Below are 72,089 nucleotides of genomic sequence, written 5' to 3'. Positions count from 1 at the left end.
CTGCTAGTACCATTAAGATATATTTATCGGGAATTCAACATTTAAGCCTGACAGTGCTTCCATTTTTGCTGCTCACCCTTTAAAAGCCATGCTCAGGGGTATTCAGAGGACCCAGGGGAGGGTTCAATTGTCTCGGCAACCTATCACTGGTCAGATTTTCCGGGGTTTATCGGACCTGCTGTCTTCTTCTCCTTTCGGTGCAGGTCCTAGCATAGTGCTCAAGGCTGCCATTTATCTTAGTTTCTTCTGGTTCCTCCGACCCGGGGAGGTGTCGCAAGCCAGCTGTCATACTCCAGTTCTGCTCAGAGGTAGTCTCACCAGATTCCCTGAGCACTATGAGTTACAGCTGCCCAACAATAAGAATATACAAACTGGTCAGGGGTTCGTGGTGAAATACTACCGAACGAATAGAGCTTGGTGCTCGGTTGAAGTTCTCGACTCTCTTTGCAATCTATTTGTAACAACTCCTGTCAATGGGCCTCTGCTCCCATTTCTCACACATCCTATTACTTCAAAACAGTTCATTTCGTATGTAAGGATTTTACTTGCCAGGTTAGATGTAGACCCAAGGAGCTTCTCTAGTCATTCATTCAAGATCGGGGCAGCGTCTGCGGCTTCTAAATAGGGGGTCCTGTCTTATATTATTAAGCACATGGGACGCTGGAGGTCATCCTGCTATAGCAGTTACATTCCCGAACCTCACACTGGGGTTAGTAGGGTGTTTGTTACGTTATTGGATTGATTGTTATTTATTTCATTAAAGCTTCGTACTTTACCTATCTTGTGTCTTTTGCCTTCTTTTAGGCGTACCGACCAGCGAGACCGAGGAACACCACAGGTCTTGGTAGTTAGGGTTACCGTATGTCGCAAGTGAAGACTCTGACTACAAGTCAGAAGGCTGGCTGGAGGCCAGCCTGGATTTGTAGGAGGAGTCTGAGGGGGTATATATCCCTCCTCCTTCTACAGGTCCCTCGTCGGCTTGGTTCTGGTTTCCCCACCCTCCCGTTCCCCTCTTTTCATTTCATTTACAATACATATTATCTTACTCTTATTTAGGGTATGCCCTCTTTTAGGCATACCGACCAGCGAGACCGAGGCACACCACAGGTCTTGGTAGTTAGAGTTACCGTATGTCGAAAGTGAAGACTGACTACAAATATAATATACATAAATATATACATATTTACATAAATGAAAATAAATAGCAAATCTGCTCTCAAACAAAAAAAGACTTTACAGCAAAAACATAAATCATCATGAACATGTCATTATTGCGGATAATCTTACTACGACTCACACCACTACACCAGACATCAAACTTGTGAGGTCAAGAAACAAACCCGCAACCATTATGCATGCAGCTCCTCACCCAGAGATGGGCAGTTCACCAAAGGCAGGTCTGATATTCCTCCATGCCCTTATCCAGACTGCCTGAGGCTCCCTGCCCTTCTCAAGACCCCAAATTTTCCCAACCTCACCCAGAATATTGTGCACCACCACTTCAACAGAGAGGACTTTCTTCCACAGGGTAATCTGGCACCGTGCATTCCATGTGAAGTAACAGACAACTATACTAACTAAAAAGTGTATCAAAATCCCAGTCGGGAATGCCCCATACACCCACTCCGCATAACTTATGCGCTAGAAAAAGGGGATACCTAGAGCCCTCCCCACCCTTTTATACACTTGTATGTTAAAGGGACAGTGCAGCAAAAAGTGGTCCATAGACTCCACTTTACCAACACACTCCACTCTAGGACAATCCCGATCATCCACGGGGCAATGCTACAAGTTCCTTCTCACATAGAGCCTTCCAAGGAAAGCGAGCCAGGCTTGATCCCTAAACTTCAAGGGGATTCTTTCTAAATTGATTAAATGCAACCCCTCCCTCATTACAGAGCCTGGGAAATCCCTTAAGGCCAGTGATACAATGAAAGCAGAGCTCAAAATCCTCTTCTCCAGAAGTTTCCTGGGGAGAGACTTGATATCCTCCACTGTCACCTGCCACTGCTGAAGTATTTTCAGACACGGGGCAACATAAGCCAGGAGCTTGCCATGTCAGACTCTCAGACTTTTCACTGGCCCACCATCTTCCCAGCATCGCAGAAAAGGCCTAAAACAAGATTGAAAAATACCCACTCATCCCGGTGGGTTCTCTGCTAGCATATTACCAAGATTGTACTTTAAAAAGAGCAGAGAAAAGAAAACTGTTGGGTTGGCCATTCCTAGGCCACCCTCCCATCTAGACAGGTGAGTTACATTACGTTTGATCGGGTTCAGCCTATTTCCCCATAACAGTTGGAAAAAACAGCTGTACACCCTTGCATATAGAGATGCTGGCAAGATACAGACGAAGCTGACATATAAAAAAATTGGGACCAGGTACGTTTTGATCAAGTCAACCCTCTCCCTCAAGGAAAGCTTCCATTTCTTCCAGCTTGCTGCTTTGGCATTGGCACACACCAACCTGCTTTCCCAATTTCGATGACCATAGTCACCAGGACCAAATTTGATGCCCAACACTTTAATTTCCTGCTGGGGCTCTGAGAAGGCATCCAGAAGTTCGAAGCTTTCACCCTCCTCACCCATCCAGAAAACTTCACTCTTTTCATGTTTGACTTTAGAACCAAAAGTCTCCATGTACTGCTCTATCACAGAGACCACCTCCTGTGCCTCTTCCGTCCCTGAGATAACAACAGACACATCATCAACATAGGCCATGACCTTCAAAAGCAGCACACCAGCAATGCCCAAAGGCACCCCACACAAAGATCCACTCTCTAGCCTTCTTATGAAGGGGTCGAATGTGAATACATATAACAGGGGCTCAGAGAACATCCCTGGCACACACCAGAGCCAACTTCAAAAGGCCGTCCAACCCAACCATTTACAAGTAGGAAGCTCTCAGCCCCTCTATATAATGTCTTCAGCCAATCTATAAACCTCCCCTGCAGGCCGTATCTACCAAGTAGAAAATACAGGTACTCGTGATTGACTCTATCAAAAGCCTTCGCCTGATCAAATGCCAGCAAGTACTTTCTCCATCCAGCAGCCCTGCATCGTTCCAAAGCCTCCCGGACAGCTAGAACTGCTGAAAAGGTACTTCTACCTTGGACAGAGCAGTGCTGATGACTGGAAAACAAATTGCCTACCACTGACGACAAGCGCCAAAAAAGAATCTTCACCAAGATCTTTCTATCAACATTGAGAAGACTGATGGGGCGCCAGTTCTCAATCATTGAAGGTTCTTTACCTTTTGACAGGAGTATCACAGCAGATTGCCTCTGCTAAAAAGGGAGCCAGAATGGACTTAAAACATTTGTAGAATTCAGCTGTCAACCCATCTGGCCCAGGCGATTTTTTTGGTAGCCAGCTTCTTTATAGCATGAACTACCTCATCCACTGAAATTGTGTTAGGTCACCTGAGACCAGGTGACAGGTGCACTCCGTAGGAGTTGGAAGTGCACCGCTAAGTAGTGGACCTTAGGACTGACTGCTGCGGATTGTACCCAGGGAGATTCAGGACACAGGTCTACAGGATCACTAACATAGATCCCAATGGGAGCTGGAGCATAGATTCCCCAGGGCGCGGAGCCTAAGAGCCAGCGGGTGTTCGCCAGAGCCTCCAGTGGTGAGGATGGACTTCGCTGCAGTCTGGCTCCAGGTCACGGCCCCTAGGGTCTCACAGCTCACGCTCACAGTAGACTACAGGAGAAGGAAGCAGCAGGCTGGAAGGAGAAGGATGGTAAGGGGATACGGCAGAGGTCAGGGCAACTAGCAGACAGGAACAACAGAGTACACGCCAAAGGTCCAGGGTCAAATGCAGACAGGGATGGTCAGGGACATGCAAAAGATCAAGGTCACAAGCAGACAGGAATCGTTAAGAACACGCCAAGGTCGGTAACAGAGTCAAACATAGAGCACACGGCAAGCAGGAACCAGGAAGCCAAACACACAATGGATACACAATGGTTGATCAGCACTGTTGGCTTGCAGTGCACAGGTTAATATAGGGTTCCCTGATAGGGCCTGGGGTGGAGCCATGCTTAGAGGAGAGGTTATAAAAACCACCAGATGGAAGTGGCTGGCCTCTTAGTCAGAACACATGAGGGGAGGTAAGCAACCAGAGGAAGATCACTGCATAACCATGACAAATTGGTTCTGTCAAATCCATCAAAGACAACGTACCATTTCCCAATACTTGTACCAGTAGAATCCAGAAAGCTTTCCATCTTGTCCCGACAAAGGTCCTTTCTTCCTAGAAGGTCTGCGTAATATGATCTGAAGATCTCCAGGATCCCTCATCTGGACTTCACCAGGGAACCCGTACTATCCCTCAGGCCTATGACCGTCTTAACTGCTATGCCTTGCTTACAGTTCTGGTAAGGATCAGGCAAGTGATATTTTCCATAATCCCTCTCCAGAACCAAGGAGGCATACCGGTTGTAATGACACTTTCTAAGAAGAAACTTCACCTCAGAAATCTCTCCTGGATCTCCTCTATACGAGAAAAGACGATCAAGCTTCCTCCGCAAATGCTGGTAGGCAATGTACATACCAAGCTGCTTCTTCTTACTTATGGCCTTGAAAAGTCCAATTGCCCTTTGTTTCACAAGTTCCCACCACTCTGACTTACTGCTGCAAAAGTCCAGAATAGAAACCTGTGCCTGAAAAAAAATCCTCAAAGGATTGTCTTACCTCTACATCTTCTAGGAGACCCGAATTCAGTTTCCATCTACCCCTTCCCCTGGGTGGAGTGTCCGAGGCATTCAGAGTCACAGACAGTATACAGTGGTCAGAGAACTCCACCGCCCTCAGGCAAGGAAAAGTTCTCCTTTAAAAAAAAACTATCCTACTCTGACTATTCCCTCTCTGAATCACGTGCTGCCAGGGCAGTGCTTAATATGTACATCTACCAGGCCTGCTTGTTTCACCATATCTTTAAGAAAAACTGTATCGTAAGCTAGCCTGTCTATGGAGCCTCTCCTGTCTTCAGACCTAATTATGCTGTTAAAATCACCTCCAAAGAGAACATGCTGGGACATGAAAAGGAAGGGCTTAATCTCTTTGAGGAGGCATTTCCTCGCCCATTTTGACTGCGATCCATAGATATTGATCAGAAGCAGGTCCTGCCCCCTAACAGAGACATCCAAGACCATGCATCTCCCCATTTCTACCTCAATTACCTGCCGGCACATTACCATATCAGTTTTAAAAAGGACCGCAACTACGCTGCAGGGCTCAGTCGCAAGAGACCAAAAGGAGGGAGCGCATCTCCACTCCCTTTTTGGTAGATGGACATCGGCCAAAGTATTGAGCCATGTCTCTTGCAAAAATAAAATCTCGGCATCAAACTCACTGAGCAAAAATAAGGCAATATCACAAGCTCTTGCAGATTTAATGCTGGCGACATTAATGGTCGCCACCTTTATCGGAGTGGGAACTGCCATCAGGATGATTGAGGTAGTCGTTTCTTAACCTTTACCACACTCTTATCACCAGAAACAGCTCTCTTCAAACTATGTGACGCCCCCTCATCCATGGATGATAAAGAGAAAGATATATCAGATATCTCATCATCTGACAAAACTGAAAAAGTGTTACCAAGAGGAACCCCTCCTGGGTCCGACTCTGAGGAAGAAATTACCAATTTACTTGTCTTCCTCTTTTTCTTTTTCTTCCCTCTAAACTTCTCCCACCCCTCATCATCTGAATCCCCCTCAACAGAGGGTGAGACATGGGATATGGACACCCTTCCATCAACTCCACCCCCATCCAGCACCCCCACATTCACCTGACCACGTTTGCGCTGCTGAGGGACAGGGACTGGTGGCTGAGAGGGAAGATCCGCTAAACCTGCCCCCCCCCAGCAACTTCTGCTAGTCTAGAGGATCTACTTACAGCAGGACCAGGGACCACCACAGGAGAGACAGACTCAGGGACCACATCACTAGAGGAAACAGAATCTGAAACACCAGATGTAACAGACACAGGAGGGACAGACTCAGGGACCACATCACTAGGGGAAACAGAATCTGAAACAACAGATGCAACAGACATAGGAGGGACAACAACAGTTTCAGCGGCCTCATCCTCCTTATCTAGCCTCTGCAACTCAGCCTCCAATCCTAGCAAGTTATGTAATGCCCCCGGGCACTGACTATAAGGATGAGCTTTTATCAAAGCTTGAAGGAGAGAATTTCCCTTCCTAGGGGTAGATTTCATCTCACTTCCTGTTGTCTCCTTCCGTTTGCAAGTAGGAGTCGTTTGTAACTTGGATGTTTGAAAGTAGGGGCCTGTCCTATATGCTCTGCAGAAATTTGGGCCTAAGGTGTTGGTGTTTAGTGATGGACGAACTTCCGACTGGACGTTTCGCGAACTCGAACCGCGAGCGCGGCCAAAAGTTTGCGAACCGCAAAGTTCACAGCGGACCCCATTGACTTTAATGGCAGGCAAACCTTAAAAACCTCCAGGTCATATTTTCAGCCACAAAATACTTACTAGCTGTGCACACATAGTCCCACAACATGGACACTGACATAACAAAAGTATTAAGTGAATCTGGGATCGACAACGACAAGCATTCTTTTTTTATCTGTGAAATTTTGACAATTCAGGAGCGCATGAAGGCCATGGAGAAGAGGCAAGGTCAGGGCAGGCTGTGAAGTGGGTGCAGGAGATGATCAGTGCCACAGTCAGGGCAGCGCAGTCCTGTGCCAGTGTCCCAGTGTGCCAACCTGTGCTTGAGCCCCTCCCTCTGCCCAGCCATTACCCCCCACCTATGCAGGGCTCGGCCATGGTGCTGGCACTGCCTGCTGATTGGCTTCTCCGCTGCTATCTCCCTCACTGTCTGAAACCAGCACCGCGATAGAGACTGAGCACTGACACCAGCACCGTGCTAGAGAGCACTGACACCAGCACCAAGATAGAGAGCACTGACACCAGCACCGCGATAGAGAGCACTGACACCAGCACCGAGATAGAGAGCACTGACACCAGCACCAAGATAGAGAGCACTGACACCAGCATCGTGATAGAGAGCACTGACACCGGCACAGAGATAGAGAGCACTGACACCAGCACCGAGACAGAGAGCACTAACACCAGCACCGTGATAGAGAGCACTAACACCAGCACCATGATAGAGAGCACTAACACCAGCGCCATGATAGAGAGCACTGACACCAGCACCGAGATAGAGAGCACTGACACCAGCACCGTGATAGAGAGCACTGACACCAGCACTGAGATAGAGAGCACTGACACCAGCACGGAGATAGAGAGCACTGACATCAGCACCGAGATAGAGAGCACTGACACCAGCACCGAGATAGAGAGCACTGAGACCACACCAGCACCGAGATAGAGAGCACTGAGACCACACCAGCACTGAGATAGAGAGCACTGACACCACACCAGCACCGTGATAGAGAGCACTGAGACCACACCAGCACCGAGATAGAGGGCACTGAGACCACACCAGCACTGAGATAGAGAGCACTGAGACCACACCAGCACCGAGATAGAGAGCACTGACACCACACTAGCACCGTGATAGAGAGCACTGACACCAGCACCGTGATAGAGAGCACTGAGACCACACCAGCACTGAGATAGAGAGCACTGACACCAGCACCGAGATAGAGAGAGAGCACTGACACCAGCACCAAGATAGAGAGAGAGCACTGACACCAGCACCAAGATAGAGAAAGAGCACTGACACCAGCACCAAGATAGAGAGCACTGACAGCAGCACTGATACCAGCAACTCGCTGCAGCGCCCAAAAATATGACACCGCTCAACCTCTTCAAACAGGAGGGTACGGGCATATAGTACGGTGTGCTTTTTTTGTACAAGGAAGTGAGCCAAAGGTAGAAAAAAGGTCCGTGTGCTCGATTAAATAAATCGTTTCTAGAGTAATGCATATACATGGTCTACTGGTCACATGTGTTGAATTCCTCCGAGATCCATGCCTCATTCATTTTTATAAATGTCAGGTAGTCAACACTGTCATGAGCTAGGCGAGTGCGCTTATCGGTCACGATCCCTCCTGCTGTGCTGAATGTCCTTTCGGACAGGACACTGGACGAGGGGCAAGCCAACAGTTCCATTGCAAATTGGGCAAGCTCTAGCCAGAGGTCAAGCCTGCCCACCCAGTAGTCCAGGGGTTCATCACTCCTCATAGCGTCCACATCGGTCGTTAACCCGATGTAGTCTGACACCTGACGGTCTAGGCGTTCCCTGATGCTGGGACCTGTCGATGGGTCGGCTGAAAGAATGACCTCATATCAGAAGTCACCAGTATATCTTCAAACTACCCTCTTCTTGCAGGTGCTGTTGGATTGATACCCGCAACTCTTTCTCTTAGAGTGGAAATTCCTCCTCTGCCAGTGCACGCAAAAGCAGAATGCAGCAGTTATCGAAGCAAGGTCTGTAAGTGCTCCATTCTGACAGCCCTCTGTGATGGTGGTAACATTTCCGCCATTTTGTGTTTGTACCAGGGGTCTAAGTATGTTGCCACCCAGTACTGGTCCTTGACCCTTATGCTTTTTATACGGGGGTCCCTGTTAAAACACTGGAGCATGAAGGCCCCTATTTGCACTAAACTGAAAGCGGTGTGGTGGCCTGGCTCCTGCTCATCATCCAGAATAATGTCGTCCTCCTCTCCCCATCCACGCACAACAACAGGGATCACAGAAAGGTTTAAAGCACACTCTTCTTGCTCCTCCTCATCCGCCCTGGCACCATCCTCCTCTGACTCCTCTTCAGACTCCTGTTGTTGACTTGTTTCAGATAGAGTAGCCCCCCCTGGGAATTCATCCAGCATTGCGACTTCCTCATCTTCCTGCTCCTCCACTGCTTGATCAATGACATGACGCAATGCACGCTCCATAAAGAAGGCATAAGGTACCATGTCACTGATGGCGCCATGGCTGTGACTGACCAGTTTGGTGATCTGATCAAATGGCCGCAGAAGTCTGCATGCGTCGCGCATGAGCAGCCACTGGCATGGTGAAAAAAACCAAGCTCCCCAGAACCTGTTCTGCTGCAGAATTCGTACAGGTAGTCGGTAACTGCACGTTTCTGCTGGAGCAGACTATCAAGCATATAGAAGGTTGAGTTCCACCGTGTCGGGCAATCGCAAATAAGATGTCTGATCAGCAGATTGTGTCCCCGCTGAATGTCAGCAAGGCGAGCCATGGCCGCATAAGATCTTCTGAAATGGGCAGAGATTTTCCTTGCCTGCCGCAAGATGTCCTGGACCCCAGGGTATTTGACAACGAATCGCTGCACGACCAAGTTTAAGATGTGTGCCATGCATGGCACGTGCGAAGTTTTGCTCTGTTTCAATGCGCTAAGCAGATTGGCACCGTTGTCACACACCACTTTACCAACTGTCAAATTGAGCGGTGTTAGCCACTGATCTGCCTATGAACGCAAAGCTGAAAGGAGTGCAGGGCCAGTGTGGCTCTTGGCTTCCAGGCACAACAGACGCAGCGCAGCATGGCAACATCTCACCTGGCATGTTGAATAGGTTCTGGGGAGCTTGCGGAAGAGACGCTAGAAGTGCAGCGGAAGAGACGCTAGCAGCGAAAAACGAGGAGTCAGCCGAGGAGGAGAGGGAGGAGGATGGAGTAGGAGGAGGAGAAGAAGAGGCAGGCCTGCATGCAATCCGTGGCGGTAAAACCAAATCTACACAGGTGCCACGGGTTACATGCTTGACGGTCGTCAGAAGGTTCACCCAGTGGGCTGTAAAAGTTATATACCTTCCCTGCCCGTGTTTGCTAGACCACGTGTCTGTGGTCAGATGTATCTTGGCACCGACACTGTGTGCCAGAGATACATTCACTTGCCGCTGAACATGGCCATATAGCTCTGGGATGCCCTTCTGTGAGAAATACTTCCTTCCTGGGATCTTCCATTGTGGTGTTCCAATGGCCACAAATTTTCGAAAGGCCTCCGATTGCACCAGTTTATATGGCAGTAGTTGGCGGGCTATCAGTTCTGACAAGCCAGCCGTCAACCATTGAGCAAGAGGGATATCCGGCATCATCATTTGTTTTTACGCTCGAATATTTGGCCCACGGAAGCCTGCCTTTTTACAGAAAAACGTGAGGATGGCATGATGGAAGGTGGAGTGGAGGACTATTGTGAGGAGAGAGGAGAAGGAGAAGTAGAAGGCTTTGTGTGTTCCGTTGCTCCCACTGGGCTCGGTGATGGCAGCTCATGTGCCTTCTTAAGGCGGTCGTCCCTAGGTGAGTGTTAGGCTTACCGCGACTTATGCGTTGACTGCAAAGGCTGCAGATGGCAACACTATTGTCAGCAGCGGACACGTTAAAAAAAGCCCACACTGCGGAGCCATGTGCCGGCGTCCTGGGAGTGCCAGATGTGACCGTACATGGTTGATGCCTCGCTCCTGATACATTAGAAGTCTGCTTTGTCCCTCCTGTACAATATAAGTTCTGCCTGCTTCTCCTCCCTATCTGCTGGTCCATATGTCTCTCTGAACTCCCCTCCTCTTCCTCTCTTGTGGGCACCCACGTGACATCACTAGACACGTCATCGTCAACGTCACCTTCCCCACCGCTATAATTAGAGATCTCGGAGTAGGCAGCAACACCAGGGACCAACCTCCTCCTTGGGCTGATCTGGGTTCTGTCGTCAGACTGCTGAGTGGCGGATGTTGCTACCTCCTCTTCCTGATCCAATGCCAAGAGTGGCTGCGCATCGGCATTGTCTTGTGATGGATCGGAAAAGAATTCCTGTGTCTCAAACGGAAAGTATATGGTGGTGGTGGTGTTGGTGGTAGTGGCTTTGGGGGTGCACACAGCAGAGAATGAAGAAGAGGGTGCAGATCGAGAGGATGAGGAGGGTGCAGAAGAGAAAGGCTGAGTGAGCCACTCAACCAAGTCTGGTGCATCCTTTGACGTAATCGCACGCGCCTTCTGCAATTTGCCACTTTGGCTCAAGTCCGTTGCTCCTGCCCTACCCCTACCACCCCTGTGGAAGGGCCTGCCTCTTCCTCTGCCTGTCATTTCTTAAATGACCCTGTGACAAAAGTCTCTAGAGAAGTGCAGTATGTATGTGGAAAGTGTATTATACGTGTATAAGCCTATATACTGTACACCTATAAAAGGACCTTTGTGGACCTAGTAGCAAGTGATTTGCAGACTGTCCCTGCTCAGAACACCAAACTGTCCCTCAGTCCCTACACTGATAAAAGACAGCTGCAGAATCGCACAGCACTCAGCAGCACAGCAGTCAGCAGTGCACCATAATATACTTTGTATATTTGAAAGAAAGTATATTATACGTGTACAACCCTATATACTGTACATCTATAAAAGGACCTTTGTGGACCTAGTAGCAAGTGATTTGCAGACTGTCCCTGCTCAGAACACCAAACTGTCCCTCAGTCCCTACACTGATAAAAGACAGCTGCAGAATCGGGCAGTACTCAGCAGCACAGCAGTCAGCAGTGCACCATAATATACTTTGTATATTTGAAAGAAAGTATATTATACGTGTACAACCCTATATTCTGTACACCTATAAAAGGACCTTTGTGGACCTAGTAGCAAGTGATTTGCAGACTGTCCCTACTCAGAACACCAAACTGTCCCTCAGTCCCTACACTGATAAAAGACAGCAGCAGAATCGGGCAGCACTCAGCAGCACAGCAGTCAGCAGTGCACCATAATATACTTTGTATATTTGAAAGAAAGTATATTATAAGTGTGCAACCAGGCCCGGACTGGGAAAAATAATAGGCCCGGGCATTTTAGACTGGGCATCCAACTTTTCCAGGGACCGGGGGGGATTTGGTAGACATTCGCGGGGTGGCTGGTGTCGGTCCTCTATGTAATGTGCAGGGACATGGTGATATAAAGGGAACTGCACTGTAAAGGGGCACTGCAATGATTACAGTGCCCCTTTACAGTGCAGTCCCCTTTATATTACAGTGTCCCAGTCCTATTGTGGCCATATAACACTAGTACTGTCTGTCTCCTATTGTGCCCACACTGCCCAGTGACACTGACCTGCTCTCTTTTTGGTGGTGCGGTGCAGCCTGGCTCTCTCTCTAGTGGTGCGGGAACAACGTGGCTCTCTCTGGTGGTGAGGTGCAGTGTGGCACTCCCTCTCTGGTGGTGCGGTGCAGCATGGCTCTCTCTCTGGTGGTGCAGCGTGGCTCTTTCTCTTGTGGTGCAGCGTGGCTCTCTCTCTGGTGGTGCGGTGCAGCGTGGCTCTCTCTCTGGTGGTGCGGTGCAGCGTGGCTCTCTCTCTGGTAGTGCGGTGCAGCGCGGCTCTCTCTCTGGTGGTGCGGTGCAGCGTGGCTCTCTCTCTGGTGGTGCGGTGTAGCGCGGCTCTCTCTTTGGTGGTGCGGTGCAGCGTGGCTCTGTCTCTGGTGGTGCGGTGCAGCGTCACTCTCTCTGGTGGTGCGGTGCAGCGTGGCTCTCTCTGGTGGTGTGGTGCAGCGTGACTCTCTCTCTGGTGGTGCGGTGCAGCGTGGCTCTGTCTCTGGTGGTGCGGTGCAGCGTGGCTCTGTCTCTGGTGGTGCGGGAACAGCATGGCTCTCTCTCTCTGGTGGTGCGGTACAGTGTGGCTCTCTCTGGTGGTGAGGTGCAGTGTGGCACTCCCTCTCTGGTGGTGTGGTGCAGCGTGGCTCTCTCTATGGTGGTGCGGTGCAGTATGACTCTCTCTCTGGTGGTGCGGTGCAGCGTGGCTCTGTCTCTGGTGGTGCGGTGCAGCGGGGCTCTCTCTGGTGGTGCGGGAACAGCATGGCTCTCTCTCTCTGGTGGTGCGGTACAGTGTGGCTCTCTCTTGTGGTGAGGTGCAGTGTAGCACTCCCTCTCTGGTTGTGCGGTGCAGTGTGGCTCTCTCTCTGGTGGTGCAGCATGGCTCTCTGTCTGGTGGTGCAGCGTGGCTCTCTGTCTGGTGGTGCGGTGTAGCGTGGCTCTCTCTGGTGGTTCGGTGCAGCGTGGCTCTCTCTCTGGTGGTGCGGTGCAGTGTGTCTCTCTCTGGTGGTGCGGTGCAGAGTGGCTCTCTCTCTGGTGGTGCGGTGCAGCGTGGCTCTGTCTCTGGTGGTGCGGTGCAGCGTGGCTCTGTCTCTGGTGGTGCGGGAAAAGCATGGCTTTCTCTCTCTGGTGGTGCGGTACAGTGTGGCTCTCTCTGGTGGTGAGGTGCAGTGTGGCACTCCCTCTCTGGTGGTGCGGTGCAGCGTGGCTCTCTCTCTGGTGGTGCGGTGGTGCGTGACTCTCTCTCTGGTGGTGCGATGCAGCTCGACTCTCTCTGGTGGTGTGGTGCAGCGTGGCTCTCTCTGGTGGTGTGGTGCAGCGTGACTCTCTCTCTGGTGGTGCGGTGCAGCGCGACTCTCTCTGGTGGTGCGGTGCAGCGCGGCTCTCTCTGGTGGTGTGGTGCAGCGTGACTCTCTCTCTGGTGGTGCGGTACAGCGCGACTCTCTCTGGTGGTGCGGTGCAGCGTGACTCTCTCTGGTGGTGCGGTGCAGCGTGGCTCTCTCTGGTGGTGCGGTGCAGCGTGACTCTCTCTCTGGTGGTGCGGTGCAGCGTGGCTCTGTCTCTGGTAGTGCGGTGCAGCGTGGCTCTGTCTCTGGTGGTGCGGGAACAGCATGACTCTCTCTCTCTCTGGTGGTGCGGTACAGTATGGCTCTCTCTGGTGGTGAGGTGCAGTGTGGCACTCCCTCTCTGGTTGTGCGGTGCAGTGTGGCTCTCTCTCTGGTGGTGCGGTGCAGCGTGACTCTCTCTCTGGTGGTGCGGTGCAGCGTGGCTCTGTCTCTGGTGGTGCGGTGCAGCGTGGCTCTCTCTGGTGGTGCGGGAACAGCGTGGCTCTCTCTCTCTGGTGGTGCGGTACAGTGTGGCTCTCTCTGGTGGTGAGGTGCAGTGTGGCACTCCCTCTCTGGTGGTGCGGTGCAGCGTGGCTCTCTCTGGTGGTGCGGTGCAGCGTGGCTCTCTCTCTGGTGGTGCGGTGCAGCGTGGCTCTCTCTGGTGTTGCGGTGCAGCGTGGCTCTCTCTCTGGTGGTGCGGTGCAGCGTGGCTCTGTCTCTGGTGGTGCGGTGCAGCGTGGCTCTGTCTCTGGTCGTGCGGGAATAGCATGGCTCTCTCTCTCTCTGGTGCGGTACAGTGTGGCTCTCTCTGGTGGTGAGGTGCAGTGTGGCACTCCCTCTCTGGTGGTGCGGTGCAGCGTGACTCTCTCTCTGGTGGTGCGATGCAGCGCGACTCTCTCTGGTGGTGTGGTGCAGCGTGGCTCTCTCTGGTGGTGTGGTGCAGCATGACTCTCTCTCTGGTGGTGCAGTGCAGTGCGACTCTCTCTGGTGGTGCGGTGCAGCGTGGCTCTCTCTGGTGGTGTGGTGCAGCGTGACTCTCTCTCTGGTGGTGCGGTGCAGCGTGACTCTCTCTGGTGGTGCGGTGCAGCGTGGCTCTCTCTGGTGGTGCGGTGCAGCGTGACTCTCTCTCTGGTGGTGCAGTGCAGCGTGGCTCTGTCTCTGGTAGTGCGGTGCAGCGTGGCTCTGTCTCTGGTGGTGCGGGAACAGCATGGCTCTCTCTCTCTGGTGGTGCGGTACAGTGTGGCTCTCTCTGGTGGTGAGATGCAGTGTGGCACTCCCTCTCTGGTTGTGCGGTGCAGCGTGGCTCTCTCTCTGGTTGTGCGGTGCAGCGTGGCTCTCTCTGGTGTTGCGGTGCAGCGTGGCTCTCTCTCTGGTGGTGCGGTGCAGCGTGGCTCTGTCTCTGGTGGTGCGGTGCAGCGTGGCTCTGTCTCTGGTCGTGCGGGAATAGCATGGCTCTCTCTCTCTCTGGTGCGGTACAGTGTGGCTCTCTCTGGTGGTGAGGTGCAGTGTGGCACTCCCTCTCTGGTGGTGCGGTGCAGCGTGACTCTCTCTCTGGTGGTGCGATGCAGCGCGACTCTCTCTGGTGGTGTGGTGCAGCGTGGCTCTCTCTGGTGGTGTGGTGCAGCATGACTCTCTCTCTGGTGGTGCAGTGCAGTGCGACTCTCTCTGGTGGTGCGGTGCAGCGTGGCTCTCTCTGGTGGTGTGGTGCAGCGTGACTCTCTCTCTGGTGGTGCGGTGCAGCGTGACTCTCTCTGGTGGTGCGGTGCAGCGTGGCTCTCTCTGGTGGTGCGGTGCAGCGTGACTCTCTCTCTGGTGGTGCAGTGCAGCGTGGCTCTGTCTCTGGTAGTGCGGTGCAGCGTGGCTCTGTCTCTGGTGGTGCGGGAACAGCATGGCTCTCTCTCTCTGGTGGTGCGGTACAGTGTGGCTCTCTCTGGTGGTGAGATGCAGTGTGGCACTCCCTCTCTGGTTGTGCGGTGCAGCGTGGCTCTCTCTCTGGTGGTGCGGTGCAGCGTGACTCTCTCTCTGGTGGTGCGGTGCAGCGTGGCTCTCTCTGGTGGTGTGGTGCAGCGTGGCTCTCTCTCTGGTTGTGCGGTGCAGCGTGGCTCTCTCTCTGGTGGTGCGGTGCAGCGTGACTCTCTCTCTGGTGGTGCGGTGCAGCGTGGCTCTCTCTGGTGGTGTGGTGCAGCGTTGCTCTCTCTCTGGTGGTGCGGTGCAGCGTGACTCTCTCTCTGGTGGTGCGGTGCAGCGTGGCTCTCTCTGGTGGTGTGGTGCAGCGTGACTCTCTCTCTGGTGGTGCGGTGCAGCGTGACTCTCTCTGGTGGTGCGGTGCAGCGTGGCTCTCTCTGGTGGTGTGGTGCAGCGTGACTCTCCCTCTGGTGGTGCGGTGCAGCGCGACTCTCTCTGGTGGTGCGGTGCAGCGTGACTCTCTCTCTGGTGGTGCGGTGCAGCGCGACTCTCTCTGGTGGTGCAGTGCAGCGTGGCTCTCTCTGGTGGTGCGGTGCAGTGTGACTCTCTCTCTGGTGGTGCGGTGCAGCGTGGCTCTGTCTCTGGTAGTGCGGTGCAGCGTGGCTCTGTCTCTGGTGGTGCGGGAACAGCATGGCTCTCTCTCTCTGGTGGTGCGGTACAGTGTGTCTCTCTCTGGTGGTGAGGTGCAGTGTGGCACTCCCTCTCTGGTGGTGCGGTGCAGCGTGGCTCTCTCTCTGGTGGTGCAGCGTGGCTCTCTCTCTGGTGGTGCAGCATGGCTCTCTCTCTGGTGGTGTGGTGCAGCGTGGCTCTCTCTCTGGTGGTGCGGTGCAGCGTGGCTCTCTCTGGTGGTGCGGTGCAGCGTGGCTCTCTCTCTGGTGGTGCGGTGCAGCATGGCTCTCTCTCTGGTGGTGCGGTGCAGCATGGCTCTCTCTCTGGTGGTGCGGCGCAGCATGGCTCTGTCTCTGGTGGTGCGGTGCAGCGTGACTCTCTCTCTGGTGGTGCAGTGTAGCGTGGCTCTCTCTCTGGTTGTGCGGTGCAGTGTGGCTCTCTCTGGTGGTGCTGGGGCTATTAGTTTCCCAGCACAGTCCTCTCTTTTGTTTTGTATGTCTCCTGTAGTAGATGCTACAGGCACTTCTGCTTGTTTCCAGGTTTTTCTCTCCCTCCCCCCCAGCAGTGTGCATGCTGGGGAGTGTATTCAGTTCCCTGTAGAAAACAATTGGGCTACCTATCTCTGGGACAACATTTCCCATGATGCCCCTCTAGGTCTCCGATTGGCCCTCTGTTGTGGCCAATGGTGAGGGAAGCTTTCTCCTCACATGTGCTTCCGACAAGAGAAGGGGGGCGCGAGCGGGGGAAACTTCTTCACAGCAGCCCCGCCCCTTACCTCACCGTGCGGACACCTTGGCTGGAGGAGGAGGAGCAGTCCCTGGGAGCAAAGAGTGGAACTGTCAGCGCGGCGCTGAGGCTGAGCTGTGTGTGAGAGAGACACACAGCTCAGCCCATGCAGCCACCAGTTCCGCTGGAGGAGACACGAAACGGCCGCATAGCGGTAGCGGCGAGCGGTGGCCACGGCCTGTGTTAACCATGTTCAGGCCGCGGTCGCCGCTTACCTCCCGCTATGCGGCCTAAACAGCAACATGCTATGGAGCGGGTGGCCCCGGCCCACCGGGCAAATGCCCGGTCTGCCCTATGGCCAGTCCGGGCCCGTGTGCAACCCTATATACTGTACACCTATAAAAGGACCTTCGTGGACCTAGTAGCAAGTGATTTGCAGACTGTCCCTGCTCAGAACACCAAACTGTCCCTCAGTCCCTACACTGATAAAAGACAGCTGCAGAATTAGGCAGCACTCAGCAGTCAGCAGTGCGCCATAATATACTTTGTATATTTGAAAGAAAGTATATTATACGTGTACAACCCTATATACTGTACACCTATAAAAGGACCTTTGTGGACCTAGTAGCGAGTGATATGCAGACTGTCCCTGCTCAGAACACCAAACTGTCCCTCAGTCCCTAAACTGATAAAAGACAGCAGCAGAATCGGGCAACACTCAGCAGCACAGCAGTCAGCAGTGCACCATAATATACTTTGTATATTTGAAATAAAGTATATTATACGTGTACAACCCTATATACTGTACACCTATAAAAGGACCTTTGTGGACCTAGTAGCAAGTGATATGCAGACTGTCCCTGCTCAGAACACCAAACTGTCCCTCAGTCCCTAAACTGATAAAAGACAGCAGCAGAATCGGGCAGCACAGCAGTCAGCAGTGCACCATAATATACTTTCTATATACGAAAGAAAGTATATTATACGTGTACAACCCTATATACTGTACACCTATAAATGGACCTTTGTGGACCTAGTAGCAAGTGATTTGCAGACTGTCCCTGCTCAGAACACCAAACTGTCCCTCAGTCTCTACACTGATAAAAGACAGCTGCAGAATCGGGCAGCACTCAGCAGCACAGCAGTCAGCAGTGCACCATAATATACTTTGTATATTTGAAATAAAGTATATTATACGTGTACAACCCTATATACTGTACACCTATAAAAGGACCTTTGTGGACCTAGTAGCAATTGATTTGCAGACTGTCCCTGCTCAGAACACCAAACTGTCCCTCAGTCCCTACACTGATAAAAGACAGCTGCAGAATCGGGCAGCACTCAGCAGCACAGCAGTCAGCAGTGCACCATAATATACTTTGTATATTTGAAAGAAAGTATATTATATGTGTACAACCCTATATACTGTACACCTATACCAGTCCTTAAAAGGACCTTTGTGGACCTAATAGTAATAGCTAGTGATTAAATTGACTGTCCCTGCTCCACACAGCGTCCTGTCCCTACACTGACAAAAGACAGCTGCAGAATCGGTCAGCAGTGCACTCAGCAATCAGCAGCACAGCAGTCAGCAGCAGTGCACTGGAACCCTATATACTGTACACCTATACCAGTCCTTAAAAGGACCTTTGGGGACCTAATAGTAATAGCTAGTGATTAAACTGACTGTCCCTGCTCCACACAGCGTCCTGTCCCTACACTGACAAAAGACAGCTGCAGAATCAGTCAGCAGTGCACTCAGTAATCACCAGCACAGCAGTCAGCAGCAGTGCACCAGAACCCTATATACTGTACACCTATACCAGTCCTTAAAAGGACCTTTGGGGACCTAATAGTAATAGCTAGTGATTAAACTGACTGTCCCTGCTCCACACAGCGTCCTGTTCCTACACTGACAAAAGACAGCTGCAGAATCGGTCAGCAGTGCACTCAGCAATAACCAGCACAGCAGTCAGCAGCAGTGCACCAGAACCCTATATACTGTACACCTATACCAGTCCTTAAAAGGACTTTTATGGACCTAATAGCTAGCGATTTGTGTCACTACAGTCTGTCCCTGCTCCACACAACAACCTCTCCCTACACTGACAAAAGACAGAATGTAAAATGGCCGCCAGATCAGGTCTATTTATAAGGTAGGGGGAATGTCCAATTGTCCATGTGCTGAAATGTCTCAATTGGCTGTCCTGTACCCCATGATGGATGTGTCACGGCTCAAAGTTCTTCACAATGTAAACAAATATGGCCACCGCGAACAGCGCCAGAAGTCCGCCTGTTTGGCGAATCACGAACGAGCAAAATTCGCTGTGAACCGACCGCCGGGCGAACCGCAAGGCCATTTCTAATTATCATTTTATCTCTGGAGTTTATCCCCTTTTTAATGCATGCCAATATTCTGTTTGCTTTGTTAGCAGCAGGTTGGCATTGCATGCCATTGCTGAGACTATCATCTACTAGAACCCCAAGGTCCTTTTCCATCCTAGATTCCTCCAGAGTTTCTCCCCCAGTGTATAGATTGCATTCATATTTTTGGGACCCAAATGCATTATTTAAATTTTTTCTATATTAAACATAATTTGCCATGTAGCTGCCCACCCCGATAATTTGTTCAGATATTTTTGCAAGGTTTCCACATTCGGCAGAGAAGTTATTGCCCTGCTTAGCTTAGTATCATCGGTAAATACAGAAATGTAACTCTTCACCCCATCCTCCAGGTCGTTTATGAACAAATTAAATAGGATTAGTCCCAGCACAGAAGACTGGGGGACCCTACTACCCACCCCTGACCATTCCAAGTACTCCCCATTTATCACTACCCTCTGAACTCGCCCTTGTAGCCAGTTTTCAATCCATGTACTCACCCTATGGTACATGCCAACTAACCTTATTTTGTACAGTAAACGTTTATGTGGAACAGTGTCAAATGCTTTTGCAAAATCCAGATACACCACGTCTATGGGGCCTTCCTTTATCTAGATGGCAATGCACCTCCTCGTAGAAGTTGCTGGGATCCCTGGAAGCCTCACGTCAATTTGTACTGGAAAGCAGGCATTGTTTTGTTGAGTGGGGTTTATGCTATCTCTCAATGTCCTTCTGAGGGGAACATGGTCTGCTCCACACAGCAACCTCTCCCTACACTGACAAAAGACAGAATGTAAAATGGCCGCCAGATCAGGTCTATTTATAAGGTAGGGGGAATGTCCAATTATCCATGTGCTGAAATGTCTCAATTGGCTGTCCTGTACCCCATGAGGGATGTGTCATTATGGGTCAAAGTTCTTCACAATGTAAACAAATATGGCCACCGCGAACAGCACCAGAAGTCCACCGGTTTGGCGAATCTTGAACGAGCAAAATTCGCCGTGAACCGACCGCCGGGCAAACCGCAAGGCCATCTCTATTGGTGTTGCCACAAAACTGTAAGCCCTCACAGTTACTCTTGGTGGGCGCTGGCTGGCGCCCTGCTGTGAACTATTTTATCAAAAATTAAAATTACATGCCATTGTTGAACAGTGGTAGAAAAATTGGACCTTTGGTGGTAGTGGTGCTGGTGCCACAACACTGTAAGTCCTCACAGTTACTCTTGGTGGGCGCTGGAACGGGCCCTGCTGTGAAATATTATATAAAGAATTGTAATTACATGCACCTGTTAAACAGGGGCAGAAAAATTGGGCCTTTGGTGGTGGTGGTGTTGCCACAACACTGTAAGCCTCACAGTTACTCTTGGTGGGCGCAGGAATAGGCCCTGCTGTGAAACATTAAATCAAGAATTGTAATTACATGTCCCTGTTGTACAGGGGCAGAAAAATATTGGGCCTTAGGCACTGGTGCCACAACACTGCAACACCTCACAGAAACTCTAGTTGGAGCACAGGAATGAGCCCTGCTGCAAAGCATTACATCAAAAATTGTAATTACATGCCCCTGTTAAACAGGGGCTGAAAAATTGGCCTTAGGCACTGGTGCTGTGTCCACAACACTGCAACCCCTCACAGATATTGTAGTTGAGCGCAGCAACGAACCCTCCTGCAAAATATTGCATAAAAAATTGTAATTATATGCCCCTGTTAAACAGAGGCTGAAAAGTTGGGCCTTATCCATTGGTGGCGGCGCCCAGAACCAAAAATGTTCTTACAAGCTATCAACATGATCATTGAGGTGGAAGAGGATAGTCACTCAGCATTAGGGAGGAGCCAAACACCCCTGGTTCGGTTCGCACCAGAACCTTCGAACGGACCGAAAATTCGTACGAACTTTAGAACCCCATTAAAGTCTATGGGACTTGAATGTTCGAAATCAAAAGTGATAATTTTAAAGGCTAATATGCAAGATATTGTTCTAAAAAGGGTTTGGGGACCTGGCTCCTGCCCCAGGGGACATGGATCAATGCCAATTTTTTTTTTTAAAACTACAGTTTTTTCGGGAGTACTGATTTTAATGACGATTAAAGTGAAAAAAAAGTGAAATATTCCTTTAAATATCATGCCCGGGGGGTCTATAGTATGCCTGTGAAGTGAAACGTGTTTACAACAGTCCCTGCACAAAATGACATTTCACAGAAAAAAAGTAATTTAAAACTGCTTGCGGTTTTAATGTAATGCCTGGTTCTGGCAATACGGATGAAAATCATTGAGAAAAATGGCATGGGTAGCCCCCCTGCCCATTACCAGCCCCTTTGGGTCTTGCACGGATATTAAGGGGCACCCCGTACCCAAATTTAAAAAGTAAAGGCGTGGGGCACCCAGGCCCTATATACTCAGAACAGCAGTATACAGGCGGTGTAAACAAGACAGGGACTGTGTAGGTTTGTTGTGTAGAGTAGAATCTGTTTGTAATTTTGAACTGGTACATTTTTAAAGTGTAGCTCCAGTCAAAAAATCAATTTTTAAGCTTTTTGGAAAACATAGGGAAGGGTTATCATTTTTTTGCCGTCCATCTTTTTTCATCTCCCTTCCTGTTGTCTCCTTCCGTTTGCAAGTAGGAGACGTTTGTAAGTTGGATGTTTGAAAGTAGGGGCCTGCCCTATATGCTCTGCAGAAATGTGGGCCTAAGATTTTGGTGTTGCCACAACACTGTAAGCCCTCAAAGTGACTCTTGGTGGGTGAGAATTAAAGAGTGTAAAATTTAAAACGTATGTATCGCAGGGTGACACTGCCAACAGACCAATATTAATGTGCCAACGTCCCGATATGGATTACGAGAAAAAAGGAACTAATATTGTATGGACTTTACAAGGCACATGAGTACTTTGTCTAAAAGATAATAAGAATTTTTATTTGATTTACACAAATTGACAAACATTAGACAATAACGTGTATATAGTACAAAGATCGTTTTCATAACATTAAAATAGAAATGATATTAATATGGCTCACACTGCCTGATCACTAACATTCTCCAATAAGTCTTATAATTAGATATATAGTACTACAATATATATATAATACAAAGCCATTGATTTTGGTATTCTGTATAGGAGATGCATTCAGAGTGAATTGGGTCAAATCCCAGGAGTGGTGTCAGGTGTGAGGGTCCAGATTTTTATCTAAAGTGGCTCGACATGTTCCATGCTCAAATAGCGCTTCTTCAGCAGCAGTTCACACTAAAAAAAATATACAGATTAAATACATTATAACATGACATCCATTTTAATACAAAATTAATCATTTAAAACTAGATAGCAATCAAAAATAAGCCATGCAGATGACTAAAGACTGCCACATCGCCCCGACCTGGCCGTGAGGGCTGATGGGAGCGCAAAAGAGAAAAGCCACCACCGGAACCCCGGGGAGCTGGGAGCAAAGTGGGCGAATTGAAGTCTACAGAGCAAATCCGCATGCAAATATAGTGCGACCAGCACTGAAAGTGCCATTATGCATGCATTGCCTAACAGGCTTCAGAAAAACTTAAACTATATGGAGATTGAAAATATGCATGTCTATACATCTATATTGTACTTGTACTGTATTGTACTTGTACTTTTGCAACAGCTGGATGTCCACTAATTGAATATTCCTGGTTTAGGTGCACACTGTGCAAAGGACACTAAAACAAATGAATGCAGTTCCCTGCCTGTATTAGTATGAGAATGCCGGCAATTGTATTCAGGTAAAGCTTTACTTGCACACTGTGCAAAGGACACAGTACGCTAAGTGAAAATAATGCAGCTCCCTGCCTGTCAGTATATCATGAAGAGAATAACAGGAACGGATCTAGCTAAATGTGGATATAGTGTATAAATATATATACAGCACACCTGGGATGCATATATATCCTCTACACACTGTAACTGAAGCTAACTTACTCACCTGCCTATTCTATCTAACTTAAATCAAATGACACTGTCTCTCTGTCTAGCTCTCTCTGCCACCGCAACACACTACACAAGGCCGCCATGCAGGTGGCCTTATATAGTGTGGAGCGCGTACTAAACCCCCTGAGACATAATTGGCCAAAGCCACCCTGGCTTTGGCCAATCATCGCTCTCCGTTTTTTCTGCGCTGTGATTGGCCATAGTATACAGGTCATAGTGCATGCTTGGCCAATCAGCATCCAGCAACGCACTGCGATTCCGCAGTGAAATGTGGGCCGTGACGCGCCACTCAAATTTAGCGCAAAAACGGCCCATAACGCTCGGAATTCGCCGGTCGGGCAAACAGACGATGTTTGAGTCTAAACATGGGTTTCCTTATATTCCTTATATTCCTATTCCTTATATACAAAACTGATAAATCTGTACACTGAGGGGCACTCAGTGTACAGATATCAGTGTACTAGGGAATAGCACCTGGTAGATGGGCACTGGGGAAGAAGAAACACACAGTCAGCCTGGCTGGTGATCAGAGATATGCTGTGATTACACACTGACCTGCTGCTGCACACAAGGCAGTTCAGATGACTGCCCCCGACATGAGGACTCTACTCTGTCCTCACTCTGCAGCCTCCAGCTGTCTCACTGGCTTTCCCCGCGGCATGGATGTATACTGTGGCCCTGCCCCTCTGCTGAATTCCCCAGGAGGAGAGGCAGCCGGAGTGCCTGTTACTGCTATCATTCTCATTGCACCATGATCGCTCTGTAATCGACAAGCACCCCAGTCCACTCATATACCCTCAACAACTGCAGGCAGGGATGACATAGCTCACTACCTCCATGGTGCATAAACTTCCCCAATCCTTCATATTAAGCTGTGGGCACATCCAAGGGCAGACTGAGCAGCTCATGGGGCACCCCTGACTTCGGGGCCCTCGGACCGAATGGTCAATCGCCCATGGCTGTGTGTTGAGTTATTTTGAGGGGACAGCAAATTTACACTGTTATACAAGCTGTACACTCACTACTTTACATCTTTGCAAAGTGTAATTTGTTCAGTGTTGTCACATGAAAGGATATAATAAAATATTTACAAAAATGTGAGGGGTGTACTCACTTTTGTGAGATACTGTATCTTTGAATAAAGTATATCTGGAAATATAAACTATTAAACTGGAAGCCTCTACCACGGAAAGCAGGAATAGTGTCACAAAAAAATTTCACAGCTCTGGAGTCTTTTGAAAAAGGAGATACTCAATAATGGGATAAAACTCCCCCTCCATAAATTAGAGCATATGTTCCCCTCAGAAGGACATTGAGAGATAGCATAAAACCCACTCAACAAAACAATGCCTGCTTTCCAGTACAAATTGACGTGAGGCTTCCAGGGATCCCAGCAACTTCTACGAGGAGGTGCATTGCCATCTAGATAAAGGAAGGCCCCATAGACGTGGTGTATCTGGATTTTTGCAAAAGCATTTGACACTGTTCCACATAAACGTTTACTGTACAAAATAAGGTTAGTTGGCATGTACCATAGGGTGAGTACATGGATTGAAAACTGGCTACAAGGGCGAGTTTAGAGGGTAGTGATAAATGGGGAGTACTTGGAATGGTCAGGGGTGGGTAGTAGGGTCCCCCGGTCTTCTGTGCTGGGACTAATCCTATTTAATTTGTACATAAACGACCTGGAGGATGGGGTGAAGAGTTAAATTTCTGTATTTACCGATGATACTAAGCTAAGCAGGGCAATAACTTCTCTGCCGAATGTGATAACCTTGCAAAAATATCTGAACAAATTATCGGGGTGGGCAGCTACATGGCAAATTATGTTTAATATAGAAAAAATTTAAATAATGCATTTGGGTCCCAAAAATATGAATGCAATCTATACACTGGGGGAGAAACTCTGAAGGAATCTAGGATGGAAAAGGACCTTGGGGTTCTAGTAGATGATAGTCTCAGCAATGGCATGCAATGCCAACCTGCTGCTAACAAAGCAAACAGAATATTGGCATGCATTAAAAAGGGGATAAACTCCAGAGATAAAATGATAATTAGAAATGGCCTTGCGGTTCGCCCGGCGGTCGGTTCACAGCGAATTTTGCTCGTTCGTGATTCGCCAAACAGGCGGACTTCTGGCGCTGTTCGAGGTGGCCATATTTGTTTACATTGTGAAGAACTTTGAGCCGTGACACATCCATCATGGGGTACAGGACAGCCAATTGAGACATTTCAGCACATGGACAATTGGACATTCCCCCTACCTTATAAATAGACCTGATCTGGCGGCCATTTTACATTCTGTCTTTTGTCAGTGTAGGGAGAGGTTGCTGTGTGGAGCAGGGACAGACTGTAGTGGCACAAATCGCTAGCTATTAGGTCCACAAAAGTCCTTTTAAGGACTGGTATAGGTGTACCGTATATAGGATTCTGGTGCACTGCTGCTGACTGCTGTGCTGGTTATTGCTGAGTGCACTGCTGACCAATTCTGCAGCTGTCTTTTGTCAGTGTAGGGACAGGACGCTGTGTGGAGCAGGGACAGTCAGTTTAATCACTAGCTATTACTATTAAGTCCACAAAGCTCCTTTTAAGGACTGGTATAGGTGTACAGTATATAGGGTTGTAGACATATAATATACTTTCTTTCAAATATACAAGGTATATTATGGTGCACTGCTGACTGCTGTGCTGCTGAGTGCTGCCCGATTCTGCAGCTGTCTTTTATCAGTGTAGGGACTGAGGGACAGTTTGGTGTTCTGAGCAGGGACAGTCTGCAAATCACTAGCTACAAGGCCCACAAAGGTCCTTTTATAGGTGTACAATATATAGGGTTGTAGACGTATAATATTTCTTTCAAATATAGACAGCATATTATAGTGCACTGCAGTGCTGCTGACCGATTCTGCAGCTGTCGTTTCTCAGTGTAGGGAGGGCCAGTTTGGTTTTTGGAGCCGGGACAGTCTGCAATTCACTAGCTACTAGCTAGCTACTATTAGGTCCACAAACGTCCTTTTAAGGACTGCTATAGGTGTACTATTTGGTGTGCAGTATATAGTGGTATAATACACGTATAAAATACTTGCACATGTAGAAAGCATAGTATAGTGCATAGTATAGTGCATTTCCACTGTGCAGCATTGTGACTGCTGAGCGGTTCAGCAGCGATACTTCAAAGAGTGACAAACGCAATTAAAAAAAAGTATTATAACTGGTGTGATAGACCAGTGGCCCCCAAAAACAACAGATTGAAGCGGGGTGTTGTATACCTTCTTCCACATACATACTGCACTTCTCTAGAGACTTTTGTCACAGGGTCATTTAAAAAATTACAGGCAGAGGAAGAGGCAGGCCCTTCCGCAGGGGTGGTAGGGGTAGGGCAGGAGCAAAAGGCTTGAGCCAAAGTGGCAAATTGCAGAAGGCCCGTGTGATTACGTCAAAAGATGCACCAGACTTGGTTGAGTGGCTCACTCAGCCTTACCCTTCTGAACCCTCCTCATCCTCTCGATCTGCACCCTCTTCTTCACTCTCTGCTATGGGCACCCCCAAAAACACTACCACCAACACCACCACCACCACCACCATATACCCTCCGCTTGAGTCACAGGAATTATTTTCCGATCCATCACAAGACATTGCCGATGCGCAGCCACTCTTGGCATTGGATCAGGAAGAGGAGGTAGCAACAACCGCCACTCAGCAGTCTGATGATAGTACCCAGATCAGCCCAAGGAGGTGGTTGGTCCCCGGTGTTGCTGCCTACTTCGAGATCTCTAATTATAGAGGTGGGGAAGGTGATGTCAATGATGATGTGTCTAGTGATGTCACGTGGGTGCCCACAAGAGAGGAAGAGGAGGGGAGTTCAGAGGGAGATATGGACCAGCAGATAGGGAGGAGAAGCAGGCAGAACTTAGATTGCACAGGAGGGACAAAGCAGACTGCTAATGTATCAGGAGTGAGGCATCAACCATGTACGGTCACATCTGGCGCTCCCAGGATGCCGCCACATGGCTCCGCAGTGTGGGCTTTTTTTAACGTGTCTGCTGCTGACAATAGTGTTGCCATCTGCAGCCTTTGCAGTCAACGCATAAGTCGTGGTAAGCCCAACACTCACCTAGGGACGACTGCCTTAAGAAGGTACATGAGCTGCCATCACCAAGCCCAGTGGGGGCAACGGTACCCACAAAGCCACACTCCAGGCTCTCACCGTCCAGCCTCGTCTTCTACTTCTCCTCTCTCCTCACAATTGTAGTCAGAGTCTTCAAGCGGGAAAAGTGATACTCCTAAGAACCAAGGCCTGAGGTGTGCCTTGGCCTAGCTGGTCAGTATGCCTGAGAAGAGGGCATACCCTGAATGTAAGAATAAGAACAAAATACTATGAGAATGTATGAAACTGGGGAACAGGTGGGTGGGAATCCAGAAATCCCACCGACACTGGCCCTGACAGAGGAGGGGGTTTAAATAGCCCTCTCAGGCTCCTCCTACAAATCCAGGCTGGCCTGCGGCCAGCCTTACAACTTGTAGTCAGAGTCTTCAAGCGGGAAAAGTGATACTCCTAAGAACCAAGGCCTGAGGTGTGCCTTGGCCTAGCTGGTCAGTATGCCTGAGAAGAGGGCAAAAAGACACAAAATTTAGGTGAAGAAGGGAAGGTAATGAACAATCACGGATAAAGGTGTGCTCCCGGACGGCAGCAGTACGTATCCCGCAAGTACCCGGAAAGTGTTCGCAATGGCAAAGAACACACCGACTCCTGACCTGGCGATGAGAAGGAACCCCCTATCGAACCTGTGACACTACCCTGAAACCAACTGAACAACCCCTGAAAGATTGAATTGAGCCGGATGCCCGTGACACCCAGACCCGAGAATGAACTGCTTGTGAAATGAGAGAATACGAGAGGGGAAAGGAACAAGGCCTGGCCCGATGAAACCCCTGCAAAAGATGGCGAAATACCCCAATGAACTCCAGTGAAATAGTCCAGAGTCATACCCCCCCCAAGAGGGTGAGTGGCAAAAAAAGACCACTAGCAGGAGTGCGAAAAGCTGGAAACCTGATGGATGTGACGGAGTAAGCGGATAAGGCCCATGCACCATGGCAATAATACTGTCAACCAGGAGAAACCATACCGGACGCAGGACCCAGGTCCCACCGGATACGATCGGGTCATGCTACAGCCTGAACCCAACAGCTGGGACAGAATCCTGAACCAAGGAGGGCCAGACTCCCTCCCGGGGAAATAGTCCCCATGGCATGATACAGACATACCCAAGCCCCCCCTGCTTGGAACAAGCTGGGGATCGGAAAAGACGACTGGACTGATGTCCCTAAGTGGAACTCCAGGCAATAAGTTCAAACAAGATCAGAGCCAAGAGTGGAATCCAAAACCATTATGACATCTGCCCAACCTACCCCCCCAAGGACCGTCACGGGGACGTGGCTTACCAAACACCCTGAGAGAGACTATACATCCCTGGCAGTAACCAGGGTCTCAACACAACAAGACATCAACTGACGGAAAATTTTCCGATTGCTTCTGACCCAAGGGTGAGCCCAGTGGTGAAAAGACATCAGCACCAATCAACTAGCCCCCCAACAACGGCCGGGCTGAAGGAAGTGATAGCAAGCATGGATGATATCGGATGCCAAGACGGCCCAACCTGAAACACAAACTAGAGAAATGACAGACAACCAGACATGAGAACAATAATACCCCCTGCCTAACTAAGAATGAAACATGAGCAGAAAAGTCCAGACCACTGTGCGTAAAAGATCCTGACAGACGGACCCCCCCCCCACCCACCTGTGAGTGGTAAGTGAGCCCGAGTAACCTGCAGTGCAGAGACAGGTAATTACTGAAAACTCAGGGCTAGTGTACCCATAGGGAATGGTGGGTAGTCGTATAGATGTGGTGAATGAACATGCAACGTATGACGTATGGTATACGGGCGAGAAGATTGTGGACAACAACCAATTAATAACGAAACCTCAGCCTGTATGGATCTATAGACGTGACAGATCCTGAAGTGTGAGCCCTAGCTGCCTGACCCAGGAACAAAACATGACACAGACACGATGGGACATGACAATCAACAAGACAAATGACTACCAGAGTATGCCCTGAGTGAACAACGCCCCTCTGAGAAACTCTGAGACTTGAACACCAAGTCTGAAATACCATGACAGGCATGCCGGCAGCAACACAAAGACAGACAACGCTGAGACAGAAAACGCTGAGACAGAAAACGCTGAGACAGACAACGCTGAGACAGACAACGCTGAGACAGACAACGCTGAGACAGAAAACGCTGAGACAGAAAACGCTGAGACAGACAACGCTGAGACAGAAAACGCTGAGACAGAAAACGCTGAGACAGAAAACGCTGAGACAGAAAACGCTGAGACAGAAAACGCTGAGACAGAAACACAGCATGCCATGATGAAAAACACCATGCCAGGAAACGCTGAAACTTAATGCTGAAGCAGAAACGTAGTGGCAGAACGCAATGACAGCAATAACCAAGACTGAAACGCTGAGGCATAAATGAAATGCCAGAAATCCTGGGGCAGAAATGCTATAACAGAATAACTGAGACAGCGAAGCAACAGCAGAATCCTGGCCAGTAATGCAAAGCCCGAAAACACACTGAGACTGAATGCAGAGACAGAAATGCAAAGACAGAAATCCTGGTTCAGAACGCCACGACAGAAATCCTGGTTCAGAACGCCACGACAGAAATCCTGGTTCAGAACGCCATGACAGAAACCTGGTTCAGAACGCCATGACAGAAATCCTGGTTCAGAACGCCATGACAGAAATCCTGGTTCAGAACGCCATGACAGAAATCCTGGTTCAGAAACGCCACGACAGAAATCCTGGTTCAGAAACGCCACGACAGAAATCCTGGTTCAGAAACGCCATGACAGAAATCCTGGTTCAGAAACGCCATGACAGAAATCCTGGTTCAGAAACGCCATGACAGAAATCCTGGTTCAGAAACGCCATGACAGAAATCCTGGTTCAGAAACGCCATGACAGAAATCCTGGTTCAGAAACGCCATGACAGAAATACTGGTTCAGAAACGCCATGACAGAAATCCTGGTTCAGAACACCACCTGCGTGCTACACACACACAACAATTCACTCACATAACCATGACTGCCAAGTAGCGCATTCAAATAATCAGCTGGAAGGAGGCTTTCCCCACACCGGCTTCCCTGCCAGCTGTGTTCACAAAGGCTCCAAACGGGTAACGTCACTGGCTCCACTCATACATAGCAGTCAATGCACTAGAAAACAGAAGTCTTGGGGCAGAAAGCCACAACAGACATGCCGGGGCAGAATGCTATGACAGGCATCCAGGGGCAAAAACGCTATGCCAGACATGTTGGACAGAATGCTATGACTGAAAAACTAACAGGAGATGCTGCACAGAACGCTGTGACAGAAATGCCGCACAGAATGCTGTGACGGAAATGCAGCAAAACGCTGTGACAGAAATGCAGCAAAACGCTGTGACGGAAATGCAGCAAAACGCTGTGACGGAAATGCAGCAAAACGCTGTGACAGAAATGCAGCAAAACGCTGTGACAGAAATGCAGCACAACGCTGTGACGGAAATGCAGCACAACGCTGTGACGGAAATGCAGCACAACGCTGTGACGGAAATGCCGCACAGAACGCTGTGACGGAAATGCCGCACAGAACGCTGTGACAGAAATGCTGCACAGAACGCTGCGACAGAAATGCTGCACAGAACGTTGCGACAGAAATGCCGCACAGAATGCTGCGACAGAAATGCCGCACAGAACGCTGTGACGGAAAAGCTGGACATAACGCCGTGACGGAAATGCTAGACTGAGCGCTGTGACAGGAATGTCACGTGGAGCTCAGACAGGGGGGGGGGGGAGACCCGCCACGTGGAGCTCAGGCGGGTTGGGAGACCCGCCACGTGGAGCTCAGGCGGGTTGGGAGACCCGCCACGTGGAGCTCAGGCGGGTGAGGAGACCCGCCACGAGGAGCTCAGGCGGGTGAGGAGACCCGCCGCGTGGAGCTCAAGCGGGTGGGGAGGAGGAAACCCACAGCACAGGCAGAGGAGGGGGGACCCACCACGTGGAGCTCAGGAGGGGGGGGGGGGACCCACCACGTGGAGCTCAGGAGGCCCACCATGTGGAGCTCAGGGGGGGGAGGGGAGACCCATTACGTGGAGCTCAGGAGGCCCACCATGTGGAGCTCAGGGGGGGGGGGGGAGAGACCCATCACGTGGAGCTCAGGAGGCCCACCACGTGGAGCTCAGGGGGGGGGGGGGGAGAGAGACCCATCACGTGGAGCTCAGGAGGCCCACCATGTGGAGCTCAGGAGTGTTGTTAGATGTGTGAAATTGCTCTGAGTGCCCTTTGAATGACTTTAGCCAACAATAGATGATATGGTTACACTTGAAGTTTAAGCCTGCAGAACAGTTATTATGATCAAATACTGTCCTCCCATTTTTATATTTAAATATATGATGTACCTTCCTGTTCCCTACTGGAGCCCACTCCCAGAAAGCGAAAGGAATGGGAATAAGTCGTATCTCAGCACACAGTGCAGACAACCCAAAAGACACCCCGCACAGAACTCAGATGAGCACATAGCATTTACGGTGCACACAGGAGATACTGTGTACAGAGAATGCATTAAGGATACAAAGCACAAAATGTACCCAAGGACATGAGCCAAATCCACATCAGAATTTTCAAACAGACTATATAACATACAACTCATGGACACAGTATATATATGACACATGAAATGTATGCATCATACATAGTGTTGAAGGGCCCGCATACACAGCCTAAAGTGTATAAGTATAGACTATGAAAGTGTTAGTTACCATGAAAGAGGTCAAACCCCCCCACATGCGCCTTACTCCCAGCAGACAAGGAGTTAACACCTTCATTCCTTAACCCCCCAATCATTATTTATAATATGTAAGGGGTTAACCTCCCTGCAATGATTTGGTAGCAGGGAAGGAGCTAACCCTCCCCCCCGAATGATCGCTGATAAGCAGTAAAAGGGGGGTTACCCCCCTCCCCTCTCTGGAAGCTTAGAGCAGAGTGCAGGCAGGGGGGACGCTGGGTGTGAGGCGTCCTATGTACAAGGAGGCACATGTTCTCAGCGATGTGCCCCAACTTCTTATGTCTTAGACATTTGACTGGATTTGCTCCTCTTCCATTGCTGACAGATATGTGAGGGGGGGGGAGGGGGAGCCGGCGCGGCCGAATACCTCCCCCTACCCTCGCCAGAGGAACCGGCGGGCACCCTGTATGTGAGGGGGGGGAGGGGGAGCCTCCCCCTCCCCCCCACGAGCAGCAACGGCGGGCGCTACGTACCCCCGAGGGGAGAGGGGGGGGGCCGGCGGCAGCCGACTACCTCCACCTCCCCTCACCTGGAGAATCGGCGGCCGCTCTGCATACGTGAGGGGGGAGGGGGAGCCGGCGCGGCCGAACACCCCCCCCCCAACGAGGAGAAACAGCGGGCGCTCAGTACCTGAGTGGAGAGGAGGGGAGCCGTCGGCGCCGCCTACCACCACCTCCCCTCACCAGGCGACCATGTACATGGGGAGAGGGCGGGCAGGGAGAGAAAGGAGCAAAAAACAATACCGCCCACAAAGCGATACACATGGGGAGAGAGAGAGAGAGAGAGAGAGGAGCTGGGGGGCGATCACACCCTCCCCTCCTCCCAAACCAGAATAACGGCAAGCGGGATCACCCCACCCTGGAAGATTGATCAACCTCCCCCCCTGAGCGCCAGCTGCCTCCATCCAGAAATCCCACCGACACTGGCCCTGACAGAGGAGGGGGTTTAAATAGCCCTCTCAGGCTCCTCCTACAAATCCAGGCTGGCCTGCGGCCAGCCTTACAACTTGTCCTCCACTCCACCTTCCATCATGCCATTCTCATGTTTTTCTGGAAAAGGGCAGGCTTCCGTGGGCCAAATATTCGAGCGTAAAAAAAAGGCCGGATAACCCTCTTGCCCAACGGTTGACGGTTGGCTTGTCAGAACTGATAGCCCGCCAACTACTGCCATATAAACTGGTGGACTCGGAGGCCTTTCGAAAGTGTGTGGCCATTGGAACACCACAATGGAAGGTCCCAGGAAGGAAGTATTTCTCACAGAAGGGCATCCCAGAGCTATATGGCCATGTTCAGCGGCAAGTGAATGTATCTCTGGCACACAGTGTCAGTGCCAATATACATCTGACCACAGACACGTGGTCTAGCAAACATGGGCAGGGAAGGTATATAACTTTTACTGCCCACTGGGTGAACCTTCTCATGGCTGTCAAGCATGTAACCCGTGGCACCCGTGTAGATTTGGTTTTACCGCCACAGATTGCATGCAGGCCTGCCTCTTCTTCTCCTCCTCCTACTCCATCCTCCTCCCTCTCTTCCTTCCTCCTTGTTTTCCGCTGCTAGCGTCTCTTCCGCTGCGCCGCCCAAGCTCCCCAGAACCTATTCAACATGCCAGGTGAGACGTTGCCATTCTGTGCTGCGTCTGTTGTGCCTGGAAGCCAAGAACCACATTGGCCCTGCACTCCTTTCAGCTTTGCATTCACAGGCAGATCAGTGGCTAACACCGCTCAATTTGATAGTTGGTAAAGTGGTGTGTGACATTCAGCGGCGACACAATCTGCCAGTCAGACGTCTTATTTGTGACTGCCTGATGCGATGGAACTCAACCTTCTATATGCTTGATAGGCTGCTCCAGCAGAAATGTGCAGTTAACAACTATCTGTATGAACTCTGCAGCAGAACAGGTTCACCGCGCCAGTGGCTGCTCATGCGCGACTCATGCAGACTTCTACGGCCACTTGATCAGATCACCAAACTGTTCAGTCACAGCCATGGCGCCATCAGTGACATCGTACCTTATGCCTTCTTTATGGAGCGTGCATTGCATTGTGTCATTGATCAAGCCATGGAGGAGCAGGAGCAGGAAGATGAGGAAGTTGCAATCCTGGATGAATTCCCAGGGGGGGCTACTCTATCTGAGACAAGTCAACAACAAGAGTCTGAAGAGGAGTCAGAGGAGGATGGTGCCAGGGCGGATGAGGAGGAGCAAGAAGAGCATGCTTTAAACCTTTCTGGGATCCCTGTTGTTGTGCGCGGATGGGGAGAGGAGAACAAGGAGGACAACATTATCCTGGATGATGAGCAGGAGCCAGGCCACCACACCGCTTCCAGTTTAGTGCAAATGGGGGCCTTCATGCTCCAGTGTTTTAACAGGGACACCGTATGAAAAGCATAAAGGTCAAGGACCAGTACTGGGTGGCAAAATACTTAGACCCCCGGTACAAACACAAAATGGTGGAAATTTTATCACTGTCACAGAGGGCTGTCAGAATGGAGCGCTTACAGACCTTGCTTCAACAACTGCTGCATTCTGCTTTTGCGTGCGCTGGCAGAGGAGGAATTCACACTCCCAGAGAAAGAGTTGTGGGTACCAATCCAACAGCGCCTGCAAGAAGAGGGCAGTTTGAAGATGTGTTGGTGACTTCTGATATGAGGTCATTCTTTCAGCCGACCCATCGACAGGTGTCCTTCTGGATCCAGCATCAGGGAACGCCTAGACCGACAGGTGTCCGACTACATCGGGTTAACGGCGTGATGAACCCCTGGACTACTGGGTGGGCAGGCTTGAGCTCTGGCCAGAGCTGGCCCAATTTGCAATGGAACTGTTGGCTTGCCCCTCGTCCAGTGTCCTGTCCGAAAGGTTCTGGTGTGGTGTCAGTGCTCTCTATCTCTGTGCTGGTGTGGTGTCAGTGCTCTGTATCTCGGTGCTGGTGTGGTCTCAGTGCTCTCTATCACGGTGCTGGTGTCAGTGCTCTCTATCTCGGTGCTGGTGTCAGTGCTCTCTATCTCGGTGCTGGTGTGCTCTCAGTGCTCTCTATCATAGTGCTGGTGTGGTGTCAGTGCCCTCTATCTCGGTGCTGTTGTGGTCTCAGTGCCCTCTATCTCAGTGCTGGTGTGGTGTCAGTGATCTCTATCTCAGTGCTGGTGTGGTGTCAATGCTCTCTATCTTGGTGCTGGTGTGGTCTTAGTGCTCTCTATCATGGTGCTGGTGTGGTCTCAATGCCCTCTATCTCGGTGCTGGTGTGGTGTCAGTGCTCTCTATCTCGGTACTGGTGTGGTGTCAGTTCTCTCTATCTCAGTGCTGGTGTGGTCTCAGTGCTCTCTATCATGGTGCTGGTGTAGTCTCAGTGCTCTCTATCTCGGTGCTGGTGTGGTGTCAGTGCTCTCTATCTCGATGCTGGTGTGGTGTCAGTGTTCTCTATCTCGGTGCTGGTGTGGTCTCAGTGCTCTCTATCATGGTGCTGGTGTGGTCTCAGTGCCCTCTATCTCGACTACTGGTGTGGTGTCAGTGCTCTCTATCTTGGTGCTGGTGTGGTGTCAGTGCTCTCTATGTCGGTGCTGGTGTGGTCTCAGTGCTCTCTATCATGGTGCTGGTGTCAGTGCTCTCTATCACGGTGCTGGTGTGGTGTCAGTGCTCTCTATCTCAGTGCTGGTGTCTGTGCTCAGTCTCAGTGCTGGTGTCAGCGGGGGAGATAGCAGCAGAGAAGTCAATCAGCAGGCAGTGCCAGCACCAAGGCTGAGGATCAGCACTGGACTGGCACCTCTGGACCACTGCAGTGGAGCCCTGCATAGGTGGGGGTAAGGGCCGGGCAGAGGGAGGGGCTCAAGCACAGGTTGGCACACTGGGACACTGGCACAGGACTGCGCTGCCCTGACTGTGGCACTGATCATCTCCTGCACTCCCTTCATAGCCTGCCCTGACCTTGCCTCTCCTCCATGGCATTCATGTGCTCCTGAATTGTCAAAATTTCACAGATAAAAAAAGAATGCTTGTCGTTGTCGATCCCAGATTCACTTAATACTTTTGTTACGTCAGTGTCCATGTTGTGGGACTATGTGTGCACAGCTAGTAAGTATTTTGTGGCTGAAAATATGACCTGTAGGTTTTTAAGGTTCGCCTGCCATTAAAGTGAATGGGGTTCGCAAACTTTTGGCCGCGTTTACGGTTCGCGTTTGCAAAACGTCCCGCTCTACAAGACTCTGGTCCGGTCGCACCTAGAGTATGCTGTCCTGTTCTGGGCAAGGAAGGATGTACTGGAAATGGAGTGAGGACAAAGAAGGGCAAAAAAGCTAATAAAGGGTCTAGAGGGTGTTAGTTTGAGGAAAGGTTGCAAGCACTGAACTTATGCTCTCTGGAGAAGAGATGCTTGAGAGAGGGGTTATGATTTCAATTTACAAATACTGTAATGGTGACCCCCACAATAGGGATACAACTTTTTCACAAAAGGGAGTTTAACAAGACAGCGTGGCTGCTCATTAAAATTAGAATAAAAGAGGTTTAACCTTAAACTACGAAGAGGATTCTGTACTGTAAGAGCGGCAAGGATGTAGAATTCCCTTCCACAGGTGGGGGTATCAGCAGGGAGCATCAATAGTTTCAAAAAACTATTAGATGAGCATGTGAACAACCACAAGATAAAGGGATATACAATGTAACACTGACATAATCATACACATAGGTTGGACATGATGGACTTTTTCAACCTCACCTACTATTTAACTTATGTAACTATGTGAATAGTTTCCTATCAATTTACATACAATTTCATAAACTACAATAGACCTTACTATATAGATTAATGTTTATGAGGTACAGTATCAAATGCCTTGACAAACTCTAAATAAACTACATCTAGTGGACTTCCAGTTTCTCACTTACGCATAGAATGATAACAGGTTAGTCTGAGTCTTTCATAAATCCATGCTGGTTTTACCTCTATGCCTCTATGATACCTATATCATAGAAAAATGTCTGTATAGATTCACTTACTATTCCCTTAAATACCTTACTAACTATTGATGTTAGGCTGACTGTTTTGTAGTTTCCTGGTATAAATCTTTTTTTTTTCTGTAAAATAGTACCACTTTTGCTCAAAGCCAATCAGTTGGTACCATTCATGTCAGCAAAGTATTTTTAAAGAGCTCATGGATATAAGCCACCTGGACCTGGTAATTTGTTTACATTAAAGTTTTTTAGTCTCTTTTGTTCCTGGTTTTCTGTTATCCAGAGCGGTACATCCAGTAAAACATCCTTAATAGTACTGTAAAACTTAAAAACCCATCTTTTTCATTTGTAAAAGATTGTTGATGATTATTGTTTTTTTTTAATACATCTGCCTTTTCCCTGTTATCTGTGACCAGCCTCTCCTGTTCATCTATTATGGGGCCTATCTGTTCTTTTATGACCTTTTTACTATTGATATATTTGAAAAAAAAGTTAAGATTTGTTTTATTTGCTGTAGTAATTAGGGATGGCCGAACAGTTCGCCCGGCGGTCGTTTCGCGGGGAATTTCGGCTGTTCGTGGTCCGCCCTATCGGCGGACTATTGGCGCCGTTCGCCCCGCGGACTTCCGTGTTTTATGTGTAAAAGAACTTTGACCTATGATGACACATCCATCATGGGGTACAGGACAGCCAATTGAGACATTACAGCACATGGACACTTGGACATTCCCCCTAACTTATAAATAGACCCGATCCGGCGGCCATTTTGCATTCTTTCTTCTGTCACTATAGGGAGAGGTTGCTGTGTGGAGCAGGGAGAGATTGCAGTGACCCAAATCGCTAGCTATTTGGTACACAAAAGTTCTTTTCAGGACTGGTATAGGTGTTAGGTGTAGTTCAGGATATAGGTTTGCTGTGCTACTGATTGTTGCAGCAGCCTGAGTGTCTTTTGTCAGTTTAGAGAAAGGGACAGGATGGTGTGCCTGCTGTAGGGACAGTCAGTTTAGTCATTAGCTGTTACTATCAGGTCCACAAAAGTGCTATTCCAGTTATTGTTCCAGTAGCCTCTGTTTTGTCAGTTTATATAGGGACAGGCAGGAAGCAGTGTGTGAGGCAGTGAGGGTCAGTTTAATCAGTAGCTGTTACTATATTAGTTCCACAAAGGTTCTTTTCAGGACTGGTATCAGTGGTATGGTAATAGGCTTGTACAATTATTATATTCTTTCTTCCAAATATAGAAAGAATATTATACTTGACTGCTGCCCTTCTGCTGCAGTCTGCTAATCATTCACAACCTACTTGTTCCACAAAGGTCCTTATAAGGACTGGTAATAACCTGGTGTAGGGTGCTATAGTACATAGGGTTGAGTGAGGTACAGTCTGCTATTCTATGAGGACTGGTATAGGTCCACAATACATAGGGTTGAGGTGCACTACTGCTGACCGCTGCCCTATACTGCAGCAGTCCTTCATCGGTATAGGGACTGACGTACAGTCTGCTAATCAGTCACACACAACCTACTTGTTCCACAAAGGTCCTTATAAGGACTGGTAAGGTATAGGGTACTACAGTACATAGGGTTGAGTGAGGCACAGTCTGCTATTCTATAAGGACTGGTATAGGTCCACAATACATAGGGTTGAGGTGCACTACTGCTGACCGCTGCCCTATACTGCAGCAGTCCTTCATCGGTATAGGGACTGACATACAGTCTGCTAATCAGTCACACACAACCTACTTGTTCCACAAAGGTCCTTTTAAGGACTGGTAACTTGGTCTGTCTAGGGTGCTACAGTACATAGGGTTGAGTGAGGTACAGTCTGCCATTCTATAAGGACTGGTATAGGTCCACAATACATAGGGTTGAGGTGCACTACTGCTGACCGCTGCCCTATACTGCAGCAGTCCTTCATCAGTATAGGGACTGAGAGTTTTGTCACAGGGTCATTTAAAAAATGACAGGCAGAGGAAGAGGCAGGCCCTTCAGCATTGGTGGTAGGGGTAGGGCAGGAGCAACAGGCTTGAGCCAAAGTGGGAAGTTGCAGAAGGTGCGTTCAATTACTTTAAAGGACGCACCAGAATTGGTTGAGTGGCTCACTCAGCCTTACTTTTCTGCACCCTCCTCATCCTCTCGATCTGGGAAGAGGAGGTAGCAACAACCGCAACTCAGCAGTCTGACGACAGTACCCAGATCAGCCCAAGGAGGAGGTTGGTCCCCGGTGTTGCTGCCTACTCCGAGATCTATACTTATAGCAGTGGGGAAGGTGACGTCGATGATGACGTGTCTAGTGATGTCACGTGGGTGCCCACAAGAGAGGAAGAGGAGGGGAGTTCAGAGGGAGATATGGACCAGCAGATAGGGAGGAGAAGCAGGAATAACTCACATTGCACAGGAGGGACAAAGCAGACTGCAAATGTATCAGGAGCGAGTCATCGACCATGTACGGTCACATCTGGCACTCCCAGGACACCGGCACATGGCTCCGCAGTGTGGGCTTTTTTTAACGTGTCCGCTGCTGACAATAGCGTTGCCATCTGCAATCTTTGCAGTCAACGCATTAGTCGCGGTAAGCCCAGCACTCACCTAGGGACGACCGCTTTAAGAAGGCACATGAGCAGCCATCACCAAGCCCAGTGGGAGCAACGGAACCCACAAAGCCACACTCCAGGCTCTCACCATCCAGCCTCGTCTTCTACTTCTCCTTCTCCTCTCTCCTCACAATTGTCCTCCACTCCACCTTCCATCACGCCAAGCTCACGTTTTTCTGCAAAAAGGCAGGCTTCCGTGGGCCTAATGTTCGAGCGTAAAAAAAGGCCGGATAACCCTCTTGCCCAACGGTTGACGGCTGGCTTGTCAGAACTGATAGCCCGCCAACTACTGCCATATAAACTAGTGGACTCGGAGGCCTTTCACAAATTTGTGGCCATTGGAACACCACAATGGAAGGTCCCAGGAAGGAAGTATTTCTCAGAAAAGGGCATCCCAGAGCTATATGGCCATGTTCAGCGGCAAGTGAATGTATCTCTGGCACACAGTGTCGGTGCCAAGATACAGCTGACCACAGACACGTGGTCTAGCAAACACGGGCAGGGAAGGTATATCACTTTTACTGCCCACTGGGGGAACCTTCTGACAGCCGTCAAGCATGTAACCCGTGGCACCCGTGTAGATTTGGTTTTACCGCCACGGATTGCATGCAGGCCTGACTCTTCTTCTCCTCCTCCTCCTACTCCATCCTCCTCCCTCTCCTCCTCGGCTGACTCCTCCTTTTCCGCTGCTAGCGTCTCTTCCGCTGCGCTGCCCAAGCTCCCCAGAACCTAATCGACATGCCAGGTGAGACGTTGCCATGCCGTGCTGCGTCTGTTGTGCCTGGAAGCCAAGAGCCACACTGGCCCGGCACTCCTTTCAGCTTTGCGTTCACAGGCAGATCAGTGCCTAACACCGCTCAATTTGACAGTTGGTAAAGTGGTGTGTGACAACGGTGCCAATCTGCTTAGCGCATTGAAACAGGGCAAAATCACGCACGTGCCATGCATGGCACACGTCTTAAACTTGGTCGTGCAGCGATTCGTTGTCAAATACCCTGGGGTCCAGGACATCTTGCGGCAGGCAAGGAAAATCTCGGCCCATTTCAGAAGTTCTTACACGGCCATGGCTCGCTTTGCTGACATTCAGCGGTGACACAATCTGCCGGTCAGACGTCTTATTTGCGATTGCCCGATGCGATGGAACTCAACCTTCTATATGCTTGATAGGCTGCTCCAGCAGAAACATGCAATTAACGTCTACCTGTATGAACTCTGTGGCAGAACAGGTTCTGGGGAGCTGGGTTTTTTTTCACCGCGCCAGTGGCTGCTCATGCGCGACGCATGCAGACTTCTGCGCCCATTTGAGGAGATCACCAAACTGGTCAGTCGCAGCCATGGCGCCATCAGTGACATGGTACCTTATGCCTTCTTTATGGAGCGTGCATTGCGTTGTGTCATTGATCAAGCTGTGGAGGACCAGGAGCGGGAAGATGAGGAAGTCGCAATGCTGGATGAATTCACAGGGGGGGCTACTCTATCTGAGACAAGTCAACAACAGGAGTCTGAAGAGGAGTCAGAGGAGGATGGTGGCCGGGCGGATGAGGAGGAGCAAGAAGAGCATGCTTTAAACCTTTCTGGGATCCCTGTTGTGCGTGGATGGGGAGAGGAGAATGAAGAGGACGACATTATCCTGGATGATGAGCAGGAGCCAGGCCACCACACCGCTTCCAGTTTAGTGCAAATGGGGGCCTTCATGCTCCAGTGTTTTAATAGGGACCCCGTATAAAAAGCATAAGGGTCAAGGACCAGTACTGGGTGGCAACGTACTTAGACCCCCGGTACAAACACAAAATGGCGGAAATGTTACCGCCGTCACAGAGGGCTGGCAGAATGGAGCACATCCAGGCCTTGCTTCGAGAAATGCTGCATTCTGCCTTTGCGTGCGCTGGCAGAGGAGCAATTCCCACTCCCAGAGATGGAGTTGCGGGTACCAATCCAACAGCGCCTGCAAGAAGAGGCCGGTTTGAAGATGTGTTGGTGACTTCGGATATGAGGTCATTCTTTCAGCCGACCCATCGACAGGTGTCATCCGGATCCAGCATCAGGGAACACCTAGACCGTCAGGTGTCCGACTACATCAGGTTAACGGCCGATGTGGACGCTCTGAGGAGTGATGAACCCCTGGACTACTGGGTGGGCAGGCTTGACCTCTGGCCAGAGCTTGCCCAATTTGCAATCGAACTGTTGGCTTGCCCCTCGTCCAGTGTCCTGTCCGAAAGGACCTTCAGCGCAGCAGGGGGGATCGTGACCGATAAGCGTATTCGCCCTAGCTCACGACAGTGTTAACTACCTCACATTTCTAAAAATGAATGAGGCATGGATCTCAGAGGAGTTCAACAAATGTGACCAGTAGACCATGTATATGTCTATAAACTATTTTTTTAAGCGAGCACACAGACCTCCTTTCTTCATTTGGCTCACTTCCTTGTCCAAAAAAAGCACACCGTACTATATGCCCATACCCTTCTGTTTGAAGAGGTTGAGCGGTGTCATATTTCTACTGGGGCTGTTTATTATGAGGGGCTCCCACCATCCCTGTGCTGTGCTGACTTCCTCCTGGGGCTGTACCTCTGCTGTGCATATTATGAGGGGCTCCCACCATCCCTGTGCTATGCTCATTATGAGGGGCTCCCACCATCCCTGTGCTGTGCTGACTTCCTCCTGGGGCTGCTTATTATGAGGGGCTCCCACCATCCCTGGGCTATGCTGACATCCTCCTGGGGCTGCTTATTATGAGGGGCTCCCACCATCCCTGTGCTGACTTCCTCCTGGGGCTGTACCTCTGCTGTGCATATTATGAGGGGCTCCCACCATCCCTGTGCTATGCTCATTGTGAGGGGCTCCCACCATCCCTGTGCTGTGCTGACTTCGTCCTGGGGCTGCTTATTATGAGGGGTTCCCACCATCCCTGTGCTATGCTGACATCCTCCTGGGGCTGTTTATTATGAGGGGCTCCCACCATCCCTGTGCTGTGCTGACTTCCTCCTGGGGCTGTACCTCTGCTGTGCATATTATGAGGGGCTCCCACCATCCCTGTGCTATGCTCATTATGAGGGGCTCCCACCATCCCTGTGCTATGCTCATTATGAGGGGCTCCCACCATCCCTGTGCTATGCTGACTTCCTCCTGGGGCTGCTTACGGTGCAGGTGTCAGTGCTGTATATCACGGCGCTGGTGTCAGTGCTGTATATCACGGTGCTGGTGTGAGTGCTTTATGTCACGCTGCTGTCAGTGCTCTCTATCACGGTGCTGGTGTCAGTGCTGTATATCACGGTGCTGGTGTCAGTGCTTTATGTCACGCTGCTGATGTCAGTGCTCTCTATCACGGTGCTGGTGTCAGATCACTCTATCACGGTGCAGGTGTCATTGCTGTATGTCACGCTGCTGATGTCAGTGATGTATATCACGGTGCTGGTGTCAGTGCTGTATATCATGGTGCTGGTGTCAGTGCTTTATGTCACGCTTCTGATGTCAGTGCTCTCTATCACGGTGCTGGTGTCAGATCACTCTATCACGGTGCAGGTGTCATTGCTGTATGTCACGCTGCTGATGTCAGTACTCTCTATCACGGTGCTGGTGTCAGATCACTCTATCACGGTGCAGGTGTCATTGCTGTATGTCACGCTGCTGATGTCAGTGCTGTATATGACGGTGCTGCTGTCAGTGCTGTATATCATGGTGCTGGTGTCAGTGCTTTATGTCACGCTGCTGATGTCAGTGCTCTCTATCAGGGTGCTGGTGTCAGTGCTGTATATCACGGTGCTGGTGTCAGTGCTTTATGTCACGCTGCTGATGTCAGTGCTCTCTATCACGGTGCTGGTGTCAGATCACTCTATCACGGTGCAGGTGTCATTGCTGTGTGTCACGCTGCTGGTGATCATCTCCTGCACCCTCTTCTTTGCCTACCCTGACCTTCCCTCTCCTCCATTGCCTTCATGTGCTCCACAGTCCTGAATTGTCACAACAATTTCACATATAAAAAAAGAATGCTTGTAGTTGTCGATCCCAGATTCACCTCATACATGTGTTATGTCATTAGCCATGTGGTGGGACTATGTTTGCACAGCTATTAATTATTTTGTGGCTGCAAATTTGACCTGTAGGTTTTCAAAGTTCACCTCCCATTGAAGTCAATGGGGCCCGCTGCAAACGTTACGGTTCGCGAACTATCGGGCGCGTTCGCGGTCCGCGTTCGCAAAACGTCCCGTCGGAAGTTCGTCCATCACTAATAAGTAACTAATGTTTTATGAAATAGAGATAATCGGGGGGAGAAGTGTTTGAACATGTTTTCCCGCTGATGATCTCAGCACACTGAGAATCCTCATTGACTGACATAGTAATGGCCAGCCGCGATCTCAGCGATTCACTGGCGATCTGTGTCAGAATTCACACTCCCCAATTCACTATCTCAGAGGGGGAGAATTGGGGAGTGAAGAGAGAATCTCGGGGGATCTGAGGGGGAAAGAGGAAGATTTTTTACTTCCTTATACCTCATTCAGACCCCTCCAACACTGTAACCATGTCCCCCTGTCATATTTATGTGTATATATATATATAAATATATATATATACACGCTGTTCTCCACTGTTGGAAGCGTGTGTAGATCGCTTCACTCCTCCAAAGGTGAATCGATCTTCTCTGCTTCATAATCAGGCACACGGAGGAGAAAGATCTTCTCTGTGAATGCCAGAGAATGAAGCAGTGAATCGATTTCACTGCTTTATAAACAGACACCTATAGGCCGCGTACACACGGGCGGACTGTTCGCCCAACTTAGTCCGCTGAACAGTGTTTCAGCGGACAGTCCGCACGTGTGTGGGCTTCAGCGGACTGTTTCAGCGGACAGTCTGACGAACAAAGTCTTACGGAATTTCCGTAAGACAGTCCGTTCAAACTTGGTTTTGTCCGTCCAAACTTGGTTTCAGCGGACAGTCCGCTCGTGTGTAGGCAAGTTGGACGGACTAAGTATCGCGCATGCTCAGAAAGGGTTTACACGGCCGAAGGTTGCATTGCAGTGTATAGGACGTCGTTTTTCTAGTCCCGTCGTACGTGCTGTACACGTCATCACGCACGTTTTCAGCGGACTGTTCGTTCATCGTGTGTGGTCAAGTCCGTTCATGCTAATTTTGAACGGACTGTTTGTCGGATTTTTTGGCGAACTTAGTTGGGCGAACAGTCCGCCCGTGTGTACGCGGTCATAGAGTATAAACAATCCTATACCTACAGTTAATCCAAAGGAAAGCAAAAGAAAACCCTAGCAAAGCATGAACCAATTTGCTACAGCAGGGGAAAAAATCCTTTCTGATCCCCCAAGAGGCAATCAGATATTTGCCTAATTGTTATCAATATAATTAAAATCTCCCATAATACCACCCTGCTTCCAGGGCCGGATTAACATAGGGGCTTTTGGAGCTGCAGCTCCAGGCCCCCATCATATTATAAGCCCAAACACATCAATCAGTCAATCACCACGGCCCGGCCGTCGGCAGCCAGCCGCTATATACCTTCACATTGCCAGGCAACTGCATTATTTATAGGCCCACATATGTTATAATGTGTCAGACAGTCAGGTTAAATGTAATTGCGGCGCCGGGCCGCCAGCGATATAAGCGAACAGACAGTGTGTGTGGCCGGTACCATTGCGCCGCCGAGGCTGAGCGTTCTCGGCTGCTCGCATCCTGTAGGCGGAGCGTGACGTCCCGGCCGGCGTGACGTCATCCAGAGGCCTTCCCCGGCGTCCTGAGAGGCTGCCATTTGACTGGGAATGGAGTGGAGTTCTGTGTGCAGGCGGTACTGCGAGAGTGCGACCCAGGAGAAGGAGTCTGCATTAAGGATTCTGCACAGCACAGCTAAGTTCAAGTAAGCCATGGGCGCTGGGCTGGCCCCCTGGGGAAGTCAATAGCAGACTCAAGCAGGTTCTATTTGTGAAATTGTACTGGCTGAAGTCATGTGGTTAACTTCCTTTTTTTTGTGGGGGGGGGGCTATATAAGTGCAACTCATGACATCAGTGACTGTGCAGGCAGTCCATCAGTGCCCATTTAGTGCATCTCGTCAGTGTCACCTATCAGTGCCAGACTGCCAGTGCCCTCTCAGTGCCAGTGTGTCAGTGCCAGTGCCCTCTGTCAGTGCCACCTATCAGTGCCCTCTATCAGTGCCAGTGCCCTCTATCAGTGCCACCTATCAGCACCAGTGCCCTCTATTAGCGGCAGTGCCCTCTATCGGTGCCAGTGCCCTCTATCAGTGCCACCTATCAGTGCCAGTGCCACCTATCAGTAGCAGTGCTCTCTATTAGCGCCAGTGCCCTCTATCTGTGCCAGTGCCCTCTATCAGTGCCACCTATCAGTGCCAGTGCTCTCTATCAATGCCAGTGCCCTCTATCAGTGCCACCTATCAGTGCCAGTGCCCTCTATCAGTGCCACCTCTCAGTGTCATTGCCACCTATCAGTGCCACCTATCAGTGGCAGTGCTCTCTATTAGCGCCAGTGCCCTCTATCAGTGCCAGTGCCCTCTATCAGTGCCACCTATCAGTGCCAGTGCTCTCTATCAGTGCCAGTGCCCTCTATCAGTGCCACCTATCAGTGCCAGTGCCCTCTATCAGTGCCACCTATCAGTGCCAGTGCTACCTATCAGTGCCACCTATCAGTGGCAGTGCTCTCTATTAGCGCTAGTGCCCTCTATCAGTGCCAGTGCCCTCTATCAGTGCCACCTATCAGTGCCAGTGCTCTCTATCAGTGCCAGTGCCCTCTATCAGTGCCAGTGCCCTCTATCAGTGCCACCTATCAGTGCAGCTCATCAGTGCCATCCAATCAATGCCAATGCCACCTATCAGTGCCACCTATCAGTGCTGCCCATCAATGCAGCTCATCAGTGCCATCCAATCAATTCTAGTGCCACCTATCAGTGTAGCTCATCAGTGCCACCTATTGCCCATTAGTGCTGCTCATCAATGCCAGTGCCACCTATCAGTGCTGCCTAACAGTGCAGCTCATCAGCGCCACCTTGTCAGTGCCCATAAGTCCTGCCTGTGAGTGCCGCATATCAGAGCCCATCAGTGCTGCCCATCAGTGACCATTAGTGCATTTAATTAGTGCCCATCAGTGCTGCCCATCAGTGACCATTAGTGCAGTTCATCAGTCCCACCTATCATTGACCATCAGTGCTGCCTATAAGAGAAGTTCACCAGTGCCACCTATCATTGACCATCAGTGCTGCCTATCACTGCAGATCATCAGTGCCACCTGTCAGTGCCACCCATCAGTGCTGCCTATAAGTGCCCATCAGTGCCGCATAATAGTGCTACCTCACCAGTGCCACCTTATCAGTGCCCATAAGTGCTGTCTGTCAGTGCCGCCTATCAGAGCTCTATCAGTGCTGCCCATCAGTGTCCATTAGTGCCCATCAGTGCTGCCCATCAGTGCCCATTAGTGCAGTTCATCAGTGCTGCCTATCAGTGAAGATCATCAGTGCCACCTATCATTGACCATCAGTGCAGATCATCAGTGCCACCTATCATGACCATCAGTGCTGCCTATCAGTGCAGATCATCAGTGTCAGTGCCGCATAATAGTGCTACCTCACCAGTGCCACCTTATCAGTGCCCCTAAGTGCTGTCTGTCAGTGCCGCCTATCAGAGCCCATCAGTGCTGCTCATCAGTGCCCATTAGTGCAGCTCATCAGTGCCAGTTTTCATTGCCCATCCGTGCTACTTATCAGTGCAGCTCATCATAGCCCATGAGCTTTGCATATCAGTGCTGATCCTCAGTGCCACATATCAGTGCAGCCTCATCACCGCCGCCTATCAATGTAGCATCGGCAGTGCACATGAGAAGTTGATTTGTGTAAAAAAAAATGATAAAAATCAAAACACATTCTCTTCAGTGGGTGCAGTCTTAATCAATGTGACTCAAAGCGCGGGGACAGTAATTCCAGCAATTTTATGGGATTTTGGTGCGATTTGAGTGCCGTACACTGCAATGTTAAATCATAAAAGTTGCAACAAAGTCACATGACTTTGGGTCGCAGCACCCAAAGTCATGTGAACCGAACTCTGCCATCTTGTGGTCCCTCCACAGTGGGCAGACTGCCAGGACCCAGTCGCAAGAGAAACCTTTATGGCCCTGGTAGTTCTGCCATTGCCGCAGTTGGTCCCTTGTTGGTGTCTTTTTATTCTTGATACATTGTATCTCTGGTCTGTGGTCATTTTTCGGGTGAACATCTTTGGCCATTTTATGGGTAGGTTTTTGGACTTTTTTGCATGCCGGTGCATTTCCAAATACATATGTGACCCTCTGCATGTATTTGTGTTTAATGGTCAGCAACTGCAGCATTCATTTTCAGCATTAAAACGTGTAAAAAATTAACTAAGATCTTCCATGGGTCAGGAGCGTTTAAATGCGCTTTCTCTGTTGTGACTTGAAAATGGGTTGCTGAACGAGCTTAATCTTGAATCTACAAGTGAGGAATTTACAAGTAAAAAAGCAAGAAAAGTAAATGTGTAGTTTTATTAATAATCTGCCAATTAGATTCATATAGGTTAAATGCAGTTTACAGTTCAGTGAATAACCTGTTGGTGTGTTTATAGTGGTTGCGATTTATTTCAAGAGTTACTCTCTGCATCATCATCATAACAGCAGGCTGTATTGATTATGATGCTTACATATTTGTATGAGCCAAACATCATACACGTATATTTAAATTGTTTATATGGTTTACGTTTATTTAAGAAATGGTTATTGTGACTGTTCTATTTATAATGGTTTTATTTAAATAGCAAGTTTTCTATTGTTTACAAAAAATACATATTTTCAATATTTCTGTTGGCACTTTAATGGTAAATATTTAATTTGTTTTAACAAAAAATTGTTTGTATCTTCATTTTATTTATTTCCATAATAAGGCCCACCGAAATCCTCAGCCCCAGGCCCATGATGCTCTTAATCTGGCCCTGCCTGCTTCCCCGCTTCTTAAATCTATGAAAAGAGCTGAAACTGTTTCTCATCCTTTATGTTAGGGGACCTCTAATGTACTCTCACAAGTAATGTACTTTTTGCCTTAATGACTCTGCATTATCACAGTCCTCATTCGCAATATCATATCTTAAACTTAATTTCAGATCATTCTTCACATACAGTTCATATATACTATCCAAATATTCTGCCAATTCTGTCCCTCTGAAAGAGTGTACCCTTTGATATTTACCACCCAGTCATGTAGGCTGTCCAACCAGGTTTCTAATATTCCCACAAAGTGCTCCTCAAATAACAGAAATTCAAATTCAGTTATTTTGTTTGCCAGGCTTCTAGCAATGGTTTATAGAATAGGTACAGCACTAATAAAAGATGTCCATAGACTCTCCGATCATGAAGTGTGGGTATTATTCACACAGTCCATGGGATAGAGAAGAAGAGGGAAAGGGAAAGGATAACCACCACCGGCGCTCAGACCCTCCTCTTTAGACCCTTATTACAGGGGTCAGATGAGCATTGAATAAGAAAGGAACCCTTGCTCTCGATCAGCCACGATCCACACTCAATCCCCATGTTCACAATGTTGATTCCATACACATAGTTAGCCCATGTAATAAAGATAAAAATGCCTCATGGTGCAGTATTCCTTTGCAAGATTGCCACCTTGTTGGCAGTGTTAGCCAGCATTCAGCGCTTTTTTATACCTGGAACATGTGAGTGCAATATCGTTTTTGTTTTTACGAATAAACAACCTTTAAAGGAATACTGCACCATGAGGCATATTTATCTTTATTATGTGGGCTAACTATGTGTGTGGAATCAACGTTGTGGACACGGAGCTCGAGTGTGGAGATTGGAATCCATCCTGCTATACCTGCTAGTACCTGATTGATCGTGGCTGATTGAGAGAAAGGGTTCCTTTCTTATTCAATGCTCATTTGACCCCTGTAATAAGAGTACAAAGAGGAGGGTAAGAGGCAGTGTGTCTGGGTGCCGCTGGTGGTTATCCTCTCCCTTTCACTCTTCTACTATATCCCATGGACCAGTGGCGGCCCATGCACTGTGGGCGCACGGGCATTGCCCCCCATCCATGCTCCCAGTCCCTTTCAGGATGCCAGACATATGGATTCCTATGGCGGGGGGTGGAATGGGGGTGGTACTTTTTAAAGCACCTGATTAGAGACAGAGGCTCTAATAGGGTGTGCTCAGGGCACAGATCCCACCCAATTGTGTGACTATAGTGAATTCATTTTCTCTATTTTCACACTAACTTTCCTCCCCACCAATCAGGAGACAGGGTATTAGACCTGTTTCCTGATTGGCCTAAGTGCCAGGCCACCCTATTGGATGCCTGGCGCTTAGGAAGAGAAGCGGAGGAGAAATGCGCTGGAGCGGAGGTCACCGCCACTCTGGTGCATTGGAGAGGAGCTGCTGCAGTGCTGCGGTAAGTCCCCTCAGCTCTGTCAGAACCATGCACATGCGGAGGGGTTGGGGGTGCTGTCAGAGCCACGAGCCCCGTGAGTGGGGGGGGGGGGTCAGTGGGCACAGTGGCTGCATATGATGGGCACAAGTGGCTGTATTTGATGGGCTTAACTGGCTGCATATGATGGGCACAGGTGGCTGCATATGATGGGCACAAGTGCCTACATATACTGGGCAAAAGTGTCTGCATATACTGGGCACAAGTGGCTGCATTTGACGGGCAAAGGTGGCTGCATATGATGGGCACAATGGCTGCATTTGATGGGCATAAGTGGCTGCATATGATGGGCATATGTGGCTGCATATGATGGGCACACGTGGCTGCATATGATGGGCACAAGTAGCTGCATTTGATGGGCACAAGTGGCTGCATTTGATGCAGCATTTAGCACAGCAGACACCCATTTCTTTTCGTTTTCTTTCAATGGTGAACATACCTTTTAATTTTGTATTAGTGTTAAGTATTCTATCATTATTAATTTTTGAGCTCTAACTTGATGCCACTACTCTGTTTGCATTTGACTAAAGTGATTTATCTGTGTCCTTTGAGTCCCGATTTCTTTGAGTCCTGATACCCCCACTATTCCACCCTCCTCCCCCTATAGACCCTTGCTGTCCATATAGTATATTCTTTTCTGATTAATTTCCCCCAGATCCTAGTTTAAAAGTTCCACAGGCCTTCTAACACCCCCTCACCCCCCCCCCCCCAACTGAGCAGCACTATCCCCATTTAGATGCAGTCAGTCCCTACAATAACCAAGTGTCACACTTCAAATGACAATTACTCAGTCATGCAACACTATACCCAAATTACATTTTTATATTTTTTCTTATTGAGACAGATAGAACTTTCTTTTGGTGGTGTTTAGTCACCACTGTTTTTTTTTTTTTGTTTTTTTTATATTGTTTGAGGGGTCCAAAATCCAAGGAGCACCTGAGCACCTTTGGGCTTTCAAGGGGCATAAATTATGCATCTAGTTTCCTGACTACCTATCACATTTCTGAGGCCCTGGAGCACCAGAACAGTGGAAATATCCACAAATGACCCCATTTTGGAAAGTAAACACTCTAAGGTATTTTCTGAAAGGCATAGTGGCATAGTCTTTTAAAAGTGTCATTTTACACAAGATTTTGGAAAATGTGGAAAGAAATTTTCATTTTTTTAAAGCGAGTTATCAACTAATAAAATATTTGTAACAAATAAAATAAGCATACTTAGAATTACACCTCAAAAGGCAACAAATGCAGCAGGATGCTCGCAGGGGGTCTTCTTAATCGCCATGCATGCACTCATGTCCATAAGCTTCACTCTCCCAAAGGGGTAGTGATCCAGCGCACCTCCAAAATTGCCTCTTTTTTTCACGACTATTATGCTTTGTACAACTTAGATTCTGCCTCTCCCTTTGTGGATGCCACACTGAAATTGTCCTGCATTGAGGCTTATCTCTCTTCCTCAGGGCTCCCCACCCTTTCTCCCGAGTGGCGGGCCGAACTGAAACAGCCTATTTCCCCTTTGGAAATCTACAGTGAAGTCTTTACCTAATGGGAAAAGTCTCTGCCTGGACAGCTTCACAAAAGCTTATTATTTGAAGTTTTTTTCCCCCAGTCTAAGTCACCTAGGTTCCCCTATTTTAACTCTCTTGCCTCAGGGGGCCATATTTAGCACATGTCACAGTCCTTCCAAAAGAAGGTAAGGATGGTACACCTTGTAAAATTACAATAGTGAAGCGCAACCACACCCAGCTGAACAGCATGGTGTATTAATGAGTCAATTAGGTGAAAATAATCAGAAGTGAAAACAATCTATATAATCTAGCAATATGCAAAGAAAAGTCCATACATATTATATATATATATATATATATATATATATATATATATATATATACTCACACATACACATACATAGTGACTGTTCTCAGTGCACGTGTCTATATCTTCATAGGTGACAAATCCAAAATAAGTGATCAAGCACACTACCGTGTCCTCCACCGGTCTCTATATATGCTCACCTCACATGAAGACCTACCATAGGGTCCAATAGCACCTTCCGCTTAGGGGTAAAAATCCAGCAATCTGTTGTTCCTGTTGTTCCTGAACAGAAACATCCGCAGATCCTCAGCGGCTTAGAATGCGTTTTATCAATGCATTTTTCCACTGTACTTGTGAGGAAACACATCCAGACGGAGCCTGTGACATCATTACATAATCTGGGAAGCAGATCAGGAAGAGGGAGGAGGTGTGTTTCAGTGATCCAGGGATTGTCCATCACTATGTTGAGTTTTTTCCTGCCCTTATGACATATAACTGCAAGGAACAGCATCTAAGTGATTGCGAGTTCTTATGAGGATAGAGGAACAACAGATTGCTGGATTTATACCCCTGAGGGGAAGGTGCTATTAGACCCCATGGTGGGTCTTTATGGGAGGTGAGCACATATAGAGACCAGTGTAGGACACGGTGGTATGCTTAATCACTTATTTTGGATTTGTCACTTATGAAGATATAGACACCTGCACTGAGAATTTTTCTTTTAGATTTTATGTCTTAAATCTACTAGCAACAGTCACTATTAGGGGGTGGGGCGTGGCGTCTGCGGGGGTCTGTGGACATTTTCTTTACATATTGCTAGATTATATAGATTGTTTTCACTTTTGATTATTTTCACCTAATTGACTAATTAAAGCGGTTCTGCACCTTTAAAAAAAAAATATTAAAAGCCAGCAGCTACAAATATTGCAGCTGCTGACTTTTAATAAATTCACACTTACCTGTCCCAGGGTCCAGCGATGTCGGCGGCAGATGACGAGCGATCGCTCGTCTCTCTGCTGCCCCCGCCACCATCCTCTGTCAGGGAATCGGGAAGTGAAGCGTTGCGGCTGTTAGCAATCTGCAGGAGTTTGTGCCTGTTGTCTGCGTGCCCTGACCATAGTATACACGATTATATCCACCTATATAGCTAGCTATATTGCTCTTTTGTAAAAGAGCTTGCAGTCAGTTGTAGGAGATTGTGCGTGCTGTCTGCGTGCCCTGACCACAGTATACACCGTTATATCCACCTATATAGCTAGCTATATTGCTCTTTTGTAATAGAGCATGCAGTCAGTTGTAGGAGCTTGTGCGTGCTGGCTGTGTGCTCTGATCTATGAGAGCTTCCAGAGTGGTGGAGGAGGAAAGGGAGCTGATGGCTTCAGTCAGCCCAGGCCAGGAGCCTGTTTCTCAGCCTAGTGAAGGACGTGGAGCCCCTAAGGAGGAGAGGTTGTTCTTGGAGAACCAACTGGATCTTGCAGATTGGTCTCTGAGACAGCCAGGAGAGGATGCGGAGAAATCTGCAGACAGAAGAAAGAAAGCTAAAAGCTTAATTGTGAAGGCTTCCCGCAGCTACTGCGAGAAAATGAAGGTCCTGGCGGGGCTAAGGAACCGGACAGACAGATCGGGCGTTGTAAAGAGACAGAAGTATAAGACGGTGATAGACGGATTGAAGAAGCAGTGCAACATGATGGGTGAGCTGTTATCCAACCTGATTGACAGTGCTTCTAGTGAGAAAGACTTTCTATCTAATGTGGAGAAGGCGGTGAGAATTGCGTGTGACGAGGGGTCCCAGGCAGGGAGACGCCGTAGGCAGCGTCTAGCCCCGAGCACAACGCAAGAGGAGGAAATGGCGGGTCCCTCTGAGGTGGCCACCCGTGAAGAGACAGAAAGAGTGGTGGAAGGAAAGATGGATGGTGAGAAACCAGTGAGAAAGACTGTGGGTGAGGGAAAGCCATTGACCTGCAAAGAGACAGTCCCAGTGAGTAAAGGTGCAGAGAAACCTGGAAAAGTGAAAAGTGTCCCTAAAGACAAAACTGCTGACTCCGGTAGTCTTACAGAGGGGTCAGGTAAGCCTAAGGGTTGCCAGCCTATGAACGAGGCTGTGTTCCATGAAGGCAGGTTAGACCCCAATGATGTAGGAAGGAGACAACAAAGAGACAATAAAGAGAAGAAGGATACCAAAGAGAAGAAGATTCCGGTGGTTCAGCTGGCTAGACTAGAGAAAACGGACTTACCAGTACAGTCCCCAATGATCCCAGCCGGTAGTTGCAAGCAGGGCACGCCGTCAGTTGCGTTGTCGGCTGCCGCTGCTGCAAGCCGGTCTCAGGGTAAGGGAGCCGGGGTGTGTGTGGAAGATGGGAAGGGTCAAGCCAGCTTGGCTGCCGCTGTGGGGAGCGGTACAGTGTCAGCCGGCGGCATGGCGTCTATCAATTTGGCAATGGCGGCCGTGAGCAAAAAAACGCTGTCTTCCCGCGGGAGGAGGGGCGGTGCTTCTGGCCGCGAGGCCAATGGTAGTGTAATAGAGGTGGATGACGCACTTCCGGTGCGCGGGTTGGCTTCCGGCGGGGTTAGCCGGCGACCGGAAGTGACGCTGGCGGAACCGGAAGTAGGCCGTGAAGGACACATCCAGCCGGTGACTACTATGGTTTCAGGCCCTCCTTCCGGTCAGGGAGATACTAATGAAAATGTTTGTGTTGAAATGTCAAATAATATAGAGCCAGGTCAAGTTACTGCCTGGGGTGACTGCCCAATGGGTGAGTTGGATGGGGAGAATCCCGCAATGGCATATATTCGTGGCTTAGAGGGATCCCAGCAGGAACAGGGCCAGGTGTTGGTGGATTCCTGTGGGGCCCACATGGAGGTAGAATGGCAGGAAGCTTGGAACGCTCTATTTGATAGTTCCGAGGAGGAAGTTTCCCTGGAGGGTCAGAATGGTGCAAATGGTGGGGGGAATGTGAGTTCTTGTGCTAGGGAGGGAAAAACCTCTTCTCAAGCTGCTCCCCCAGTATTAGTGACAGAAGCTCCTCCTCCGGGACCCGTATTAAGGGGTACGCCGGAGGTAAGATTGCTGACAGCTCTTGGTGAAAAACGCTCCTACGCCAATGTGGTTGGGTCCAGTGTGCCTCTGGACCACCTGTACCATCAGTTCGGGGCCAGTAATTTTAGAGTGCCTCCGGCTGATCAGACCTCTGGGGCCAATTCTTGGTCTAGGGGGACAGGTGGTCCAGAGCGCAAGCGTAGAAACGTAGTTCAACTAAGGTGGGAGAGTACTGGTCAGTGCCCCACGAGAGGGCAAGTTGTGGACATGGTCCTGGCGTTGGGGTTCAAGGTGGAGGAATTATTTGCTGTAATTCACCCATCAGGTTCCCCGGACTTCGATGTCAGCTTTACTAACGCAGTGACCATGGAGCGATTCATTACTGCCTTTGGGCTAGTCAGGGGGACTGACCCTTGGAAGGGTTTCCGCCTGATCCCATTGAGCAGACAGGAGGATATTAAAAGTCTTACAGTGTTAGTAAGAAATGAGAGCCTGCCTCCGGAGGACATAGCGACTTGGCTGGGAAGACACGGCCAGTTGCTGTGTCCTTTGAATAAGTGCCTGGACGAACGCGGGGTATGGACTGGGGCATGGAACACCAGGATTCGCTTAAGAAGATCTGGCAACACAGTTGCACATGTCCCAGGGAGTGCGTTCTTGGGTAGGGACAGAATCCTGGTGTTCTACCCAGGCCAGCCCCGCCGATGTTTTAGGTGTGGGTGTCCAACTCATTTGAGTGCAGACTGCACAGTTATGCGCTGCACCAAATGCAACAAGTTTGGGCACTCAGGTGACACCTGCGGATTAATCTGCTGTAACCTTTGTGGCCAGATGGGGCATCCCTTTAGTAGGTGCCCCAGGGCTTACAGGGGTGAAGCAGCAGCAGGTGGTAGGCCAGGGAGGGATAGTGCTCCGCCCCCTACTGGGCAGAATTCAAGGGGGGAGAGTCAGGAGGGTGTTCCTGAGTCGCAAGGGGAGTCTCGAGCCCAAAGGGCAAGTAGGGTTCCTCAAAAAGAGAAAGGAGTGTGGCCTGCTGAAGCTGCCCAGGCCCCTGTTATTGAAGTCCAAATGTCTGAACAAAATGTTGGTCAAGCTGAGGTAGTTGGGCCTCCTCCTTCGGGTGAGAAAGCTCAGGGTTCCCATTCCCAAGTTTCTGTTCCTACTCCTCTTCCTCGGAGATGTCGGCCAGGTAGGCGTCTGGTCGCTGTCTCTTTGTCCGATTCCTCGGGCCAGTGAGGATAGGTCTGGGGAAGAGGAGATGGAAATCTCAATAAAAGGAGCTCAGAAACGCCCAAAAGAGGTGTCTGATGAGGAGGGTGAGGTGGCGTGGGTCACAATCAGGAAGAAACAGGGAAAGAAAAAGAAAAAGAGGGCTCCACCACCTGAGGTGGAACCTAGGCCATTGCCAGGGCCTAGTAGTAGAAGTGATGCCCTACTTATAGATTTTTCCTCTGAAGAAGTAGATGGGGAAGATGACATGTAAAGTTGTTTTCCCTTTGATTGTATAGTTTATTGTTTGTTAATTTGTAAAGTGAATGTTAACTGATATTTGATTTGTAATGAAAAGTTTGTATGATTGGTAGCAAATAATCATTAAAAAAATATCCACCTACATTGCTAGCTATATTGCTCTTTTGTAATAGAGCTTGCAGTCAGTTGTAGGAGATTGTGCGTGCTGTCTGCGTGCCCTGACCTCAGTATACACCGTTATATCCACCTATATAGCTAGCTATATTGCTCTTTTGTAATAGAGCTTGCAGTCAGTTGTAGGAGATTGTGCGTGCTGTCTGCGTGCCCTGACCGCAGTATACATCGTTATATCCACCTATATAGCTAGCTATATTGCTCTTTTGTAATAGAGCATGCAGTCAGTTGTAGGAGATTGTGCGTGCTGTCTGCGTGCCCTGACCGCAGTATACACCGTTATATCCACCTACATAGCTAGCTATAGTGCTCTTTTGTAATAGAGCTTGCAGTCAGTTGTAGGAGATTGTGTGTGCTGTCTGCGTGCCCTGACCGCAGTATATACCATTATATCCACCTACATAGCTAGCTATATTGCTCTTTTGTAATAGAGCTTGTAGTCAGTTGTAGGAGATTGTGCGTGCTGTCTGCGTGCCCTGACCACAGTATACACCGTTATATCCACCTACATAGCTAGCTATGTTGCTCTTTTGTAATAGAGCTTGCAGTCAGCTGTAGGAGATTGTGCGTGTTATCTGCGTGCCTTGACCACAGTATACACCGTTATATCCACCTATATAGCTCTTCTCTAATTGAGCCATCTGCCATCTGCAGGAGTTAGTGGGTGTTTCATAGTTTCATAGTATCATAGTTAGTAAGGTTGAATAAAGACACCAGTCCATCCAGTTCAACCTGAGTGAGTGTCTACAATTGTCCCTATCCCTGTATGTTGCACACTCACATCGGTCCCTACCCTTAAGGAGCCCACAATCCAAGGTCCCCATTCATATGCTAGGGCCAATTTTTGGAGAGAAGCCAATTAACCTACCTGCATGTCTTTGGATTGTGTGCCTCCAGCAAAATATACACTACCCATTGCTGGTTTTCCCATCTCCCTTAAAGTGATTGTAAACCCTTACAAACCACTTTGACCTACAGGTAAGCCTAGATTAAGGCTTACCTGTAGGTCCAAGAAATATCTCCTAAACCTATATGGTTTAGGAGATATTTGCCCGAAAACAGGCACCGCTGTCTATGGCGGATGCGCCGTAGACAGCGGCGTGCAGGCGCACTGAGCGTGGCATTCTCAACGACGGAGCTGGCGCGCGTGTCGGCTCCCTTGCGCATGTGCAGGAGTGACGTCATCACGGCTTCGCCGAATGACAGTGGCGGGGCTGCGAGACCCCACCAAGAAGATGGATGCGGCGGACTACAGGGGACAGCGGCGACTTCGCTGGCTCCTGTGTCAGGTAAGTGACACATAATGGACTACTATGCGATGCATAGTAGTCCATTATGCTTTGCCTTTGCAGGGAATGAAAGAGGAAGTAAACTCATCAGGGTTTACTTCCTATTTAAGGCCATTACCATGTCTGGAAGGCCAACAAGGAGAGGCAGACAGGCGTGGGCTGATAAAAGAGGGCAAGCAGGCTCTGTGTCTAGAGACAACAGTGCTGGTCGTGGACACGGTGCACCATCATCATCAGCACGTGGCCATGGGACACGCTTGTCCTTCTTTTTGGCAGCTGGACATGTTGAGCCGCAACATGCCGAAGACTTGGTAGAGTGGATGACCAAGCCCTCTTCATCCTCCTCATCCTCTCTCACCCAGGCTCAGGATACTAGCAAAGCAGCTGCCAACACATTGTCTTCCCTCCTTTCAATGTCATCATCAGTGACTCCTTCCCTAGACCCACCATGTCCTACTGAGGAGTCTCCTGAACTCTTTGAGCACAGTGTTGGGTACATGCTCCAGGAGGATGCCCAGTGTTTTGTAGGCTCTGATGATGATACTCAGCTAGAGGAAGGCAGTAGCGTGAGCGCAGAGAGAGGGGATGCTTAAGAAGGACAGCAATCTGGCAGTCATGTTCCACAAGCTGCAGCATACTGCCAGGTTTGCTCCAGCGATGAAGATGGAGGGGATGATGAGGGCACTGACTCCGCGTTGGTGCCTGGTAGGAGAGAGGAGGAGGAGGAGGCACATGTCCAACGACATGTCCGCGTTATTCTAAAAGTTCTTTGGTGTGGACCTTTTTTGAGACGAGTGCATCAGATCGCACCACTGCTATTTGCAACATATGTCTCAAGCGTATCTCGCGTTGCCAAATCATCAGCCGCTTGGGCACCACATGCTTGACCAGACATATGTTGACCTGCCATGCAGCTCGTTGGCAAGCGTACCTCAAAGACCCACACCAAAGAACAAAGCGGACCTCTCCTTGCTCCTCATCAGCTGGGATCTCCAACCCCACTAGACCTTCAGTCCTCTCTGAAACCTGTTCTGAGAGGAATGAAGGTGTAGAATTAGGTGTGTCACAGCCAAGTGCTTCCGGGCACTCTGCTAGCAGTACACCCACGTCCGATTATAGCAGGCAAATTTCCCTGCCCCAGCTGCTGGACCGTCGAAAGAAGTTCACTCCCAGCCTTCCATATGCCCAGTGGTTGAATGCTAGCTTGGCTAAATTGCTAGCACTTCAACTGCTGCCTTTTCAGTTGGTAGACTCTGCCCCCTTCCGTGAGTTTGTACAATGTGCGGTTCCTCAGTGGCAGGTCGCCAAATGCCACTTTTTCTCACGGAAGGCGATTCCGGCTCTCTACCGGCATGTGGAAGGCAATGTCCTTGCCTCGCTGGACAGGGCGGTCAGCGGTAAGGTGCATATTACCGCTGACTCATGGTCCAGCAGGCATGGACAGGGATGTTACCTGTCTTTCACGGCCCATTGGGTCATTCTTCTGCCAGCTGGGAAGGATGCAGGACAAGGTGCAGTAGTGTTGGAGGTTGTTCCGCCACCACGCCTCCAAAATGCTACTATTGGTTGTGACACACCTCTCTCCTCCACCCCCTCCTCTTCTTCTTCCTCCATGGCCTCTTCCAGTGCTCTGTCCTCAGAACCAGCGGTGCTCCGTAGGCGTTCCAGGGGCTACGCAAGTACGCAGGCAAAACGATGCCATGCCGTGCTTGCGCTGGTTTGTTTGGGGGACAGGAGCCACACTGGGGCAGATATTTTGTCAGCTCTGCAGGGGCCGGCCCGAGAGGTGGTTGACGCCATGCCAGCTTAAGCCAGGAATGGTGGTTTGCGACAATGGCACCAACCTCCTCTCCACCCTCCGACAGGGACAACTGACCCATGTGCCCTGTGTGGCTCATGTCCTTAACCTGGTGGTGCAGCGGTTCTTGAGCAGGTACCCGGGCTTACAGGATGTCCTGAGACAGGCCAGGAAAGTCTGTGTGCATTTCCGCCAATCATTTAATGCCTGTTTTCGGCTGGCTGAGCTCCAAAAGGAGTTGAACCTGCCCAAGAACCGCCTTATTTGTGACATGCCCACCAGGTGGAACTCAAAGTTGGCCATGCTGCAGCGGCTGCACACGCAGCAGAGGGCCATCAATGAGTACCTGTGCGACTACGGCACCAGGACAGGGTCAGGGCAGCTCGGTTTTTTCTCACCACGCCAGTGGGGCATGATCAGGGATGCATGCACTGTCCTGTCACCGTTTGAGGAGGCCACAAGGATGGTGAGCAGTGACAGTGCATGCATCAGTGACACTGTACCTCTTGTCCACCTGTTGGAGCATATGCTGCGTGGAATAATGGACAGGGCACTTGAGGCAGAACAGAGGCAGGAAGAGGAGGACTTCCTTGCCTCTCAAAGCCCCCTTTATCCAGACAGTGTTCCTGCTGTACCACCCATCACACAGGAAGAGGGCGAGGAGGAGGAGGAGGAGGAGGAGGAGGATGATTGTGTCAGCATGGAGGTGGAGGCTGGCACTCAGCATCAGCAGCAGCAGCAGTCTTGTAGGGATGATTTACAGTCCCAAGAAACCCGTGGACTTGTACGTGGCTGGGAGGAGGTAGCTGCAGATCATGTTGTCCTTAGTGACCCAGAGGACTCCGGACCGAATGCCTCAGCTAACCTACGCTGCATGGCCTCCCTGATCCTGCAAAGCCTGCAGAAGGATCCTCGTATTCTTTGGATCAAGGAGAGGGACCATTACTGGCTGGCCACTCTCCTTGATCCACGGTACAAGGGTAAGGTTGCTGACCTTATCTTACCGTAGGAGAGGGAGCAGAGGATGAGACATCTCCGGGAGGCCTTGCAGAAAGGTCTGTGCAATGCGTTCCCAGAGACTGGGAGGTTACAAACTCCTGGCCCTGGACAACGTGTTGCTGAGGCATCGGTCAGAAGGAGCGGTGGAGAAGGTGGCCGTCTGACCGATGCGCTCAGACAATTTTTTAGTCCGCAGCCCCAAGGTATGATCGGTTCCAGCAACCATCGCCAGCGTCTGATTTACATCAGGAATAACTAGGGGCAAGGTCAGGCTTGGACACCTTTCCCACCTAAAATCCTCTGGCTTACTGGGTCTTGAGGATGGATCACTGGCCAGAGCTTGCACAGTATGCAATTGAGCTACTGGCCTGTCCTGCATCCAGTGTTCTTTCGGAACGCACCTTCAGTGCTGCTGGTGGCTTTGTTACCGATCACAGGGAGCTCCTGTCCACGACTCAGTTGATCGACTGACCTTCATCAAGATGAATCAGTCTTTGATCACCCACAGCTACCAAGCACCTGAAGCTGATGTAACCGAATATTTTTTTTTTTTGAAATATCACATCCCTTCCAGACTGCCTATGCTGATGCTGAGTGACTGTCCTGTTATGTTGATTGTCTATCCTCTTCCTCCTCCGCTGATATGTTGGAAGAACATTTTTGGTTCTGGGTGATGCCACCAGCCCAATTTTTCTGCCCCTGTTTAACAGGGGCGTTTAATTACAATTTTTGATGCAATGCTTTGCAGCAGGGCTCATTCCTGCACCACAGCTAGAGTATATGGGAGAGGTTACAGTGTCGTGGCACCAGCACCAGTGCCTAAGGCCCAATTTTTCTGCCCCTGTTTAACAGGGGCGTTTAATTAAAATTTTTTATGCAATGCTTTGCAGCAGGGCTCATTCCTGCACCACAACTACAGTATATGGGAGAGGTTGCAGTGTCGTGGCACCAGCACCAGTGCCAGCAGCCCAATTTTTCTGGCGTTTAATTACAATTTTTGATGCAATGCTTTGCAGCAGGGCTCATTCCTGCACTACAACTAGAGCATATGGGAGAGGTTGCAGTGTCGTGGCACCAGCACTATTGCCTAAGGCCCAATTTTTCAGCTCCTGTGTAACAGGGGCATGTAATTACAATTCTTGATATAATATTTTACAGCAGGGCCCGTTCCTGTGCCCACCCAGAGTAACTGTGAGGACTTATAGTGTTGTGGCACCAGCACCAGCACCACAACCATCAAAGGCCCAATTTTTCTACCACTGTTCAACAATGGCATGTAATTACAATTCTTGATATAATCGTTCACAGCAGGGTGCTCCAGCGCCCACCAAGAGTCACTTTGAGGGCTTACAATGTTGTGGCAACACCAACACCTTGTTCCGCCATTTCTGCAGAGCATATAGGGCAGGCCCCTACTTTCAAACATCCAACTTACAAACGTCTCCTACTTGCAAACGGAAGGAGACAACAGGTAGTGAGATGAAAAAAAGATGGACGGCAAAACAAATTATACAGGGGTGATAACCCTTCCCTATGTTTTCCAAAAAGCTTAAAAATAGATTTTTTGACTGGAGCTACACTTTAAAAATGTACCAGTTCAAAATTACACACAGATTCTACTTAACACAACAAATCTACACAGTCCCTGTCTTGTTTGCACCGCCTGTTCTGAGTATATAGGGCCTGGGGGCCCCACGTCTTTCCTTTTTTTAATATGGGTACGGGTTCCCCTTAATATATGAACCCCTGATGAAGGTTCTGCAGAAGCAGAGACTGGAAACGCATCAGGTTTGGGACATCTATGAGAGTTGTTATACATATGTGCTTTTTCATGTACAGTTGTCTGATGTTTTATTGGAGACACTATATGTCTGAAGATTCTTCTCTCCTTTTTTTAAAGTTTTGTTATATAAATTATAAATAAAATATATATGTTTTGTTTTTCATTTTTTGTGGTATTGGTGGTCCATTTAAAGTCCCACTAAGGAGGAGTTTTTTTGTATATGTAATACAGGGATGGGACCACCGTACCTGATTTTCTGACACAGTGACAGCCCCATAATTTCTTTGTCTTCCTATCGGATAGTAGATACCCATCCCCCATTGGCATGGACTCTCACTGTCTCAGATTACTCTTAATTTTTTGGAGTGAAACTCTAGCTGTGAAGATTTCATATAAGGTGATAGTATTCAGGTTGACCTTGTATCCTATGTAAAATTGTCTGTATTTGATCGTTGTTCATTTCAGTTTTGTAGGTTTTGTTTTTTTTCATTATGTTTAAAGGTAAAGAATTTGATGCCCTTATTGGCCTATATAGGGAACATGGTGTAATGTTCGGGGGGACCAGCTAGATCGCAGGACACAGGCTTTTCACACAACAAGGTATTTATTAAACTTAAACAGCTTTACAGCAGCCAAAAGGAAAAGGTTTTTAGTCTCACTGACTTGCAAAGTCTAGAATAGCTGTCTCAATCAAACAGTACTTGATTTTTTATGGCAGGTAGCTTCCCCTGCCAGGAGGCTTCCAAGCAGGATACTGCTGTCCACTTCTGTTGCTGCAACCCAAGAACAAACACCATCCACCATGTCCTCTACACTCCTCCACACCCATCTACCACTTCCTGTCTTGTTTTTAAACCCACTTCCTCTGACAGGTGGGTTAATCAATTTTATTCCCTTAAAGGGACCACAAACCAAACAGAGGGGAAACATAGTGTCCTTCCAGGACCCAGCCACGGCGTCCTGTACATATCCCCCCCCTGTGCCCCAATGCCAAGGAGGTGGAGGCAACAGTGGAGCTCAAGCAATGGACTCGGGAGAGGGCATCTGCATTTTGATGCAGTCTCCTGGGCCTATGCTCCACTACAAACTTGAATTCCTGGAATGCCAGGAACCACCGAGTAACCCTGGCATTAGTCCCTTTTCCTTGTCTCAGCCATGTTAAAGGGGCATGATCAGAAATCAACCTAAACTTCCTCCCCAAAAGGTAATATCTGAGGGATTCCAGAGCCCACTTAATGGCCAGACACTCTGGTTCAATTATGGCGTAGTTTTTCTCCGCTGGTGTTAACTTCCTGCTGAGGAAGACTATCGGGTGTTCCTCGCCATGAATAACCTGTGACAACACCGCTCCCAATCCTACATTGGAAGCATCAGTCTGGACAACAAACTCTTTTGAAAAATTAGGTGCTACCAGGACAGGGTGTTGGCACAGTGCCGACTTGAGCTCCAAAAAAGCCTTCTCAGCGTCTGCATTCCACTCCACCATGACCGATTTCCGACCCTTAGTCAGATCGGTCAACGGAGCCGCCAACGTGGCAAAGTTGGGTACAAACCTCCTGTAGTATCCCACCATGCCCAGGAATGCACTTACCTGCTTTTTTGTGAGGGGGCGGGGCCAATTCTGTATAGCCTCTATCTTGTTGACCTGAGGTTTCACTACCCCTCTACCCACGATATAACCCAGGTATTTCACCTCCTCCATTCCCAAAGCACATTTTTCAGGATTTATTGTAAACCCCTCCTTCCAAAGAGAGTCCAGCACTGCCTGAACTTTGGGTAAATGTGACTATATCGTCCAAGTACACTGAGACATACTTCCGGTGAGGTCGTAAAATCCTATCCATTGCTCTCTGGAACGTGGCTGGAGCAGTTTGCAATCCAAAAGGCATCCTTTTGTACTGAAAACTTCCCTCTGGGGTAGAAAAAGCAGTTTTCTCTCTAGCAGCCTTAGTCAACGGGATTTGCCAATACCCCTTGGTAAGGTCTAATGTAGTGATATACCTGGCGGGGCCTAGTCTCTCAATTAAACCGGGAAACTTCATTAAGTTTCTGGAAATCATTGCAGAATCGCAGAGTCCCGTTGGGCTTCGGTACCAACACAATCGGGCTCGACCACTCACTCTGCGATTCTTCAATAATCCCTAGTTCTAACATCTTCTTTACTTCCTCTGAAACGGCCTTCCTTTGAGCCTCTGGAATGCGGTAGGGCCGGACAAAAACTTTGACTCCTGATTCTGTGATAATATCATGCTCTATGACACTAGTGAGCCCTGGCAAGTCTGAAAATGTTTCTTTATTTCTCTGCAAGAACTCCTTTACCTGCTGACTTTGGGTTTTAGACAGGGTATTTGCTACTTGGACACTCTCCACCCCAACCCGAGGTTCAAGTTTTGTACTAGCCAGGGAGGTCACTGGTTCCCTGTCTGTCCAGGGCTTTAACAAGTTTACATGATATATCTGATAGGGTTTCCTCTTGCCTGGCTGGTGGACTCTATAATTTACCTCTCCCACTTCTTCTACAACCTCGAAAGGGCCTTGCCATCTGGCCAAGAATTTACTTTCCACAGTGGGAATCAACACTGCTACTCGATCCCCCACTTGGAAGTTCCTAATTTTGGCTGCCCTATTATAGACCCGTCGTTTAGCCTCCTGGGCTTTTTGTAAATGTTCCTTAACTAGTGGCATCACAGTTCGGATCCTCGCCTGCATTTGAGAGACATATTCAAGAACACTCTTATGCTGAATTGGTTCACTTTCCCATTCTTCTTTAACAAAGTCCAGTAGTCCGCGAGGTCTCCGCCCATATACCAATTCAAAGGGCGAAAACCCAGTGGAGGCCTGGGGCACTTCTCGGATAGCAAACAGGAGAGCTGGTAACAGGCAGTCCCAGTCTTTCCCATCCCTTTGTACCACTCTCTTGAGCATAGACTTAAGGGTCTTATTAAAACGTTCTACCAATCCATCTGTTTGGGGATGGTAGACCGATGTGCGCAGCTGTTTAATCCGGAACAGTTTGCATACATCAGCCATAACCTTCGATATAAACGGGGTGCCCTGGTCTGTGAGTATTTCCTTGGGAAAACCTGTCCGTGTAAACAACTGGAATAGTTCCCGGGCAATAGCCTTAGAGGAGGTATTCCGCCTCAGGATATCGAGTGGCATAGTCGAGGATCACCAGTATGTAAGAATGACCTCGAGCCGACTTTACCAAGGGACCCACTATATCCATGGCTATCCTCTCAAATGGGACCTCAATTATGGGCAGAGGGACCAACGGGCTCCGGAAATGGGTCGCCAGAGCGGTCAACTGACAGGTGGGACAAGAGGTACAGTATCTCCTTACCTCTGCTTTCAAGCCTGGCCAGTAAAACCGGTCAGTGATCCGTGCCTCCGTCTTTTCAACTCCCAGGTGTCCCCCTAAAACATCATCATGGGCCAGGTCCAGGACCTTGCGTCTATACTGTTGGGGTACCAATAATTGTTCTACCACATTTTCTCTCTCTTTAGTAACCTGATAAAGCAATTCATTACAATTGCAAAATGTGTCCACTGCTCATTCGCACCTGGCTCTTGGGGCTCCCCATTTATTACTACAACCTTTTCCCGTGCCCTGGCCAAAGTGGGGTCCTGCATCTGCATCTGCAATTGGGGTCCTGCATCTGGGCAGTACCAAATGCCCCCTGGGGAACACCCAAATCTGGCAAGGCAGGGGAAGAGGCCACTTCCTCATCCTCTTCCCCCAGCATTACCTGAAGCGGGGAAGGTTCCCCCCCTCAGTGTTCAGGTAGGACAGTGAACCCCACATTTTGACATCCTTAACAGTATCAGCACTACTTTCATCACCATTAACCAAATCCTTGGCATTTTTATCAACTGGGTCCATATTACGAACATGTGGCATCTCAGGGTTATTACCCTCAACAACAGGAACAGAGGAACTAGTTTCTTCTCAGTCTCTGGACCTTTCAGATAGTTCTCCTTGTCCCCACAGTTTTGCAAATAACGGACAGTCTCGTCCTATGATAACGTCATGTACCAAGTTCTTTACCACCCCCACCTTTTGAGTACCAGTGCCACATGCTGTGGAGATGGACACCGAGATGAGAGGGTACTCTCTAGTGTCCCCATGAATGCACACAACCCGTAAAATTTTGCTTACCGGACCGATCTACAGGGGGTGGCTATGGAGACTTGTTGTGCTCCCTCATATGCCAACCTGTATCTGGGGGAATAGGAGAACGCTTTTCTTTCATCTGATTTGGTATCTCTGGACCAGACATTATTCTGGTATAGATATATCGACGATATATTTCTTGCATGGAATGGTACTGTAGAGGCCCTTAATGATTAAATGGAGTCCATGGGAAATAACGATTTCAATTTGAAATTCACCATGACCCATGATGATACTCAGGTGAACTTCTTAGATGTTACGATATCAAAAAACTCAGATGGATTACTTTCATACTTTCAAGTTCTTTATACCGCAAGGAAACGGTGGGTAACACGATCCTGCATGCGACTAGCTCTCACCCAGATCCCTTGATACATTCCATTCCCTACTCTCAATACCTACGCATCTGTAGAAATTGTACCAATGAATCTACTTTTAGGACAGAATCAAAAAATCTACAACAATGCCTGTTACAACGCGGGTACTCTTGTAAATGCCTCAAGAAGGCCTTTAATAGGTTATGCACACGACCGAGACAAGGTCTAATATCGGAGGCCACTAAAATGCTTAAAAATATCAATTCAACTCCTGCAGATACAAGGCTTATTATGACATACAACAAACAACACTTAGCCCTTAGAAAGATTCTCAAAAGACACTGGCACATATTGTTCATTGACCCCACATTGAACCAATTCATTCCAGAAACACCGCTGATTACTTTTAGGAGAAATAAGTCTTTAAAGGATAAATTGGTAGCGAGTGAATATACAGGGGAATTCCAGGAGGATCCTTGTAAAAGATGTGGAACCATCAGATGTGGAGGCTGCCCTGAATGTCAGTTCATGAATATAGAAAAGTCGTTTAAATTGCCGAATGGTAAACTATTTAAATCCTTACATTTTGCGAATTGCCGCACTTTTGGCATGGTGTATCTACTATCTTGTTCCTGCGGGAGTTTTTACGTAGGAAAGACCAAACAAGAACTGTGCAAAGGAATAGGTAGACACATTTCAAGCATACGTGTATGCAACCCTGATGTACCCTTGGGACGGCATGCCCGTGATGTTCATATGGGTATCTTTCCGACAATCAGCTTTCTGGTGTTGGATCGTGTACATCCTAACTCTAGGGGGGAGATTGGGACAAAACCCTCCTACAGCATGAAACGCCAGGCCTGAACGATCACATTAGTTATAGACCCTTCTTGGAGGACTTTACATGTTTTTCCTGTTTCCTGTTTTTTTTTTTTTTCTCTCGACATATCTCCGATCCAGAGTGATAATCACTACATTTTGGTAATACATTCTATATACAAATACCATATGTTAGGTATAGTGGCTTTGATATTTGGTTAGACTTTCTGTGGTGGCTCTGTCACGGTCGTCCCACTATCCCGATCGTACCAAGGAGACTTACCCGCAGGTTTCCTGTACAAGGGGATCGTCGGTGCCCTCGGACGCGGGTTGGCGCAAACGAACGCACGCGAGTGCATGTAGTCCCCAACAGGCGCACGCGGGTGCGCGTTGACACGAGCGGGCACACGCGGGTGCGCGACAAGCCAAACGGGCGTACGCGGGTACGCGGGGTCACGAACGGGAGCACGGCTACCCGCGGGGGTACGCAAACGTACCGTGCGACCGTTCTTGGCGCCCAACAGCCTATTTAAGGGATCAGCTCCTGCTCCACAGTGCTGTCCTGCCTACAGCGTTCCTGAGACTTCTGCTACCCGTTCCTGTTGGTGTGTTCCTGATACAGTACCCGGCCTGTTCCTGACCTTGCCTGTTTGCCGCCTGCCTCCGACCCTTTGCCTGATTGACCACGCTTCTGCCTTCTGCCTCTGTACCTCTGCTGCCTGATAGTTGCCGACCCGGCTCGCCTCTGACTACGCCTGCCTGTCTACCTGAAGTCCAGCTCTGACTTCTTCTGTGGTTTCTGCCTGTCCACCTGTGCCAGCTGTCCAGCAGTTCCCGCCCGGCGTCCAGCGCTGGTTGTGCCTACCGTTCCAGTCTGCTACCTGTTCCGACTGTGCCTGCTATCTGCTATCCGGCCTGGCACTTGTGTCCTCCGGTCTCCTGAATCCCTGTCTCCATCTCCAGGGGCTCTCGAGCCGGAGGCTTACGAGGCGCCGCTCCCTGCACATTTGGGCTCTCCAACCAGGTACGTGACAGTACAGGACAGCCGAGACATTGCTTGAAAGAAAGCGTTTAAAGAGTCCAGAGAGGGGTCTTTTCGTTCTAGGAGACGATGTGCCCAGGCCTGAGGTTCGTCGGTTAGTAGAGAGATGACGAACCCCACTTTTGTTGCCTCGAGAGAAAAGGTCCGGGGTTGAAGAGCGAAAAAGAGCTCGCAGGAGTTCCGAAAGGCCCTGAACTTGTTCCGGTTGCCGGAGAAACGGTCTGGCGTAGGGACCCTTGGTTCTGGTGGCATCATTACCACTGAAGGTGGACCTGGAGGCCCAGGGACAGCTGGGGCTGCGGCAGACAGGGCCTGGACCCGTTCTTCTAAGCGGCCATAGCCTTCTTGCAGGTTTTTCACGGCCTGGGTGAGGCCGGCTAGATGATGGCAAAGTTCATCCATTGGAGACGCTCCCTGCGAGGGCTCGGACATGGCTGTCCTGTACTGTCACGTACCTGGTTGGAGAGCCCAAATGTGCAGGGAGCGGCGCCTCGTAAGCCTCCGGCTCGAGAGCCCCTGGAGATGGAGACAGGGATTCAGGAGTCCGGAGGACACAAGTGCCAGGCCGGATAGCAGATAGCAGGCACAGCAGGAACAGGTAGCAGACTGGAACGGTAGGCACAACCAGCGCTGGACGCCGGGCGGGAACTGCTGGACAGCTGGCACAGGTGGACAGGCAGAAACCACAGAAGAAGTCAGAGCTGGACTTCAGGTAGACAGGCAGGCGTAGTCAGAGGCGAGCCGGGTCGGCAACTATCAGGCAGCAGAGGTACAGAGGCAGAAGGCAGAAGCGTGGTCAATCAGGCAAAGGGTCGGAGGCAGGCGGCAAACAGGCAAGGTCAGGAACAGGCCAGGTACTGTATCAGGAACACACCAACAGGAACGGGTAGCAGAAGTCTCAGGAACGCTGTAGGCAGGACAGCACTGTGGAGCAGGAGCTGATCCCTTAAATAGGCTGTTGGGCGCCAAGAACGGTCGCACGGTACGTTTGCGTACCCCCGCGGGTAGCCGTGCTCCCGTTCGTGACCCCGCGTACCCGCGTACGCCCGTTCGGCTTGTCGCGCACCCGCGTGCGCCCGCTCGTGTCAACGCGCACCCGCGTGCGCCTGTTGGGGACTACATGCACTCGCGTGCGTTCGTTTGCGCCAACCCGCGTCCGAGGGCACCGACGATCCCCTTGTACAGGAAACCTGCGGGTAAGTCTCCTTGGTACGATCGGGATAGTGGGACGACCGTGACAGGCTCTGATGATACCCCTCCAGCACCTGATGACAGATGCTTGTGGGTGATGTTTGCGCCTTTGTCTATCTCCTTCCCCCCTCTGAGTGTGCAAAGTGCAATTACGAGATTGGTGACAGAGAGCTGTTAGCGGTCATTTTAGCCCTGAAAGAATGGAGACATCTTCTCGAAGGTACCACTGTGCCGGTTCTCATTCTTACTGACCATAAGAATTCTTGTCTGAGGCTAAACGCCTCTCTCCCAGAAGGGTGCAATGGGCTCTTTTCTTGTCTAGTTTCAATTACATTGTCTCATTCTTACCCAGTACTTGCCCGGTACTGACGCTTTGTCACAACAATTTTCCTCTACTTCCAAGAAGAAGTCTTGGAAGAAGAAGGAGTCAGTTCCTGTTCCTGTGATTCTTCCTGATCGTATTCTGGCTAGTGTGTGCACCAGTCTCACTTCTCCTTTGGGTGACAAAATTCTTGCTGCTCAGGTCCATGCTCCTCCTGTGAAACCTTTTAACTCCTGCTTTTTAACTCCTGCTCCAGAGAGTCTCCGTACTGCCGGGCTCCAGACTTACCATTCTCCCAAGGCTGCTGACCACCCTGGAAATAATCAACTCTTTTGGGCCATTTTCCCAACAATTCTGGTGGCCTAGTCTACGTGCTGATGTAACCGCCTTCGTAGCTGCCTGTTCCATGTGTGCTCAGAGTAAGACTCCATGACACCTTCCAGTGAGCCTCCTATAACCTATACCCAATGGAGAGAGGCCCTGGACCCAGTTGTCTATGGATTTCATTGTGGAGTTACCCAATTCCCAGGGCAACACAGTTATCCTTATGGTGGTTGACTAGTTCTCAAAAATGTCCCATTGTATTCCACTTAAGGAGTTGCCCACTTCTAAGGAACTGGCTTCCATTTTTGCTCAGGAGATCTTTCACTTACATGGACTACCCAAGGTGATTGTCTTGGACAGGGGTAATCAGTTTGTGACAAGCCTTTTGGGCACAGTTGGGAATTCAGCTTGCTTTCTCCTCTGTGTATCACCCACAGTCTAATGGGGCCGCGGAACGAGCCAATGAGTCCTTGGAGCAATTCCTACATTGCTATATTTCTGACCATCATAACAACTGGTCACACCTCTTACCATGGCCAGAGTTTGCTCACAATAGTCAAAAGGTTCAGTGTAGCACTTAAATAGATAAAACAAACATTATAAAGAAAAAAGTTCATATATGTTAATTCACAGTGAAATCTCGTTATTAAAAGAAAGTTCATCTGTGCTTGTCCAAAAGATGAGAGAAGGAGACCATCACCAGCACCCAATCACACTGACCCTTACCATAAGTGCATTTAATCATGCACATAAAGCACAACCATATATGTTCAGGTCCCGGGTTTCCTACCACTCCTTAGACTGACTCAACAATCCAACAGAGAATCTCTCATCCAAATATAGTATATCATCAATTGGCACGTGGCTCTCAGCTCAATCACATGCCAATAGATACAGTGCCTTTGCGAAAGTATTCGGCCCCCTTGAACTTTTCAACCTTTTGACACATTTCAGGCTTCAAACATAAAGATATAACATTTTAATTTTTTGTGAAGAATCACCAACAAGTGGGACACAATTGTGAAGTGGAACGAAATCTATTGGATATTTTAAACTTTTTTAGCAAATAAAAAACTGAAAAGTGGTGCGTGCAAAATTATTCGGCCCCTTTACTTTCAGTGCAGCAAACTCACTCCAGAAGTTCAGCGAGGATCTCTGAATGATCCAATGTTGTCCTAAATGACTGATGGTGATAAATAGAATCCACCTGTGTGTAATCAAGTCTCTGTATAAATGCACCTGTTCTGTGATAGTCTCAGGGTTCTGTTGAAAGCACAGAGAGCATCATGTAGACCAAGGAAAACACCAGGCAGGTCCGTAATACTGTTGTGGAGAAGTTTAAAGCCGGATTTGGATACAAAAAGATTTCCCAAGCTTTAAACATCCCAAGGAGCACTGTGCAAGCGATCATTTTGAAATGGAAGGAGTATCAGACCACTGAAAATCTACCAAGACCTGGCCGTCCCTCTAAACTTTCAGCTCAGACAAGGAGAAGACTGATCAGAGATGCAGCCAAGAGGCCCATGATCACTCTGGATGAACTGCAGAGAACTACAGCTGAGGTGGGAGAGTCTGTCCATAGGACAACAATCAGTCGTACACTGCACAAATCTGGCCTTTATGGAAGAGTGGCAAGAAGAAAGCCATTTCTCAAAGATATCCATAAAAAGTCTCGTCTAAAGTTTG

Source organism: Lithobates pipiens, unplaced genomic scaffold (assembly GCF_037356315.1).
Source record: "Lithobates pipiens isolate NorthernLeopardFrog02 unplaced genomic scaffold, aLitPip1_a1.2 Scaffold_23, whole genome shotgun sequence".
In the NCBI taxonomy this organism is placed as follows: domain Eukaryota; kingdom Metazoa; phylum Chordata; class Amphibia; order Anura; family Ranidae; genus Lithobates; species Lithobates pipiens.
Note: the sequence above shows the minus strand (reverse complement) of the source record.